The sequence below is a fragment of the Dioscorea cayenensis genome, chromosome 1 (assembly GCF_009730915.1).
Source record: "Dioscorea cayenensis subsp. rotundata cultivar TDr96_F1 chromosome 1, TDr96_F1_v2_PseudoChromosome.rev07_lg8_w22 25.fasta, whole genome shotgun sequence".
Taxonomy (NCBI): Eukaryota; Viridiplantae; Streptophyta; class Magnoliopsida; order Dioscoreales; family Dioscoreaceae; genus Dioscorea; species Dioscorea cayenensis.
This window is the reverse complement of record NC_052471.1, coordinates 15,032,624-15,104,712: the sequence shown is the minus strand read 5'-3', so window position 1 is coordinate 15,104,712 and position 72,089 is coordinate 15,032,624. Positions and strand designations below refer to the sequence as shown.

The following is a 72,089-nucleotide window of genomic DNA, read 5'->3' as shown; positions in this document are numbered from 1 at the left end:
TATCAATGTGGCCACGTGCGCGGTCTCGCCGGTGACCAATGAACATCCAAGGGCCATAGTCCGTCTCAACCGTCTCAGCTGGGATATCACTCGAGATCATTGGGACATCATCAGAGGAAGCAACAACATGAGGAGGAGCAGAACCATCTACCCGAGCAATAGTCTCCGTACTAGGATTAGAGTCAACCACCTTCCCTCATGGATCACTAGAGGGTGGAAAGACTCCATTCTTTTCGGTGATTGCCACTCTAGCACAGGTGTTAGTCCCATGCCCCACAACACCACAAGAGTAGCAGAAAGTAGCTAATCGCTAATATAAGACAACCACAAACACCCTATGAAGACTATCGCCGATCAAGAAGCCTTGGATCAAAGGTTTGGAGAGATCGAGTTCAAGGCAAACATGAGCAAACTTAGATTGAGTTAACGAAGTGGTAAGGTCATCCACTTTAAGTAGATTGCCAATGTGAGAAGTAATAGATTCAAGTGATTCACCGTCCAGAAGTCATTAGGCAAATTGTGGAGTTGCACCCATATAGCCGCAGTATTAAGCTTGGCAAAAGGTGGCTCAATAAATGGCTTCCATGGAGATAATTGAAGAATAATACCATTGATGGACCAAGGACCATTGGTAAGGAGGTGTTGCATAACATCATGAGAGCCACAGTGAATTAACAGGAAGCTATTGGGAAGATCAAAGATGAGAACCTCACCAATCTCAACTCATTTGGCCATTGAGAACATTTTGACTTGCTTGAAAGGAGGAGGTTTACCAAAGAACTTACCGTAGAGACAATGTTGGAATCACATACGATCTCGGGAGAAAGCATTGCCATCCAATCGGATAAACTCCAATGTAGACTCTTTGAGCTTATTCAGAACCTAGGGATTATGCAAAGGAGAGTGAGTAGTATTGCAAGCAGCGTGCGGGGAATCCTGATCCCATGACTTTGGGCTTGATTGTACTAGATCACCAGAGTACTGTCCCCCACTTTCCATGGCAAGGTGGGAAAGGGAACCGAGAATTGGAAAAGAAAAGAACTAGAAAGGAGAAGAATCGGGAAAGAGGAAGTAGAATGGGAGCTGTGGGTTTGTCGGCCCATGGAGAATGGATATTTTTGATGTGGTTCAAAACAGAATAACGAAGGCAATGGGTGATACTGGGCCTGAGCAAATTGTAGAGCTAAGGAAATATGACCATAACTTGCTAATTTTTTATTGGATCTAGCCAAGTCATAGCTTCCTGGAATTATCTCTCAAAGCTCTAGGAGGTTAGGAGACGTTTGGATTATGGGATTGAGCACTATAAAAATGGGATTGATTATAAATAGTAATATATAACCATGTTTGGAATATTACTATTAATTTGGGAATTGGTACTGTAGGTATTAACATTATGTATAGTAAAGAGATTTCATTACCCTCAAAATTGGGGGGCATGGAGATGAATAAACACTATTGATAGCGAAATGATATTTTTGCCCCTAGTTGAGATTTAATTAAATAAAAATAATTAATTTAAATAACATAAATGCTATTTTGTAAGTCTTTTTCTAATTATAATAATTAAATAAAATAATAATAAATATAAATTGAGCGAATTAAATATTAAAATAATTAAAATAAACAATAATTAGCAATAATTATTTAATATGCATATTATTTTATAATAATCAAAGTGAAATGACATTTTTGCCCTTATATAGGTGTAATTAAATAAAATAGTTAATAAAATTATTTAATTATGGTAATTAAAGTGAAATGACACTTTTACTCAGTAAATATTTAATTAAATATAATCATTAATTTAAATAATTAGAACAAATTTACTATCTTTCAAATAAATTAATGAGGATAACTAAAGTAAATTATTTAATTGATTAATTTTAAAAATAAATTATTTATTCTAAATATTAAAATGAATAATAATTATGTAAAGTGATTAATTATAATAATTAAAGTGGATAATGGTTAAAAAAATTATTATTCTAAATATTTGATTATAATAATTAAAAAATTATTTATTGTAAATATTTGATTATAATAATTACAAAGACTAGATATTTATTTATATGTTATTATTTTATATATTAACATATTATTACTTATATTAAGGGCATTAAAATAATTTTCATACAATTCCCTATCTCACTTTTCTTTTTCTCAATTCTTTCTAATCAGACACCTTTTTCATTCCCATTACCATTACCATTAGTGCTAGATATTATTTTTTATATATTTCATATAGAACTTGAGAAAAAATTGGGAAGAGAACGAATTAATTTAATGGGCTGGACTGGGCTTAAGCCCAAGCTCGAGTGTTGAAAGATAGTTAAAGTACATCTTTGCTAGAATGGAATTAAGGATATAATGGAACAATTAACAAATTATATATATATATATATATCTAGATTTAAATCTAAGACGCTTCTTTGGAGGGTTTTCAAAGAGGAGAAGGCCTGGTGAAGAAGAAAGAATCACCATTATTGAAGATTGAGCTTAGAGGGAAGGATCAAAACTAAAATTCAACTCCAATCCCCAGATTTTTATTTTCTTATCAGTTTTTCTATGATGAACTTGTATTTTGAACAATTTATTTGCTTAAAATTTTGTACATATGATGGGATAGATAATCTCTAGTTTGGGATAAAATCACACTCTAAAATATTATTGATAATCTCAATATTTTTTGAATTTATAATATTTTAGGGTGTGATTTTAATTTGTAATTAATTCCTAAATTAAATTTAGTCCCATTAATCAATGAAGATTGAGGAATTGATCTTCATTGATTAATGGGGCTAAATTTAATTTAGGAATGAATTACAAACTTAGTACTTGTGGAGCCACTGTTTGGCCCTTCCTTTCAAAGAGAATGGAAAAGCTCTCAAGTGAATTGCATCATCAGAAACCCCATTGATCTTCAACATATCACACACTTCAAGGAAGTTCTCAATATGATTGTTTTGGTCATCGTCGGCTAATCCATTAAATTGTGTGGACTGTTGAACCATTTGAATAAAAGCCAGCTTCAACTCAAAATTCTGGGTTGCCACTAGTGGCCTCACAATGCTCGATTGTGTCCCATGAACAGTAGGTCTAACAAAATCTGAAAGTGTTCTTTGTTACCCCTCTTGTTCGGTCATGTTTTCAGATTCTTCAATTTCTATTTCAGCTGGATGATTCTGTTCTTGCACAGGTTCTTTGCCCTTTCTATGAAAGGTTTGTTCAAGTTCAGGATCTCCTTCAACCAATGTCGAAGGGTTCCCTAGGGTCATAACCTGGAGCTGCAACCAAAGAAAGAAAAGCAAATCCAACAATGGAAGAATAAGAAAGTGTGAAATAGAACAAATAATGAATAGCTAAAATAACAAACTGTAAAGTGCTTCCAAAACGCCTATTCCCCGGCAACGGTGCCAAAAACTTGACAACACCCTTTGCGTGTGTACCGCAAGTGCACATGTTTGTCGAAGTAATAATACCCTGGTGAGTGGGTAGTCATATTCATAGGGAATAGTGATCAGAAACACAAAGAATGCTATTTAGCTAAAATGAAGATGAATCAATAGTGATGTGAACAAAATCAATGCAAATGTAAATAAAAGAAGAAGGAAGCGCAAGTAAATGATAGGAGAGCCAATCGACAAAAAGTGGGGCACCCGGACATTACGCACCCTAGGATTATTGTTTCAAGTGTAAGACCAATCATTATGTCTCTCAACTGATGCTTAATGAGTTGTGGAAATCCTAAAACACACGGTCCCAAACCTAAGTTCAACAGTGACTAACCCTACACTATTCCCCGGTGGAGAAATCGCTCAGTCTCGATGCCTCACACTGTGCAAGGTTGCTTAAAGCTCTAGGGACTCCAAGTGATAAACCCTATTACCTAATGTAGATCTAACCCTTTAGTCCAGGCGAAAGACCCCTAGTCACAATTAAGCCCCAGATACTAAGGATTATTTCAACTCTTCACTCTGTTGCTCACGCAACTAAGCCCCAGCGGAGTTTATCTCTTAGCACTTCACTCTATTATGATCACAAAGAACTCTTGGAACATGGAGGTAGGATAAATCACATCAAAGCGGAAAGGGGACGTTCCGCTCCCTCTCGACTCACCCTCTCGATCCTCTCCAATCTTGCTTTGTCTAACCCTCATGGTGTGCCATTCACTTACAAGGATTACCAATATAGGCTCTCAACCCTAGTGTCACTCTAAGGGAAAATCCATTCAACAAGTATTCAAGATTGAAACTCAATTAAAAACATCAATTAAAGAAAGAATAATAAAAGGTCAAAAAAACAATAACATCCTAGAGTTTACGAAATCCAAGTACCCAGTAGGGGTTTAGCTCTCCATAGAGCAAGATACAATTAATAATGAAATCTAAAGTAAAAATATGCAATTCATAAGTAAAACAACCTTGGTTTCCGTGTCGATGGTCTTGTGAAGTAGCCACGTTTTCTCCAAAGGTTCCCTCGTCAAGCCTAGGGTACACCTCGCCGAATCTGTGCTGACCAAAGCTCCCCCAATAACTATTTTTGAAGGAATGTGGTGTTGAAAGCCGTCGAACCACTCCAAAAGTCTACCCAAAGCGTCTTCAAACTCTAGCCGCGAGTGCCTTCAAAGATGGTGAAGAGATGAGCAAAAGATGGGAAAAGGTTCTCCAAAACGGTTTGAAATCACGACTTAAATAGGGCTTGAATCAGGCATCCACACGGGCGTGTGGAATTTCCACACACCCTGTGAATCTATAGGAATTGGTTTTCTATGGCATGTGAACAGTTACGCCTACAGTAACTTGCTACATTGATTTTCTGTAGTACCTGCTACAGTACTCCACCAAAAATGCTCATGAATCCACACTTTTCATCGAGGTCACATGAATTGGCCCACATCCATCCGGTAGATCGTGTGGCTTCTTCAATAAAAATCACATTTGACGAAGATCTTTCTATCGTTGCACAAGTCGATCTTTCTATCGTTGCACAAGTCGAAACACATGAGTGTGACTGCTTTTGTGCCCCTCTAATTTGCATGTTCACTCGAGCACAATAGAGGTTGGCACACACTCACTTGTCTTTGGGCACAACTTGTGTCTTCATGTTTGTTCACTCTAAGATTTCATCAATCAAAGTGCCTCCATGATCTACTTTGGTTTATTTCTTCTATACTTGTCTCCACAACCTTATATACACAAAAGAACACAAATACACATGTATAAGTGATAAAATCTGAGAAAAGTAATGCTCATTGTAAGAATAAAATACTTCATATTACTAATACATAAGCACTTATTAAAGTTCCCTACACTTAAGTTTTTGCTTGTCCTCAAGCAAAAATAAAACATTGAATCATAAAAGAAAGAAGTATTGAAAGTGCTTGGCCTTAGGTTCACCAAAACCATGCAAGGGTTGCATTCTACAAGTAAGGAAAATTTCAACACCAAATAAGAAAAATCAATGCTCCAACTAAAAACTCGAATAAAAAAGGACAACAAACCCGAAATCGTGTAAGTGTGTGTAAACTCACTCAAGTCAACCAAACGTATACTCCTCAAAGATCTAAGTTGGAGGGACTTATTTATATACAAAAAGAGAGAAAAGAGATGGTAGTAGCTTCACATATCCTCTAAGGTAGCCCTTTCCAAAGCAGCCTCTAAGGTGACTTTCACACTTTCGAGGCGGTAGCTCTTTCTATCGGGGTAGTAGCTTTCACTCATCCCATGAGATAGCTCTTTATCTCATTAGGGTATAACTAGTATCTGACTTATGAGAGTAGCTTCATACTTCATAGGTGGTAGCTCTTTCCACCCCTAATGCACAAACAAAACAAGTATATAAATATATATATATATATATATATATATATTTTTTGTTTTCCTTTTCATTCAACAAATTTTTTTCAGCAAAATTAACACAAGAAACAAAACTAACTAGTCCCTTAAACATCAAACTCAAGTTTCCACAAGGTTTAATGAGTGAGTAGTGTTATAAGTGTCAATCGGGCAAACATTCCGAAAACTTCAAGTAAGAACTAGAGCATGAGAACATTCAATGTTAAAGATTCTCCTAAATTTAAGAATACAACCATTGCAACTAAGGTAAACCACCATTGGCTACATGAGCATGCAAAATCAACGCATAAAAAAAGAACATGTGTAATGTGAGCTCCCCCTCCACCACCACACTTAAGATGTACATTGCCCTCAATGTACGCATGCAAGCACAATAAAAAGTATAACACTCAAAAGCATATGTGAAGGTGGGTAATTAAAAAAAATACTCCCTTGAACTCCTAATGGTACATTTGATGCAGCTATATTCATTGAGATTTGAGTTCTAATGGGTTGTGGAGCACACACGACCATGTGAAAATCACATTGACCGTGTCCATGACTATTGCCCAATTTTCACACTCAAAAGACCATCTGCACGTATACACAAGGGGGATTCAGTGAAGCTCAATAAAAACAAAACAAAAAAAACTTGAGTATATAAAGATAAAGCAATGAAATACAACTCAAGACAACGAAAATAAACGAAAGACTCAGAAGGAAGATCCTTTTTGAGCGATACAAGTTTAATATAAAATGTAGAAAATAAAATACATAAACATAAAGAAGCTAAACTAAGGACGCATTAAGCGTCGGTGTCATTTGCTGTTTGCTCTGCTGCTGCTGTTGCTGCTACTGGTGAAGTAGGTGGATCAACTGGTAGGGATACTGGTGCTACTGCTGGTGGTGACGGTGGTGCTAGAGATGCCTATCTAGCATGTAAACGAAGCAACATACAGCATATTTAAATAAAATAAATCAAGATTGGTGAAGAAAAGAGGAAATGAGAGCTTACCGACAAAATGGGGATGAAAACGTAGAAAACAGCCAGAAAACTCGAGTGAAAACCCTCTCAATCGACGGTGCGAAGTCGGAAGAGTGCAAGGATATGGTCTCTAAGTGTTTTGGAGTGAAAATAAAAAGAAACACAAACAAGTTTTAAAGAAAAACTGTGCCTCTTAGCGTTCTGTACATCCACACGGGAGTGTGGAAATTACCCATGCCCGTGTGACTCTATAGGGGAGCTTTACAGAGCAGACACACGCCCCTTTGTGCTCTCAGAATAGCACATCTTACCTCTGAACACATCCACATGGGAGTGTAGAAATTACCCACGCCCGTGTGTCTGACCCATAGGGGTATCCACACGCCCCTGTGTCTTCTCTATCCACCTAAGAAATTCCTCTAAGTGTTTCACACGCCCATGTGGAAATTCCACATGGCCGTGGATCTTCAGAGGGCCACTCACAGGGGCGCTCACACACCCCTGTGTCTTTTCAGGATGAAGGAGAACTTATCTATAGAGTTTCACACTGACGTATGGAAATTACCCACGCACGTGTGTAATTCACAAGGTCATCCACAGGGGCAGACACACGCCCCTGTTTCTTCTCAGGATAGAGCTCTGATACTCTGCAGAGAAACACACGCCCATGTCAAAATTACCCACGCCCGTGTGACTCTACAAGGGAGCTTCACAAGGCAGACACACACCCATTTGTGCTCTCAGAATAGCACATCTTACCTCTGAACGCATCCACACGGGCGTGTGGAAATTACCCACAACCGTGTGCTTGACCCACAGGGCCCCACACACTCCTGTGTCTTCTCTATCCACACGAGAAATTCTTCTAAGTGTTTCACACGCTCGTGTGGAAATTCTACACGGCTGTGGATCTTCACAGGGCCAGTCACAGGGGCGCTCACACACCCTTGTGTCTTTTCAGGATGAAGGAGAACTTCTCTGCAGAGTTTCACATGGATGTGTTGAAATTACCCACGCCCGTGTGTAATGCACAAGGTCATCCACAAGGGCAGACACACGCCCATGTGTCTTCTCAGGATAGAGCTCTGATGCTCTGCAGAGAAACACATGCCCATGTGGAAATTACCCACGGCTTTGTGACCATCACAAGGACGTTCACAGGGGCAGACACATGCCCTTGTGTCCTCTCAGGATGAGCTCTGAACGGTGACACACGCCCGTCTGTATTCTCTGAATGACTCAGAAAAATTTGCAGGTTCTACAAAAAAATTCCTGCACCATTATGCACACATAGAACCTGCTTATGCTTTGTAAAATTGACTAGAAAATTATAGAAACACGCTCAAACGACCAAGAAACTTTGCCAATCACAATTAAGCACATGAAAGCACCAATAATCCACAAGAAAACCACAACAGAAGCATGTAGAAATCAAGACGGCAACACTTAAGCTCTTATTCATGCAATTACTAAATTAAAAACTAGAAAAACAATAAAGACGTGGGTTGCCTCCCAAGAAGCACTTGTTTAACGTCAATAAGCTTGACGTACCTAACCTTACTTCACGGGGGCTCATGGATGAAGGTTTCCCTCTTACCCATAACCTAGAAGCATGATGAACATAATCTTTTCAAGGTAGAGTGGGAGTTATCGAGCATGTTACCACACAAGGGTTCATCACATTTACTCCGTGCTTGCACATCCCCATTAACTTTGGGGCGTTTCTTGTGGTGTTTCCTTGCTTGCTTCATTTTTTGGATCATCCTCTTCATGATCCCCGGGTTAGGTTGCACCTAGAGCGGTCCAAAAGCAGATTTGGCGGGCGGGCGGCCCGCTAAAACCCGCATTTGGCAGGGCGGGGCCCTGCCAAATGGCGGGCTGGCAAAATGCCAACATAATCCGACCCGTTTTTGGTTGTGGGTTGGGCGGGCCGGCCCGCCAAAAAATCAAAATAATTAATTTATTTTATTTTTATAAATGTTGTAATATATGAAACATTGAAACATTCATTATAAATTCATAAAAAACTAAATTAAAAATTAAAACATGCACTAATTAACAAAATGAAAAACATCCATTATAATATTCAAAACCTAACAAAATCAACAATAATTACAAAAATCTTTAAATAAAAAAACACTATTATAAATTTACAATCAATAAAATTTAAAAAAAAAAATAACAACAAAACCACAAGATAAAAACATCTATTACAATTATAACATTCATCCATTACAATCAACAAAAAAATTTAGCAAAAATTAATAAAAGCACAAAAATAAAAAAACATCCATTACAATCATAATATTCATCAAAATCAACAAGTCATTAAAATGTTTTGTTATCTCCATATTTCTTTTAAAACATAATTAAATGCATATTAAACTTCATTAAAATTATTTATTTATTTTTTAATTTAAATCCTTAACAATATTTCAATATCAATATATATATATATATATATTATATAAAATATATTATATATAAATTAGAGGCGGGCCGCGGGCTGACCCGCCCCAACCCGCGGCCCGCGCGGGTTGGCCCATTTAGGCCCGCCTCCAGGCGGGCCTATAAAAGACCAACCCAACCCGCACATTTTTATTGATGGGCGGGGTCGGGCCCTGTGAGCCAAGCCCGAATGATGACTCTAGTTGCACCTTGTCCTCTAGACCAAGCATCAAAACTTCTTCATTCTTCGCTTCTTGCTCTACTAACCCCTCATACGAGTCCGGGCACATCATTTCCTGCACATATTCATCTTTTAGTTCATCGGTAGTGTCAAGAAAGTAAAGAGTATCATCAAAGTCGAGAGAATATATTATGGCTTTGGCGAGACGGTATGTAAGCTTGTCATCACCAACTCGTAAGGTCAACTCCCCACCATCCATGTCAATAAGAGCCTTGGAAGTGCACAAGAATGGCCTCCCAAATATCAAAGGAACATCAACATCCTCATTAATATCCAGCACTGCAAAGTCCATAGGAAATATGTACTTGTTAACTTCCACAAGTATGTCTTTGATGATGCCCCTCGGATGTCTCACCATTTGGTCCGCCAATTGAAGTGTCATTCGAGTGGGCCAAGGCTCTCCTAGGCCTAGCTTTTGGAAGAATGTGTAAGGCATGACGTTGATGCTAGCCCCTGAGTCCGACAATGCCTTTTCTTCTTATTGAGCATATTCTTTTGTAAAACTACCGAACATGAAGCATCTAAAATCATAGATGCACTATCCTCCAACTTCCTCTTATTAGTCAAGAGGTCTTTGAGAAACTTTGCATAATAAGGCATTTGAGACAATGCCTCCATAAAAGGAATGTTGATGTGCAACTGCTTGAATAGACCCAAGAACTTCTTGTATTGCTTATCATTTTGGTCACTCTTCAATATTGAAAGATACAGAATTCTTAGATTGTATGGTGGCGCTGCCACCATCTTCTCTTTTGCTATTTCCATAACCTCCACGACCTCTGGTGCTTCAACATTGGTCTTCTCACTTGGAAGCCTATCCTCAACCTCACGATCACTTCTCAAAGTGATCACCTTCACATGTTCTCATAGATTAGTTTTGGTGTTACTAAGCAAGCTTCCTTGAGGTCTCTCCGATAACGACTTCGTAATTTACCCTACTTGATTCTCTAAGTTATGCAATGACGCGGTGTGCTTGCGAAGTGTAACTTCGACTGACTGAAATCTTGTATCCGATAATTGGATGAACATGGTCAAAGCTTTCTCTAGATCGGTCATCCATGTCTTCAAGCCTGAAACTCGATTTTCCATGTTCGGGGCTTGTTGTTGTAGTTGGAAACCCGGTGGTGCCATGGCTTTTTGTTGCCCAGGGGTACTCCATGAAAGATTCGGGTGGCTCCTCCACTCCGGATTGTAGGTGTTGCTATATGGGTTTCCTTGGCCTTTTATTGCATTTCTTACATAGTCAACTTGCTCCACAGAGGATGTACCGCTAATGGCAATCAGACATTCGAATGGGGCATGTCCTCCTTCACGTTCATTGCAACTCGTTATGGCCACTAATCTAGGAGAACTTAGAGTGTCTAACTTCTTGCTCAATGACTCAACTTGGGCCACCAACGATGTAACCGCATCAATCTCATGGAGGCCGGCCATTTTTATCTTTTCCCTTACATTCCATTGGTAGCTATTCAAACCCATTTCTTCAATTAATTGCTGGGCTTCTTCGGTGGTCTTGTTTCCCATTGTTCCTCCCGCAACGGCATCAAGAAGTTGTTTGGTGCTTGAGTTCAACCCGTTATAAAATGTATGAATGACCATCCATTCGGGGAACTCGTGTTGTGGACACTTCCGCAAGAGGTCCTTGAATCCCTCACAAGTCTTAAACAAAGATTCAAGCTCCATCTGAACAAATGAAGATATCTCATTATGAAGCTTTGCCGATTTTCCCGGAGGAAGTACCTTGCAAGGAAAGCTTCGACCATTTCGTTCCATGTTGTGATGGAAGTTCTTGACAATGAGTGGAGACACTGTTTGGCCTTTCCTTTCAATGAGAATGGGAAAGCTCTCAAGTGAATTGCATCATCAGAAAACCCATTGATCTTCAACATGTTGTACACTTCAAGGAAGTTCTCAATATGATTGTTTGGGTCTTCGTTGGCTAATCCATTAAATTGTGCGGACTGTTGAACAATTTGAATAAAGGCTGGCTTCAACTCAAAATTCTAGGCTGCCACTAGTGGCCTCACAATGCTCGATTGTGTCCATGAACAGTAGGTCTAACAAAATCTAAATGTGTTCTTTGTTGTCCCCTCTTGTTCGGCCATGTTTTCAGATTCTTCAACTTCTATTTCAGCTGGATGATTCTGTTCTTGCACAGGTTCTTTGTCCTTTCTACGAAGTGTTTGTTCAAGTTCAGGATCTCCTTCAACCAATGTCGAAGGGTTCCTCAGGTCATAACCTGGAGCTGCAACCAAAGAAAGAAAAGCAAATCAGAACGATGGAAGAATAAGAAAGTGTAGAATAGAACAAGTGATGAATAGCTAAAATAGCAAAGTGCAAAGTGTTTCCCAAACACCTATTCCTCGGAAATAATGCCAAAAACTTGACAACACCCTTTCCGTGTGTATCACAAGTGCACGGGTTTGTCGAAGTAATAATACCCTATTGAGTGGGTAGTCGTATCAACAGGAAATAGTGATCATAAACACAAAGATTGCTATTTAACTAAAAAGAAGATGAATTGATAGTGATGTGAACAAAATCAATGCAAATGGATATAAAAGAAGAATAAAGCGCAAATAAATGATAAGAGAAGCAATCGACAGAAAGTGGGGCACCTGGACATTGTTCACCATAGGATTATTGTTTCAAGTGTAAGACCAATCATTATGTCTCTCAACTGATGCTTAATGAGTCGTGGAAATTCTAAAACACATGGTCCCAAACCTAAGGTCAATCGTGACTAACCCTATACTATGCCCCGGCTGAGAAATCGCTCAGTCTCGACGCCGCATACTGTGCAAGGTTGCTTAAAGCTCTAGGGACTCTAAGTGATAAACCCTATTCCCTAATGTAGATCTAACCCTTTGGTCCAGGCAGAAGACCTCTAGTCACAATTAAGCCCCAGATATTAAGGATTTACTTCAACGCTTCACTCTGTTGCTCACGCAACTAAGCCCCAGCGGAGTTCGTCTCTTAGCACTTCACTCTATTGTGACCGCAAAGAACTCTTGGAACAAGGAGATAGGATAAATCACATCAAAGCAGAAAGAGGACGTTCCGCTACCTCTCGACTGACCCTCTCGACCCTCTCCAATCTTACTTTGTCTAACAGTCATGGTATGTCACTCACTCACAAGGATTACCAATATAGGCTCTTAACCCTAGTGTCACTCTAAGGGAAAATCCATTCAACAAGAATTCAAGATTGGAACTCAATTAAAAACATCAATTAAAGAAAACATAATAAAAGGTTAAAAAAACAATAACATCGTAGGGTTTACAAGTCCAAGTACCCAGTAGTGGTTTAGCTCTCCATAGAGCAAGATACAATCAATAATGAAATCGAAAGTAAAAACATGCAATCCATAAGTAAAACCCCCTGGGTATTCGTGTCGATGGTCTTGTGGAGTAGCCGTGTTTTCTCCAAAGGTTCCCTCGTCAAGCCTAGGGCACACCTCAGCAAATCAGTACAAACAAAACTACTCGAAACCCTAGCCGCGAGCTCCTCCAAAGATGGTGAAGAGATTGGCAAAATATGGGAAAAAGATCCCCAAAATGGGCTGAAATCGTGACTTAAATATGGTTGGAATCAGGCATCTACATGGGCGTGTGGAATTGCCACACACCCGTGTGAATCTATAGGAATTGGTTTTCTACGGCATGTGAATAATTACGGCTACAGTAACTTGCTACATTGATTTCCTGTAGTATCTGCTACAGTACTCCGCCAAGATGCTCCTGAATCCACACTTTTCATCGAGGCCACATGAATGGGCATACATCCATACGGTAGATCGCGTTGCTTGTTCAATAAAAATCACATTTGATGAAGATCTTGCTATCGTTGCATAAGTCGAAACACATGAGTGTGACTGCCTTTGTGCCCCTCTAATTTGCATGTTCACTCTAGCACAATAGAGGTTGGCACACACTCACTTGTCTTTGGGCACAACTTGTGTCTTCATGTTTGCTCACTCCAAGATTTCATCAATCAAGATGCCTCCATGATGTACTTTGGTTTCTTTCTTCTATACTTGTCTCCACAACCCTATACACACAAAAGAACACAAATACACATGTATAAGCGATAAAATTTGAGAAATGTAATGCTCATTGTAAGAAAAGAATACTTCATATTACTAATACAGAAGTACTTATCAATTGTATCTAACTTTTGTAGCTTATTTTCTTAGGATATGAGGGTTTAGGTTAAGTATAGTTCTTCTTGGATTACATAAGGTGGCTACTTCGATATAAGAGTTGTATGGTTGTAGGAATCGATATTTTTATAGGAGAGGTAAAAGGGAGTAGCATGGATACCTTGATGGAGGGAGTTGCCAAATACAAGAGTAGCTCGAATAGTGAATGTAAGGGCCAAGTTTAGCTTAAGGTCTTCGAATTGATTCTCTTTGTAAATGGAGTCTATTAAATCAAATAAGAGAGTTTCTTGGGCAAAAGAGTTGCTTGGTTGTAAGGATATCTAAGAACAAATCTATGTTGATTTTTTAGCTTGTATATGACTCAATTGAATTGATCTCAAAACAACCATATAACCCTTTTATTTTACTTAAAAATTCTAAATTTTTAATGCACATAGAGAGATTCGAACACTAATGTTCATTTCAGGTAGGATTTATTCTTCAAAAGCCTTTACACATTTATTTTCTTTTCTTTTAATTTGAAATTTTGAATTTTATCTTCTGTGCACAAAATATTGATATAATTTCTCAAATAACACTCATCTCTATATTATATCATATGACATATGCACTTGCTAGCAAATCCAACAAGTCACATCAAGTTTCTGGCACCATTACTGAGTGCTATGAAGCGTTCTTGTGGTATTTCAAAACTATTTATTAATTTGAGAATTTTTTTTATTTTTGTGTATTATATGAAATTTTTGATGTGTTTTCTAGTATTTTATGACCAATTCTAGGACCTAAGAATGGGAGGAATATGACCCCAATCCATAGAGAACAACTTTACAAAACAAAATAGAAAAAAAGACAATAAATAGAAGAAACCATGGATGGTGTATAACAACTCAAATATGCAAAGAGAGGTGCATGATAGAAGCATTGGAATGAATAGAGCTAGGCCATTGAGATTATATAGTGCCAAACATAGAAGAGATTGAGAGAGCATTCAAAGGCAGGTTAACAAAGTAAATAATTTTGACATCAAACCGGTAATAATATGATTAATTCAATAATTTGTTCAATTTGGAGGTTTAGAATATAAGGATCAAAATTCTAACATAGAAAACGTTTTGGAGGTATGTGACACTTTTGAACATAATGGAGTATTAGACAATAATGTTATTAGATTGAGGTTATTTCCGTTCCTATCGATCACAATATGGGATAATATGACTCAAAAATTCTTAGGCAAGAAGTTTCATGTAGTTAAGACTGCTAAGCTTAGAAATGAGACAAGGTGACTTTGAATCATTGTATGAATCATGGAAGGGATTCAAAGATTTGATGAGACGATGTTCACAGTATCTTAGTTTAGCCTTAAGTACAAACATTTTAGAATGGACTGACAACATAGCTACTAGGATTTTTTTGGATGCGATATCTAATGAAATAGTGATGAGGAAATCCTCTAAATAAAATTTATGAATTTTTGAAAGAGAATGGCTTCCAATTTATATCAATTGTTAGTTTTAGAGGGGTACTGGTGTAGTGATTTTCTCTCAATCTCTCATGTAATGTAAGCATACATACACTCAATGTAAAATCAAACTGATAAAAGAAAAGAAACACACAAATTGGTTACCTAGTTCAGCACAACTTGCCTATGTCAGGGGGCCAAGCCTAGAGATAACAATCCACTAAAAAAGGGGAAGAAAGAAAATTACAACACTTGCTCTCACTCTCCCAATGAATATATATGAACCCTCTCTAGATTGGCGGCTGGCCACTCTCACTTACCCTTACACAAGCGTCTCTCTGAGGTGGCACATCCTAAATCTTAGAGTAGGGTCTCCTATATAGACCATTCCATGCCCCACATATAGTGCCTCCCTTTTTTAGAATCTCTGCAGCTCTTAATTTAGACATCTTCCAAAATTATACATTGTAACTCCTATTGTAACCCAGTTTGCAACGCGGCCCACCCATTGATCTTGACTGAGTTCTAGCTTCCATTGCAATGTGACGTTGGGATACCTCCAACCCTTCCGGTTGTGCCAGTCCAAGTCGATGCAGTTAACTCCTCCCAAGCTCTTTCTACCAGCAACTAGCTTGCCTCCTCACATCAGATAAGTAGATCTATCTCCCGAGAGTCACACCCACTAAGGTGCGTCTTCATCTCACCAAAGATGGTCTTCAAAGATCTTCAAAATCTTCTTTCCAAACTTGATCTCCATTCATTCAAGTTTGGTCTTCACAATCATAAAACTTGATCTTTATTCATCTAAGTTAGTTCTTCAATGTCTTCCAAGCATGATCTTCATTCATTCAAGCTTGGGCTTCAATTATCTCCAAATATATTTATGCCTTCCGATGTATTTATCCTTGAATAGCTTGTCTTCAATTAGCTCCACCCATATTTAGTTTTCCTCCAAATCTGAACAAATCTTTAATTGTATCTAAATATAGACTTGATGAGATCTTGCCTCCAAGCCAAGTCATCTTTCCATGTTACTAAGCTATGCCACATCATTGTTTTGCCACATCATCTTGAACATGTGTCAAGTAATGACAATCATAGAGCTCCAGCTCTAACATCAATGACCAACAAAGAGATAACCTTCATGAAGAGTAGCTAGTATACATAGTGTGGTTGCATATATGGCTTTAGAGGTGAAAATAAAAGCTTTTAGTAAGAAGTTTGAAAGGCTTAAAATGCAACAAACATCAAATTGTAATGCAATTGTGATTTTTGTGGAGATGGATACCCAAATCATGAATATCAAATTAGAAATATAAATAGTTTCAATAAAGTATATGACCATTCAAATTTTGTTAACAATTTCAAAAGGCCAAACAACTTATGAAATCCCTATATTAAAGCTTACAATCAAGGATGGAGGTACAATCCAAATTTTTTCTGAAGTGGAAATAATACATTAAAGCCATCTCCATCTAGGTTTCAACCTCAATATTAGAAGTTAAGTGTAAAGAAAATGGTTTTCAGTGTAATAGGAGAAGCGAGAAGAATGAAGTTAGAATTCAAAAGCCTAAAGCATCAATAATTATGACAAATTTCCTCCTCATTATCAAAGAAGAGCCAAGACTCACTACCAAGTGACAACAAGGTAAAGTTTAGGGAGCAAGTACAATTGGTGTTGCCTAGAAGTGCAAAGGTTTTGGGAAACCCAAAGGAGAACAAAGGCAAAGAAAAATTTAATGAATTGTCACTTCAAGTAGACTCACATAAGACAAACATAAATTTATTTTTCCTATTGATTTCGTGATGTTAGATATGGCGGTAAACTTATCATTTTAGGAAGCCTATTTTTCTCAATTGAAAAGCAGTGATTGATGTTTGTCAAGGAAAGTTAATCTTGAGAATTAATGATGAAAAAATTGAATTTGATATTCATAAAGCAATAGTTATCGAATTTGCTCTTTTGTCCTACGTATATTGTTTTAGTATTTCGCATGTGTTGAGAATGTAAGATATGAAATGTTGAGGAAAGAAGGCAATGAATAGTGCATGTTTTGTCTTAGTGATTGGGAGGTACTAAGTGACCATCTTCAAAATCAAAAGTCAATCATTGAAATTTTCTTGCCACAAATCCAAAAGAAATATTTTAAAAAATTTCTCAACACATTTTTAATAAACCCTATCATGAGGTATATGTAAGGATGGCAAAAACCGAACAGACCGGATCCGCCTCGAATGGTGTGATTTTTTTTTTGTTGAAAATCATGGGGCGGGGTAGGGCAGGTTTGGCCCCGCCAGCTAAAAATTTGCATATACATCCCTATATATTAATATATACATAAAATTTTTATTTTTTTTTATCTCAACTCTTATAAAAGTGGCCCGGGGGTGAGTGTAAAAATTTGCGGGGCTGTTGTGGTATTGAGAAGTTAAAAAAAAAGCCAAGCTAGGCAGGGCGCGGGACGAGATATATTGCAGGAGGAGTGGGACGGGGGAAGGGCGAGGACGCCCTGCCCCTGCCCCTGCCCCTGCCCCGCCTGATTGCCATCGCTAGGTATATAGCTAGTCAAAAATGGAAATTCCTAGTACAGTTTTAAGAAACCCAAGCAAAATCCAAGTAGGCCATCTTCAAAATTTAGCCAAAACATTGTCAATCACAGTTGCTGAGGCATTTACAAACATCATTTTCCATTTCTAATCCGTTGCTAATTCACTTTAGCAATGGATTAGAAACAAAAAATTTTCAGTTTCTAAAACTGCATTGCTAATTTTTTACAAATGAAATAGGATTCGGTTTAGACATTTGTAACCAAATTATAACGGAATAATTTATGTTTCCAAATTTTTAAAATAGCAACAGAAATTATTTCGTTTCAAAATCATTGCTGAATTCTGCAATATAATTTATTTCATTGCTAGCCCGTTTCAGAATTTAACAACGGATTTGAAATAGATTTGGGGATAGTTTTAAATTGTTTTTTAATTAGAAACAAAAAAATATTATGTTGCAAATTTGTTGCTAAAATTAATATATATATATAATTATATTTTTAAAATAGATTAATCTATTTCTAATCCATTGCTAAAACCCTAATTAACAAAAAGAATAAAATATTATATTTATTTATATAATTGATATATACAATGCATGTTATAACAAACTAATTTTTCTAACTAATAAAGCTAACAAATAATGATTTCATTAATGCATATAGAAAACAAATGTCCAAAAACAAAGTTTAACAAAAGAAACATGATAACAAATAACTAATAAACTACAACTAATTTAGATGGCCAATATCATGGTCATCATTAGCTGCCTGTGAGTCTAGAGTGAACTGTGAGCATTGAAGTATCCTAGTCCAAGCTCCATCATCATATCCTATATTTGACACATCATCTGTTCATGATACTGATCTCTCTCTTCCCTCATCTCGTGTACACCCTACTGAAGCCTTTTGTTATCATCCTTTATCTCGCATAGACTCTGTTGAAGCTCCTTGTTATCATCTTTCATCTCGTGCAGACTCTCCTGAAGCTCTTTGTTTTTATCTTTTAGCTTATTAATAGTCTCACTCAGCTATGTAATTTTAACTTATAGCTTCTTGGATGATGTACCTATAAATGAGAAGCAATTCAACAATATTGTATGCTTGTCTAATATTAGCATGTAGGTCCATAGATGATGTACCTATAGATGAGGTCTATAATAACTAGGGATAGAAAATAGATGCTTGGGAGCCCTCTCCATAAACCTGACATTACTTTTCCCCTTCCATAGCTTGAAGGAATATATTTGTTTTGTCCACAATAGAAGGCTCATAACCCTTTTTTTGTGTTTGCGCTGCTTGATCCACAAGGTTCAAATAACGATCCTGCCACAATAAATTTGAGAAGTAAAATATTGTGATTAACACAATCGATTAAAAACTCATGAATTGTAAAAAAAGTCTACAACTTAAATATATATAAATAAATTACTCATCCATAACTCAAATACACATAATGAGTTATTTGATCTATTTACCTTGATGGCCTAGGCTCTTGCATCAATAAGGTTAGAGGTACCCTTCTTTGTATGCGTCACTTCGAAAAGCTCATATGGAAGAGGCTCAAGACCAAGCCTCGGTCGCTACAATAATATAGCAACTTATATTAAGTTGAAATTAATGTTAGAAATATTATGTGAAGAATAAAGTTATATTTATACAAATAAAAATACATTATAATTCAATCACATACCTATTTTTTTCTTTACCTTTTCTAAAGGCACACATCAATGATCTATAACGTTCTGCAGTTTTGTGCTGCCATGCCGTCTTGTTAATATATGAAATTGACTCATCCCAGATGAAGTGTCTCTATAGTTTAATATGAAAATGAATACATAAATTACGTACACTACAAAAGTTAAGATTTTTAATGACAACTTTTTTATGTCACTTGGTTATTTTGCCACAAATATTAGGTTTTTTGTGTCAAAAAGGGTAACAGACACTATTGTTTAACTTAATTGTGCTAACTTATGTTTTTGTTACTATTATAGTGATAATTGTGACAATTTAGTATATGTCACAATTAATATATTAACAGTGGCAAAATTTCTTTTGTGCCCAATGTTCGTTACTAAAAACATACAAGATTTTATGTCAAAAATTTCTTAATGAGAATGATATGTAATTGTGATAAGAAATATTCTTGTCACTATAATTTTTTATTTATTTTGACGAAAGTGTTCTCCATCACTCAACATATATTTTTTGTTACAACAATTTTATCATAAAAAATTCAACCATTTTGTGTCCACTAAATATTGCCACAAAAATTAAATTTTTTAACCATGTTATGGGGTTTTTTATGCTAAAAAAGTTAACTGACACAATAGTTACGATTAGTTGTGACATCTAATTGTTTTGTTACTATTACAATTTCAATTGTGACAATTTAGTATTCATCACAATTATATATCTTACCTTTTGGGTTGATAGTTATGGACAGAAAAAATTCAAATGCATAGTATATATAGTTGTAAATTATATTATTAATAAAATATTAAAAACTCTATTTTTTTCCTACCCAATCTCAAAGGATATGTATAGATTTTTTAAGTAATTATAGATAGAATTTAAAAGGTTTTTAAAATTAAAATTTGACATGATTTTATCAAACAAAATTATTATTTATAAATACTTCAAAATAACCTATTAGATACAAAAAATTTTGTTCTATTAAGTCAAAATATTAACCTATTAAAACATTTAAAAGTAACTATGCCCAAAATACTAAATCACATCAGCGTATTGTCGTAGGTATCTACAATGCAAAGAAGAATATTCCATATATATATATAGATTCATCAATCATTTACCAAATAAACAACTATTTTTCACATAAAATACCAAAAGTAACCAAAAAATATATATTAAAAAACAGTATAAATATAGGTTGGCTTTCTCCAATCTAGTTTTAATATACCAAATAATTATGCTTGTACTACAAGAATTATGACATCATGATTTTTTTTTGTAACTATCAATCATTTTGTCACAAATATGAAGTTTTTTGTGATAAAAAAATTAATTAACATTATTTTTTAAGTTAACTGTAATGAATTTTTGGTCACTAAAACAATTATAATTGTAACGATTTAGGGTCTCTCACAATTACGTTGTCACTATTAATATACCTATAGTGGCATAAATAATATTTTCATTTGGTGCGGCGAAAGGGTTCTTCACCACTTTGGTTATGTGATCACATTTTTGTCACAAAAATTCAACTATTAATATCTACTAAATATTGTCACCAACTAAAAAGTATGTTTAACATATTTTAGGATCAAATTCGATATGCGTGTGTCTATATATATATATTTATATAAATGCTTTTTAAAAGAAAAAACTATTCAAAATTTAAAAATATTTGTAAAAATTTGAGATAAAAATCGATGTAAAAAATATTCTCCGAATTCATTGTTGTGCTAGTTGTTATTGTTTACCCAATCCTCAAAATTGATATTTTAAGGGATAGAAAACAAGTTTTTAATTTAGATTATACCTAGGATTTATAGTATTAGAAGAAGATTTTAAAAATTAAAATTAAATAGAGATTTACTAAATCTCACAAAACAAAATCTAGATAATATAATTTTTGAAAAATAAAATTTAAAAAGATATATATTCTCAATGAATTTAACATATAAAAAGAGTGATACCTCGAGTAACTATGTGTCTATGGAGATCGATGGCAAGAGTTCGGCTTCATTTGATTTGGAGAATTAAAGTGACTCAACTAGTCTTTGATGCAAAGATACATGTTATTGATGGCCACAAGACTTGCTTATTTTTATTTCTTAAATTCTTTTGCATATTTTATGCAATGTATAAGAGATAATTATTTTTTTCCTTTATCTTTTTTAATTTTCAAAGTTAGGTTTATTCAATTTTTTTCAATGATGATTGTTTGTTAGTGTTTCTTTTCTGAAACTTTGAATTTGAAGTTCAGGTTCATCATCGGAATTTTAATTATGTTAATGCAACATGGAGCTTGTCTCAATTTAGAAGAAATAATGATATGAATGTTGCAATTAAATTAGAATTTTTTATTTTTTAAAATAATTTTATTAGATTCTTATTTTTTTTCCTACATGTGCAGAATAAGCATCAAAGAAAGGGAATAACACTAAAGTCCTAACAAAGGAGTTAAATTCTAGCAGAGGTTGAGGCTGTAAAGTAAAAGAGAAGATTCAAATGCATAAAGGAGTGCTTCATCTCCAAATTTAGGATAATTTTATATATTTTTTTCTTTTTTTAAAAAGGATAATTTTATATTCTTTTTTCTTTTTTTAAAAAGGATAATTTTATAATTGTATTTTGGATATTAAATTTTCCAATTTTATATATTCAAAATTTGAATTTTGTATATTTTGATGATATTTATTTATTTATTTTCATATAATATTAAATAATTTATTTGCTTGTTTGACAATATTTTTACTACTAAAATTTTGTCTAGACAAAAGTATCAAAATATAGCTTTATATTTATCACAAATAATTAATTATATTAGTGACAAAATTAGCGTAACATAATTTTTATTTTAGTGACAACATTATTTTTAAATTAATAATTTTATTTATGACAATATAAACACATAACAATATCTCAAAGTAACATTAGTGATGAAGTATTGGTTACCAATAAAAATATAACTATTGAAAAACACGTTTTGTCACTACTAAATATTTTCATAGGCAATAATTTTGTCATAATAAAATAGATTATTGTGACGGCTTCTTCATCACAATTTAGCATTTTTCTTATGTTAAGAAAATTGACACAACTGAACAAATTATTGTGAACACTTTATTCGTTATAATTAAAATTTGTTGTGTTAACAAAATTGACATAAATAAATAAGATTATTGTAGCCACATCATTTTATCACAAATAATAAATTTGTTAGTGTCGTGAAATTGGTCACAAAAATATGGAACAATTGTGACCATTTGTCTAAAATGGTCACTCTTGTATTAGCAACGGAGGTATTTGTGATGGGAGGTGACGACTTTTAAAATTTACTACTATTACTAATTGTGATTAAAATTATTGTTTTTAGTGATAACTTTTGTTATCACTAAAAATACAATTTGTTGTAGTGGTATGCATCTACAAATGCTACTTTTCAATTCAAACAGTAGATAAGTATCAAAACTTAAAAAAAAAAAAATGAAATTGTGACAAATGTAAATTCATGCTTGTTATCCTTTTCATTAGCTTCATCCTTCATCTTCTTTAATCTATTTGTATATGAAGAAATTAACAGTTAAGTAATTAGTTGATTAGATACGTAGTCAAAGTTATAACTCCAAATTAATTGAAATAGATGAGGAAAGTAGCTTAAACATACAGCTGACGAAATGGTCAGAAATTGTTTTAAGAAATTAAACTTATCTTTGCTCTTGTTAATTTATAAATGAATGTTTTGACCTAAAGAATGCATTTGATAATCTTATCACTAATTGATTAAGACAAGAGAGTAGAAGATTAAGTAATTGACTTCTCTAATAAAGAAATAAAGAAAACAGTACATATAATTTATTAGTTAATTAAAGCAAAAGAAACAAAATTTATACATTCCAAAACAAATAACAAATAAATAACATTAATTTTTCATTTTAACTAGTGGTTATTTAAAACATTGAAATTCATTCTAGTAGAAGTCTTTTGTCTCTTTAGAAACATTCTTCTAATAGTGTCCATTCTAGTCCATTCTTTCCTTAAAGACAGATGTGATCCATCGAGTACAAACATCAGAAGGATGAAAACTACAAACAAACAAACAAAAACAATAACAACCAAATATAAAAGTTAAAAACAATAAACAAAATAAATTACTTGCATCAAACAATTACACTTAAAAACTAATAAATTTTAAACTTACACTCCATTTACTACTTGTATGTGCATTCTCCCCAAACTTATAGCATGGTCCAAATCATCCAGTGATAATATTAGATTTCCACTAACAGGTGTAATAGGAAAACCACCATCATGAGTAGCACCTCTACTAGCATAAGGAGTAGAAGTAACATGTGATGGAATCCACAGTGTCATAGAAGTTGAACCGTCATCATGGTCATCGTGCGTAGACGTAGGCTCTTGATCTGCAGGTGAAATGATATGTCTAACCTAATCTAGCATGCCTTTGTAAGTAGAACCTCCTCTACGACCTTTATAATAATACCCTTCTCTCATTTTGCCTAAACAATCACTGCCGCATCAAAATATATACTAATATAATACAAGTACCTATTATTATTATTTCTCATCTTGCCTGAACAATCACTGCCACATCGATATATACAAATATAATACAAGTACCTATTATTATTTCTCATCTTGCCTGAACAATCACTGCCACATCGATATATACAAATATAATACAAGTACCTATTATTATTATTATTATTATTATTATTATTATTGTTGTTGTTGTTGTTATTATTCTTATTATTATTGCTATTCTTATTATTGTTATTATTATTATTATTATTATTATTATTATTATTGTTATTATTAGCAGAATGTATTTAATAGTCCCCGAGAAGTTTGCACTTTCCCTATTAGTCCCTGTTAGTTTCCCATTTTCTTGAAGGTCCCTCCTTTATTGAGCTCTTTTTTAGTCCAAATTCTACAAACGGTGTAAAATGTGGGGTTAAGTGATAGTGAAAATTACTAGAGTGCCCCCTGAGTGGAGAAACTTCTCCAGCCACCCGAAATGATGAGATTACCCTCCACTTTCTTTTTCTTCTTCTTCTTATTATTTATTCTTCTTCATCTTCTTCTTATTTATTATTTATTCTTCTTTATTTATTATTTGTTAATGTTATTTTTATTTATTTATTTATTTATTTATTTATTATTATTATTATTATCTGTTATATATTATTTATTCTTATATAGGTAAAATCTTTATTTCAACATATAAATATTTCCATAAATACAAATTCATAACACTGGAAACACATATACACAAAAAAAACAGAACGATAAACTGGAAAATTGTATAGCACACAAGTACAACTATAATTACACAGGAACAAACATAATTAAACATTAAAAACATAATTACACAGAAAGAAACATACTTACACCGGAACACGATATACTACACAAGACCATCTAACATTACACAAAAACACATGTTATTACACAAGAAACACATAAAGTATACGTACCACCTACATATAAATGTACCACCTACATAATTAAAAGTCTCGACATCAACGTTCATACTTGCTGAGAAGGAGTCCCTGCATGACAATGCATACCACAGACAATATCAATAACAATGTTTATTACATACCAAACATAAAAACTACACAGAAATGGATAATATTAAACAAGAATGCATAATATTACACAAAAAGTACTGTTACTATAGGAAACACATGAAGCTAATTTAATACACATAAATGTGTTTAATTACATGGAAACACACAAATTACAGGTAACTGGCACTCGATTCGGCAAAGCATTTTATACGAGTTAGGTGTCACAAACTTCACCCACAACACAAAAGGTTCTCATTGATTATAAACACATGCATTGTATTTGAAAAAGCTATAAAGGTTATCGGTTCTCATTGATTATAAAATATGAGAAAATGAAGAACCTCAAAAAAAGCTATTTCCAAGGTCTCTAGAAGATGAAGAATAAAAGATGAGACAATGACGAACCTAAGAAAGCCTTTTCACGGCCTCTAGAAGGTTTAGAATAATAAGGGGGATAATGAAGAACTAAAGGAGAACAAAAAATGGGGGAGCTTCAATAACAAGATAAAGAAGAACAAAATGAAGAAGAAGAACAAAATGAAGAAGAAGAACCTAAGAAAGCTCTTTTCACGGCCTCTAGAAGGTTTAGAATAATAAGAAGGATAATGAAGAATTGAAGGAGAACAAAAAATGGGGAAGCTTCAATAACATGATAAAGAAGAACAAAATGAAGAAGAAGAAGAAGAAGAAGAAGAAGAAGAAGAAGAAGAAGAAGAAGAAGAAGAAGAAGAAGAAGATGATGATGATGATGATGATGATGAAGAAGGAGAAGAAGAAGAATTAGATAATGATGATGAAGAAGGAGAAGAAGAAGAATTAAATAAGAAAAAAAAAAGAAAAAGTTTTGATATTTGAAATTTCCTTGGGGTTTGGTTTTATTTTTCTTCAAAAGTAGATGTGACATGGAGGAAAAAATCCCTCCAATCTTTACTTTTGAGACAAGGGCATTCTTGACCATTCACACCAACTGACGACTACATTTCATATAGATAGTTTTATACTCTTTTCATGCATTTATCTTGTCTTTAAGTGTTTATTTGTTGTGATTCAGTGCTACTATAGGTATTATTATGTAATTCTGCAGGAAAACAGGTTCTTATGCAAAAGAACAGAATTCAGCACAAATACAGTGTGAAAAGAGGTCTAAAACATAATGTTACAGGTGAAGCACGGTCTGAGCAAGGGCGTACTCCATCCCTATGAAAGTTTTAGGAATTTCACACCAGGCGAAGCACAACATTGTAGTAAAAACACTATAGCTGACTACTGTAACAATTCACTGTAGCGAATCATTATAGCACATAGTATGGAGAAATAGCACGGTTTCAGTGCTCCTTTCATGGGAGTGCTTATGTTGAATTTCTAATTCAATTGCCCAAACTTTCCCGATAAATCCACGGTGTAAAAGCATGGCCTAAGCACGACCGTGCTCACCTCGAGAAGCACCTTTTAAGCCTAGATCTAGGTCATTTGGAGGGTATCTATTTTTCTTTTTCTTCTTCTTAGGGGGTAGCTACCAATTTCTTCCCCTTCACATTTTTGGGGCTGGATGCGAAGCTAAGGTGCAGATCTCAAGTAAAGCGGAGCCTGGCCGGCGGGACTTCACAAGAGCACCATCACAGTGGTTGAGAAGCAAAGTGGGGAATCTTTCATGGCTTCTTATTCTTTTGTTTTCCTTAGCATTCTATTGATTTGTACAACTATGAGGGGCTAACCATTGTCCAGTAGCCCGGATCTATGAACTTAGTTGCTTATGTGTTATGTTGATTTACTTGCGTTTAATGTCTACGGAGCTCTAATGTATTTTTGTGTTTTAAACGTGTTTGCATAACTTGACGTGCTAGATTTGCTAGATGCTTGTGTAAAACTTGACATGTGTGAATTGTCGTAGCTGCGATTACCTAGCGTAGTTGCAAAACTTGACATGTTTTGAAGCCTGTAGTTACACTTGCAGCCCTTGACGTAATTGAGAGCAGTAGATGCAACATTGCTTTTGAGCACTCGCAAGGATCTTAGGATGTACCTGGTAGACTTTAGAAGCAAGTCCATACACATATTTCCAAGAGGTTAGTCTGGGACACTGCTCTATCTCTGCGTTTCTCACCAAGTTCATTTCCAACCCTTACCTGTCATCCTTCCCTTTTTTATTTTATCTAGTTATCACATTTACATTAATTTGTGATCCGGTTAGACATTAGAATGTGAACTGGTACTAGAAGTCCAGTTCCTGTGGCTCGACAACCCTACCCCTCATAGGGTACCACTTTATTACTTGTAACGATCCGTGCACTTGCGAAGAGTACATCACCAACATAACTAATGGTTTTGACGGCAAGAACTAAAAGGAAATGGGAACAATAAAGGAGGGACTATATGGAATATTGAAAAGTCAAAGGGATTGAACAGGAAAAATGAAACTTCCCAGGGACTAAAAAGTAATTATGCCTTATTATTATTATTATTATTACCATAGAACTTTCATTAATTTCTGCAAACCATAAAGCTTTCGTTAATTTCTGCAAATTTTATTATTATTATTATTGTTGTTGTTGTTGTTGTTGTTATTGTTGTTGTTATTATTGTTATTACTATTATTGTTATTATTATTATTATTATTACTATTATTATTTTACTTTTATTTTTATATTTATTATTATTGTTATTATAGTTATTGTTGTTACCATAGAACATTCGTTAATTTTTCTAAATTCATCATTTTCATCTCTACAAATTCATCATTTTCATCCCCTTTATCGTTAAAAGCTATTACCATAGAACATTCATTAATTTTTACAAATTTATCATTTTCATCCCCTTTATCGTTATTTTCTGATTTAAGTAAAGCCTCATCTTCACTCTCTACTTCTTCATCATCTATTTCAATATCTGCCACATTTGGATCATTTAGAGATTGTTCTGCATCAAAAACATTGATGTGTATCGAAGAAGCTTCCATTTCATCTTGTTGAAAAGGTGCTTCACATGATACTGATATTGTCCCAAGAACTTGTTTAGGAAGCCCTATAATAGATCTAGCTTTTACTTTGAATACTTCCCACCATTCAACTTTGTCATGCTTTAAGCTAGGGTACGTTGTATAATTAACTTGTATTGCTTGAATAGCAAGAACAAAGGGTTCATATTTCTTAAAGAACTGCTTATGGTTGACGTCCACAAGTTTATATTTCAAATGATATTTTGTTCCGGCATTTGGTGCTAGATCAAACCAATCACATTTAAACAAAATGGTTTCCTTGATTGGTAACCCTGAGCACTCTAAGCATAGAACCTCCCTTAGTTGGTCATAGTAGTCATTTTCGTCTGTAGTATAGTTTGTACCCTTTATGCATACACCACTATTCATTGTCATGCAATCTTAATTGTCACTTGTTGAATGAAATATATACCCATTCACTATGCATCCACTGTAAGATTTATAGCTTCTTAGTAGTCATTTTGACAAGTCCTTCAAGAATTGATTGGAAATATTTTTGGAGGGATCATGAGCAAAATTGTAGAACACATTGCAAATTCATGTTCTAATTTCTCATTAGCATAGATATTTCACATATTAAAACATTGTATAAAATCAAAAGCAAGCCAAGCCTTGAATTTGAAAATAAATTGCTATACTTTCTAATGGTTGCACTTATGAACAATTTAATAAAATGTATATTTGTGCCATCAAATATTCTTCTTCTATAAGATACTTGATTTTTCATTTTCCTAATGTCCTTCTAGGACGTGTGAAAATTGATAAATTTCCAGGACATTCTCTTGTATCTTCTTCAATGTCAACATTATGTGACACCTTTTAAAACCTTGAGTTCACGTGTGGTTCAAAATAATGTGCGCAGAATAATGATGCTTCATCGACTAAATAGGCATTGCATATGGAGCCTTTTACTTTAGCTTTATTTCTGACATTATTGATTAATTTTCTCAGGTACCTACAAAGTTTCATTTATATGTGTCAAGTGATAAACATTATTTATGTTAAGAGGTACACCAATAAATTATGTGTCTTACCTTTCAAATGGATACATCAACCGATATTGTATCCGACCCGCAATCCATGATTTATAAGCCAAGTGCATCGGAAGATGAACATGTTCCATTGAATAAAAAAAGCTTGGAGGAAATATACGCTTAAGCTTACAGAGGATTAAAGGAATTTCTTCATTAAGCATTATCATATCTTTTTCTCGGATTACAGTCAAAGTGAGCTCCTTGAAATAATTACTCAATTCTGTTAATATACGCCAAATACCTAATGGGAGCAATTACCTGAATGCTATTGGAAGTAACCTTTGCATAAAGACATGACAATCATGGCATTTCATACCAAAAAGCTTCAACTTTCGCATGTCAATACATCTACTCATGTTTGGCGCATATCCATCTGCGAATTTAAGATTTTGAAGCCATTCACAAAGCACAATTTTTTATTGTTTATCCAAAGTATAACATTCTTTGGGATATTTCCCAGTAGCATCAATTTTTCTAACTCAGGCCGATAACAAAATTCTTTCAAATCTTCTCTTGATTTAACATTATCTTTGGTCTCCCCTTCGACATTCGTCACAATATAAAATATGTTCTCAAACACATTTTTCTCAATGTGCATAACGTCAAGATTGTGACAGATTAGATTTGTTCGCCAATAGGGTAAATCATAAAAAATGCTACGTTTTCTCCACCCAATAGTCTTAGCAATGCAGCTGTTGGTCTCATACGCACTAGTATCAATGACTCTTTTTAGCTTCAGATCTTATATTTCTTTAAGGATTTTTTCACTAGTTTGGATAGTAGGAACTATTTTTGTGACCATTCTATTTTTTTGAAAAGCAGTTTTGCTCTTTCTTAATGGATAATTAAGAGGTAAGAACTTGCGATGATTATTAAAGCATGATTGCCTCGCTCCTCTTGTTAAAGTAAATGCATCTAAATCATCCTTACAGTATGGACAATCTTTTCTACCTGCAGTGCCCTATCCAGACAACATTGAAAATGTTGGGAAATCACTTATAGTCCACATAAGTGCAGCACAATTTGAAAATTATTCTTTTTTGGTGCATCATAGGTTTCAGCTCCAATTTCCCACAATTGCCTCAATTATGCAATGAGAGGCTACAAATACACATCCAACATATCTTTTGGATTTCTTGTGCTTGGAACTATCGCTGTTAGAAATATATACTCCTCTTCCATACACATTGAAGGAGGCAAATTGTAAGGAGTGACAATTACTGGCCAAGAGGAATACTGCTGACCTGACTGCTCAAAAGGTTGGAATCCATTAGTGCATAACTCCAATCTCACATTCCAACTTTCTACTGCAAATAAAGGGTAGGTGTTATTAAAATGCTTCCATGCAAGGCAGTCATAACAATGGTGCATGACCCCTTCATCAGGCTTATGCTTGGCATGCCATCTCATTTCTTTTGCTATTGTATTTGATGCATATAATCTTTGTAGTCTTATTGTTAAAGGAAAGTAATACATTTTCTTGTTTGGAATATTTTAAATATATATATGAGCTACCTTGTCAGCGCTTATACGTAGGATGCTCGCAAATTTTGTAACTCATTAGTTTACTGTCTCCTCCCCAGTATATCATGCATCCATTAAAACAACAATGAATTTTCTCAACCAGTAGACCCAAGCCTTGAACTAACTTCTTTGTGCTGTAAAAGTTACTTGGTATTGCACTATTGGTCGGTAACATTTCTTTCAGAAAATTGACAAAGGTTATTGAAACATCTTTCTGATAAATGATGTTCTGTCTTCATATTTAACATTCTTGCAACCATTGATAGTTGTGAGTGATTTTCATAGCCATGCCATGCCTCTTGGTTAGCGGCTCTTAACATATCAAACAATTTCTGAGCCACTGCATTTTGAGGTTCCTCCACAGAACTAGGTGAGAAATTAAGCCCTCCAACATCTGTGACCATCTGTTCATATATATTATATGATGATGGTCCAACACTTGTAACCAATTTAGCTGTTATATCCCGTTCACCATGAGCATCGATATGTGGCACAGTAGGTTCCCCATGGAGAATCCATCGGTAATAATATTTTATGAACCAATACTTCATTAGATGATATCTAACTGTATTTTCATCCAAAAAGGCATGATTTTGACATTTGTGATGATTATAGGGACACTTGATTTTGATTCCATCCATGCATTCCGGGTGCCACTTTGCAAACTCAATAAATTCATGGATTCCTTCTATAAAATTAGGGTTCAAAAAACCATCTTTAAGCCTAACAGACATCCAACTACTTTCTAAATTCATTTTAATAAGCACTGTGTTATAAAAGGATGGAATCAGTGAATATTGTTTATTGGACCTCTAAAAAATAAAATATCGTGTTTAAAGAGAAAACTGCATGAATATCGAATTATTGCTAACATTCAACATTGCAATTTCTAGTGATGGTTTAAAGCACCGGAATGGTTAAGTGTTTTATATCTAGTGGCATGAAATATCATGTACATGTGACCCTATCATAGTTCATAAAATCTATTTTTGATTTTTAAATTCATATAAATAAAAAATACATAGCACTTAACTTTACAATGTGCTTCACTTGAATAAATGCCAAATTGCTAATATTCCAGATAAGTATAACCAAACACATCAAGTGGTAGCAAAGAAAATTCAACTAATCAATAGGTTACAACAAAATGTGAAAAAATTAGATAAATACTTTTATAATTAAATTTATAAAATTCACATTTGCACTAAGAAATATTGATTAAAATCATAAAATTAGCTTCTAATTCTACAAATAAGGCAATAAAATAAGGAAATGTGTTCCTAACTAGTGACAAGACGTATATGCATTGTAGTTCAAACACGTTTTCCTTCATGCTAGTGTTTCCCTACCAAAGTCCATCTCCTTCATGTTTATTTCACCATGTGAAAAACACACCTAAAAACTTGACCTTTGAAACTAACACCATCTATCATGTGGCTATTATCCTTCAACCAAAACAATGTCAAAATTTCATGTATGTATTTGGCTTGGCATATACATAAAAGTTAATCACAAGTTATAAAATAACTCTATATGAAACAAGCACATGCACATGCATCCTCACATCCAAATGAACACAAAATAAATGAATAAGTAAATAAATGCCCCTAACCCTAGACTTTACCAATAAAACCACTCATCTTTCCTCATAAGTCACAACCCACATTCCCTCTAATCAAGAATTTGTCCATCTTCTTCTTCTCCTTTCTCCTCTTCTTGTACTATCAAAATTCTAGGGAATTTTTTTTTTATGTTCTATCCAGATGATCATCGGATTCTAACCTACAGTCCAAGGCCTTTGATGATGGACAGAAGGAGGAATAGACTTTGATATGGCCTATGAGTCTAGTTTGCATTTGCAATGAGAAATATTGATGAATTGAATGGTTTACTAAAGGTCAAAATGAGTCTGGTAAAACTTCAATTTAATTTTCTTTCAAATATGGCAGGTAGTATTGATTTATAAAGTCCAAACTAAATTAATCACAGTAATGGTGGCAATAATAAATAAATAGCTACCCAACAAAATTAGATTGATCATCAGTATTACCCAACAAAACATGTTACTGTATGCACACAAGCCCATGTCATATAACACAAACAGATGGATAGATATTCATGGTTTCATGGTTTCATAGAATGTCAACATGCCTCATTAATTTTTATTTTTATTATGTTTTTTAAGCTTTAAAAAGTTCATTGATGCCCTTAAAATTGAAGCAGTGAAACATTTGGAATGGTTTCATTTAATGTACACTATACCAAAAAAGTGTTTTTTAGGCTGTTTTCAAGCCATATAGAGGCGGTCCTAACCGGCTCTATAGTTATAGCGTTGATTTTTTAACCCGCTTCTAAACTGCCTCGTATCAAGTTGGCTCTATACTTTAGAGACAGTTTGTACCAACCGTTGGGGTAAGTTTCATCTACGGAAGCAATTTTTAATAACAAGTGTAGAGGCAGTTTTAACCACCTCTATAGCTACGAAGTTTTCATCATTCCTCAATAGTGTTAGAGATGGTAGAGGCGATTATAACCACTCTATATCTACTAAGTTTTCATCCAGTTTTAGAGGCGGTTATAACCACTTCTAAATTTGTTCATTAATTGAATTGAATTAAATTTTAATTTATTTTCCTACTAATAATAAATAAATTTGTTTAACCTGTAAATCAAAAACATGAATCTTTCAATACATTTCAAAATATGCTAAATTCAATTTCATTGACTTTTATTGGCAAGTTATAAGCTAAATTGCAATGTATTTTGGTTAATAACAAAACGTAAAGAGTTTAACACTATTTTATCTACTTTTATTATAAAATATTTTTGGCTTAATTACACAAAGCAAAAAAGCTTCATGTATTTTCTTCATCTTCAACCCTCTCGATCTTTAACCATGAATTCTCCAAAATCTGCAAAAACATATAAAAAAAATCCAATCTTATTTAATCAAAATCCATCTTTTATATATATATATATATATATATATATATTACAATTAATACCCCATAATAAGAAAGTAAATTTTCCTCTTAGATGAATAATTGCCACTATGACTAATAAGATGTTGTTTGGGAAAAAAAACATAATAAGGCAAGTTCTTCAAATTCCTATCATTCTAAACCTTTCTTGGCAATAATTCACAGAAACCTCAACGACAAAAGACTAATAAGAACTCATTGTGCACCCAGTCTTTGTGATAAAATTACATAAGGGTTACTATTTGGTCCCTAAAGAAAAGAAAATTTAAAAACCACTACGTAATCTCATTGAGAGCAAAAACAATCGGTTCCATGTGTGTGCCAAGAAATACTGGCTCTTTTATCTTGTATGGCTTAAAATAATTAATATTTGTGGGCAAGCTGGGGAAGTATTATGAACAAAAGTAAGAAGCCAATTTCATAATCACTTCATTATTTTCATAGAAAAAAAAAAAAGAATCCTTTACTGCCATTTTTTTGAAACTCATTGACCCATTCATCAGCAAAAGGATCTAGCTGCAAATCTATCTCTTTGAGAGACTTGTGATAAAATCTAAAGGATATATATATACTAGTTGCACGTCTAATGTTTATTGATAAAAAGATGAAAATAAATATTTTGATCCTTAAATTACCTACCATGTTTAATTACTTGCTTATAAAATCCAAAACTATCTCATCCGTGTCTAAAATGTAATTTTCCTTTTTGTCATTCTCTCTCTCTCTCTCTCTCTCTCTCTCTCTCTCTCTCTCTCTCTTCCTCTCTATTTGTAGGTCAAGGAACAAAAAGAACTTTTCCCAAGTGGATATATGGAAATGTGGTGCGAGATGGTGTAGTTTAAATCCAAAGCTTTAGGTTCAAGTTGATGGGAATTGACTCTTGAATATATTGGTTCTTCTTTTAGAGTTTCAAACTTTTCTTAGGATTGCTAGCTTCAAAAATGCACAACCCCATGTTCTCTTCTCTCTCAAGTAATCAATCAACTAAAAAAAAAATTAAGCTAAACTTGGATAATAATGTACTGCAGGATGAATAAACACAAGCATTGGACTAAATATTCTAAAAAGAAACCTAAAAAATGATGATTAGAATCACAAGAATAAAGAAAATATATATAACAGATAGACTTCATTTATTGATCAACTTCGTCCATTTTTTAAACATTTTAAAAGAAGAGAAATACCATTAGTAGCAATTTCCTAATGTAGAAAAGGATGCTTAAGTCTTACTTAAATACTCTATTCTTATTTATTTATTGGACAAAAGAGCTGCAACAGCTAAAGATAAAGATTTTGCATGCAAAACTTAAGGAAGAGAAACAACACAGTTTAAAACCTAAGACCACACTCATCAATTTACTCCCATAGCCAATCAGGCAACACAAGACCATTATGAAAGAAAGTGTTATGGTGCGAAAGAAATAAATTGTGCCAAGTGATAAAGTAACTAAAATTAAAAAGGGTCACATGACTGGGAGGATGCAGGCTGAGTTGGATAAGTCATTAGTTGACAGCAGGCAGTTGACGAGGCAGGATAGGTGCTAATTGGGCGTAGAAGCAGGTGAGAGTAGAGAGCCAATACTCGTATGGCTAGGTTCATTACTAGTTTCTAGCATGGCCAATAGCTGAAGAGGAGTGGGCACAACCTTAGAGAATATGGTTATGACTACATGGCTATTGGATATAAAAAGATAGTGAAATGAAGAGAAGGGCATAGAAGAAAGTAGAAGGTTCTTGGCCTAAATCGGGTATCTGGTGTTCGTCTCCGGTGATCCAGCGAGAGGGAAGCTATTCCCAGATATTACTATATTCTAGTTCTAATTCTGTAGATCTACAGCTCTGTGAGCTTCTTTTATTTATTTGTTGCTTTGTTCTAAAGATTTCTATCCCTGTTCTGTTGATTTGATTGAAAAATGACTCCATTGTTGTGTTGTGGTTGAGATTTATATTTCTGAAGGTTGATTTGATGCTGAGTATGCAATTCATATAAGTTCAATTGATTAAGAATGATAACTTTGTGATTGAGATTCTATTAATCTGTGATTTTAATTGTGCTTCAATTCCATTGTTCATAACAAATTGGTGCTTTCATTGAGAGTATTTTTACATGGCTGAGTCTACTAGAATAAAAGAATTAGCTACAAAGGTTGATACTATGATGATAGTGATGGATCAAAGGGTCCAAAGGGAGGAAAGGATGATGGCATTCATAAATCAAACTGATGAGAGAATGAAATTAATGGAGCAATTCATGATTAATCTTACTACCATGATGGAAAATCAATAGGGGCTAAGATCTGCAGCTATTCCAGACAGAACTTATAATTCACAGTTGGAAACTAAGAAAGTGGGGAAACAGAAGAAATCACTACCATTCTATACCAGGTCTGTAAAAGTGGATTTTCCCAGGTTTCATGGTGAGGATGTAATGCAGTGGATCTATCAGGCTGAGAGATTTTTTAGGTACTATGGTGTTACAGATGTAAACAGAATTGAGATTTCTTTAATGCAGTTTGATGGACCGGTGGTACCCTAGTTTCAAATGTAGGAAAAACGAAGGAAGGATTATATCCTGGGAAGCTCTGGTAGAAGCATTAGAAGACAGGTATGGTCCTTCAATATTTGAAAATCTAGAGTATGCTCTATTCAAGCTCATTCAAGAGGATTCAGTGGAGAATTACTACAATACTATTACAAATCTGGCTAATAGACTGGATGGAATAGCTCCCTCTAAGATGTTGGCTTGTTTTGTGAGTGGATTGAAGAAAGAATTGTAGAGAGAAGTCATTTCTTGGAAACCTGAAACATTGTCCAAAGCAGCAAAATTGGCTAAATTGTTTGAAGATAAATATGTGACTGATCACAGGAATGGGATTAAGAAGTTGGTTTACTCACCTGACATTATTTCTAGAAAATGCCAATACAACCTGTTAAGGCTTTGCCTAGTACAAGTACAACACAAAACATTCAGGCAGTGACACCAGCCCCTCATAATTCTACATAGTCAACAAAGAGAATTAGTTTCAATGAAATGCAATTAAGGAAAGCTAAAGGACTGTGTTTTAATTGTGATGAGAAATATAGTCCTAATCATAGATGTCAGAATAGGAGGTTGTTACTTCTATAATGGGATGATGAAACCTCTGATTCTACAAAACTTGAGACAACTGAATTTTTGGTGGAGTTCGAACCTGAAGAAACTGAGAAGCAAGCCGAGAGTAATCCAAAATTGTCTCTCAATGCAATGAATAGTGATGCAGCTTCAGCCACTATGAGATTCACTGGGATAATTAAAGGATAGTCAGTTAAGATCTTGTTAGATGGAGGGAGTGATGACAACTTTATATAGCCAATGATTGCACAATTCTTACTGTTAGATGTACAACCCACTAGTACATTTAAAGTTTTGGTTGGGGATGGGAATTCTTTAAAGGTGGAAGGAAAAATTGATCAGTTGAGCATTAAAATTCAAGAGTGTACTTTAACATTACCTGTCTATTTACTTCCCATAGCTGGAGCGGAAGTGATCATTGGAGCAGCTTGGCTTGCAATATTGGGGTCACATATTATGAATTGCAAAACACTATCTCTGCAATTTTATTGTGATGGAAAATTTGTTACTTTGAAGGAGGAGAAGGAATTTGGACCTTAATTCACCTTAATACATTAGTTACACAGACTTAGTTCTATAAGGTCAATTGTTGAATGCTATCAAATGATAGTGGAATCCATGGATGATGATATAAAGAGGAGAATTACTCCTAGAGTTACAGAAAGTAATCCAGAAGACATGTTGACATTTCCTGAGAAGATGCCCAGATATTAAGACAATTGTTACAGAGGTTTCAGAAGGTGTTTGAAATTCCAAAAGGGTTACCACCATCTAGGCTATGTGACCACAAAATTCCATTAAAAGTAAACACACATCCTATGAAGTTTAGACCTTACCGGTATCCTCATAGCCAAAAATCTGAAATTCAGTCCATGGTTGAATGCTTAGAGAGGGATTGACTGAGCTTAGAAACAACCCCTTTTTCTTCACCAGTTATATTAGTTAAAAAAAAAGACGGGGCATGGAGATTTTGTATAGATTATCAAGCTTTAAATGCCATTACCGTAAAGGATGCTTACCCAATACCAGTAGTTGATGAGTTGTTAGATGAACTGAATGGAGCAAAAAAAATTTCAAAGTTGGACTTAAGGTCTAGCTACCATCAAGTATTATTACATCATGAAGATAAACACAAAACAGCATTTCAGACTCATCATGGACACTTTCAGTGGGTAGTAATGGCTTTTGGCCTTACAAATGCACCAATAACCTTCCAAGCATTGATGAACAATATTTTTAAGTTTGCAATGCGGAAATTTGTCTTATTTTTTTTAGATGACATATTGGTATATAGTGGAGATTAGGAGAGTCATATGAAACATTTGAAAACTGTGTTATGCACTTTATATGAGAACCAGCTCTTTGCCAAATATTCCAAATGTGAATTTGGGTTGAAGTAGATAGAATATTTGGGTCACACGGTGTCAGCAGCAAGTGTTCAGATGGAATAGTCTAAAATTGAAGCTATATTAAATTGGCCAACACCGACCAATATCAAATAACTTAGAGGATTTCTAGGGTTAAGTGGGTACTATAGGAGATTCATCAGTAATTATGCTTCTAAGGCTCATTCCATCACTGAACTCTTAAAGAAGGATTGTTTCCAGTGGAATCAGGCAGCACTGAATGTATTTCAACAACTCAAAGAAAGTATCACTATTGTACCAGTTCTTAAGATGCCAGATTTTTCTAAGACATTCATTTTAGAAACTGATGCATCAATGCTAGGAATAGGTGCATTACTAAGCCAAGAGAAGCAGTCAATTGCTTACTTTTCAAAAAAAATTAACTCAAACAATGCAAAAACAGTCAACATATTTCAGAGATTTATTTGCTGTAACTGAAGCTATCAGCAAGTTCAGACATTATATGGTGGGACAGATTTTCATTATTAGAGCTGATCAGGAAGCATTAAAACAATTATGTCAGCAGACAATTCACACTTTAGAACAGCAAAGATGGCTTCCAAAATTATAGGGCTATGACTTTTTAGTGGAATTCAAACTAGGCAGAGATAATATAGTAGCTGATGCATTATCCAGGAGTTGTTATTTGACAATTTCTCCCTTCCAGAGTTCACTGGTACATCAAATACAACAATTACAGTTGCAAGATCAATTTTGTGTGAATATACTGACAGCTATACAGCAAGGAACTACCTATGCTACCAAATTTACAATGAAACATCAATTGTTATTCTATGAAGATAAAATAGTAGTTCCTGCTGATTCTGAGATCAAGAAATAAATTTTGCGGGAATATCATGCTTCAAAGTTGAAAGGTCATGCGGGGTCTCTCAGGACATACTCTAGAATTGCATCTCAATTTTTTTAGCATGGGTTAAGCCAAGAGAGGTAGCTGAATTTGTGAAGAATTGTATAGTATGTCAACAAGCTAAATCAGCTAATACATACCCAGCAGGGTTGTTACAACCTTTACTAATACCACAGAAAATATGGGAGGAAATTGCCATGGATTTTATCACTGGGCTTCCAAATTCCAAAGGATATACAGTAATATTAGTGATTGTGGGTAGGCTCTCCAAATTTGGTCATTTCATTCCATTAAAAGGGGATTCTCTAGGACAACAGTTGGAATAGAATTCATACACAACATAATAAAATTACATGGAGTTCCTAAGTCTATTGTGACAGATAGGGACAAGGTGTTTCTAAGTAATTTTTGGAAGTCTCTATTTCAATCGATGGGTACTATATTATCAATATCGTCTTCATACCATCCGCAAACAAATGGACAAACACAAACATTAAATAAGTGTTTGGAGATGTATCTTCGGTGCTTTGTTTATGATAATCCTAAACAGTGGTGGAATTTGCTTCCTTGGGCTCAATTCTGGTACAACACAGCCTTTCATTGTAGTGTTGGCATGACCCCATTCCAGATTGTGTATGGAAGGAAACCGCCTACATTGCTCACTTACTACTCCAATGACAATGATCCTCCTAATATTGCTTCACTCCTCCAGCAACGAGATCAAGTTCTATAGCAATTAAAGCAGAATTTGCTCAAGGTTTAGGTGCACATGAAGAAATTGGCTGATAAGAAGAGAATGGAAATTTCATTTACTGAAGGCCAATGGGTATTTGTCAAATTACAGCCTTACAGACAACATTCAGCAGCTTTGAGCAAGAATCATAAACTAAGTATGCGCTATTTTGGACCCTTCTAAATCATTAAGAAGATTGGTGCTGTGGCATATCAGTCAGCTTTACCTGTTGGGGCACGCATTCATCTAGTGTTTCACATATCTGAACTAAAAAAAATGTGAAGGAGATCCAGGAGAACAGGCAAACTTTATTCCTCTTCCTTTACTTACAACTGAAGAAGGACCAGAGTTACAACCAGTGGCAATTTTACAAAGGAGAACAATTATTCATAACAGTCAATCAATTGATCATATTCTAATTGCATAAGAGGCCTGAAAGGAAGTTGACAATTCTTGGGAAGATGTGGAATTCATTCGACAACAGTATCCATTGTTCAATTGTTCAACCTTGAGGACAAGGTTATTTCTAAAAAGAAGGGTCGGGGGACCTTGAGGACAAGGTTATTTCTTTCTAAAAAGAAAGGGGATGGGGGTATTGTTATGGCGAGAGAGAAAGAAATGGCACCAAGTGATAAAGTAGCTGAAATTAAAAAGGGTTACGTGACTGGGAGGATGCAGGCTGAGTCTGAAAAATCATTAGTTCACAATAGGGCAACTAACGAGGCAGGAGAAGTGCTAATTGGGCGCAGAAGCAGGCGAGAGAAGAGAGCCAATACTCGTATGGCTGGGTTCGTTACTAGTTTTCAGCGTGGCCAATAGCTGAAAAGCAGTGGGCACAACCTTAGAGAATACGGTTATTCCAACGTGGCTACTGGATATAAAAAGGTAGTGAAATGAAGAGAAGGACATAGAAGAAAGTTGAAGGTTCTTTGCCTGAATCGGGTTTTCGGTGTTTGTCTCCGGCGATCCGGCAAGACGGAAACTATTCCCAGATATTACTATATTCTAGTTCTAATTCTTCAGATCTACAGCTTTGTGAGCTTCTTTTATTCATTTGTTGCTTTGTTCTGAAGATTTCTATTCCTGTTCTGTTGATTTGATTTAAGTATGACTCCATTATTGTGTTGTGGTTGAGATTTATATTTCTGAAGGTTGATTTGATGCTGAGTATGCAATTCATAAAAGTTCAGTTGATTGAGAATGATAACTTTGTGATTGAGATATGTTAATCTGTGATTTCAATTGTGCTTCAATTCCATTGTTCATAACACAAAGGTAGAGCAGAATTTGAAATAAATAGTAGTTAACTCTTGACATAAATAAAGTTGATGTAAACTAAATCTCCTAAATGATCATGTTTCTTAATTTAAGATAATCACAGTGATATTCATCTTTATTTGTAGTGCACCATATAGTCTCAACAAGTTTTAATTAAATGGGCATCCAAAAGAAGACTCAAGACAGAAACATAATAGGTGGCAGAAAAATCAAATTAATGGAAATATTCACTAAGCACAAATTTACAAAGATTATTTACTAACCTCCATATCTAAAAACACCTTTTTGCTTAGAATAATCTCAATTGTCTGCCAAAACATCAAAGATCCTTGTTAAAACTTGAAAATAAAACAACTGCATAGCCTTTCAAATGAATTGCAAGATGCCATGCAAATATAAAACAGTCAACATGATTACTTTTTTTACCTTTTAGACTATGATTTTGTCAATAGAAAATCAAGTGAAACCTAAGGTACAAGTGTTATCAAAATGCGATGCATCGCTCATCAACAAAACTGATGAAAAGCTTCAAAAAATAAATCACTCATCAACAAAACTAAGAGAAAGCTTTAGACAATAAATGGCAACTTTTTCAATACAATCAAGAAGGTTTTAAAAAAAAAAAACATATTAAGAACATAGAAGCATGAGCTGTGAGAAAACTCAACAGGACTTGGTAATATTCGGATGAAAATAACATCAAGAAATGGCATTTATGAATGAAAAATCGCTACAAATAATAAGAAAAACAAAGATATCTCTTTACAACAATCTACAAGTTAATATCCCATATAACCACGCAGCATGGAGAGAAGAACACAAGCAAATATTGTCAAAGTTCTAAAGAAAATCTATTAGAAACATTACAGCTCCAAACATGATGCGATAAGAATAGAGAGATGGATTTACTTTTCTAATAAAACTATGGTGCCATAGCATATGTGAACAAAACTTATAGCACTAAAATAGAAACCCGTATAACAAGAACAAACAAATTACCATTGGACTAGAAATGTATATAACATACTTATTGCTAGTTCTTATGAAGCAACATCAGAATTAAAATTTTTTAAAATAAACATAAATAGGCTTTGCAAGTAAAGAACTCAACATCATCATGCTTGATTTGGTCCATGATATCTTTACAGATATTTACTCAACTTACAGCTTGCATAACACAAAGTATGAGAAAAATAAATGAAAAATACCAAATAAAAACGAAGAGCTATGCAAAATAAGAACACACTAACTTCTGAATGACCATGATTGTGATAATTAATTGAAAATTGTGATAATCTGCAACCACGATGAATGAATTCTAAACAATTTTCAATTCAATTAATACATGCAAAATGGAGTTTTCCTCCATTCAAGCATAGATGCTTTATATCTTTTCAAAGAAAATAAATTTTAGCACAATCACTACTGTAGAAATAACACAAAAGAAGAAATCATAATCTGTAGAAAATCCCATATAAACAACATAAAAACCTTTTATTGAGAACTTCAAAGAAAAAATAAACCATCTGTTTAGGTTTTGCAATCTACACCCTCATTCAAAATCAGTTCATCCATATACCAAGAAAAATACTAGTTCCTCCAATATGAGACTACTGATTTTTTTCCTTTTTTTAAGCCTTGCAAAGAAATAATGTTGATCACTAGAAGTTACTAGATGAGGGATGTCTGCTCACTTGCAGAATCAGGTGATTTTCAGGAAGACTTGCATGAATACACATAACCTTATTCCTAAAATTATGAAAACCTGAATCCATGCAATTGAACTTGTACATGTTCTCAATTTATGAAAAATTATAAAGCAATTTTTATGTTATGAGAAGATAGTTTTCTTTATGTTCTTGATCATACCTCCAAAACAAAAGTAAATAATGTTGTCAATCCATATCACTAATCTCCATATTCTCCTGCAACATATGGAAATTATCAAAAGTAAATCATGTTGTCAATCCATATTACTCAAGATTAATATACCAAAAAAAAAACATAAAGAAAGGAAAGTAAGGAAGTTAAAAATAACCAATTAACATCCACTAATAAGTAGTCAGAATAAATTTTGCCAATTATTTTTTCTCCTGCCTAAGTACCCTCATTGACAATGGCAATGGATGAATTGAAACTGTGTGGCTAATATATACTCTCTTCACTTGTGTTTTTGTGTGGCACTATTCTAGAAGCAACGAAAGACATTCTAAGAAGTTTTGAGCAATCATCTCAACATATTTATATATATATATTGTATGCTAATCACAGATTATAGTATAAGATAGGGATTTGTGTAAAAGATCAAATTATTCTTTCTTTGAAGAAACAATCAGCAAAACGTGTTCAGCATCCTTGGCTCAGTAAACAGGCATTAGAATTTCTATGAACCTTTCAAAGTTCATGCAGGATGAAATTTAAGTAATCACGTACGAATTAATTTTTTTGCCTTGTTTGATTAATTAAAGATGACAATGACCTCAATAAAATAAAATAAAATAAAAAATAGCAAGTGTATTGTGATCTATAGTGGCCTTTGGATATATGGTCCACCAATAAGTTATGCATGCTTGACAAACCTTGACCAAAGTTGGAAGACAACTGATAGTATATATCTAAAAGTTGGCAGCATGTATATATATATATATATATATATTTATGTGTGTTCGTCTAAAAAGTTGACAAGTAATAGTCATTCACTTTTAGCTATATGCATGTGAAACCCATGAAGGCAAGTTTAATGCATCTAATGGTCAATGATATTAGGACCAGCAAACAAAATAGCATTCACATCTTGAATACTCTAGAGGAATTGTTGCTTGATGCATAGCATGAGTTGTTAGCATATAGGATTGCCAAGAAAGAAATGATTAAGATTTAATTCTAATGAATTTATGGTTTATTCACATCTTAAAAATGATCAAACATGCATACCTTCACTAGATTATTCCAAACCATAAAACAATTAGCACTAGCTTATCAATGCACCATCTCCACGTGGCTTCTTCCTTTTTCATAATTTATCTCCTCCTTAATTCATTTAGCTTTATAATACATTATTATTTTTTAGTGTCTTTCTTCAACTGAACATAACTACTGTTCAATTAACAAAATCAAAACCACATTCAACAACAAAATCAAAACCACACTAAATTAGGGACAAATAATCTTGTTGAATTAATGCAATGCATCTAAAATCAATGATTTCACATTTCATTGTCAAGTGATATATATTAAAATCATGGCATAATTTAGACTAGTAATGTCACGCCCCGAACCCGGCTCACCGGACCCGGTGCGCAGACAAACGGCCGCAGACCCACAGGGCGTGAATCCCATAGGCTTGCAAGGCCTCAAAATCTGATACAGGATAGGTAAAACTATAACAAACCAACTGGGTTACAAGATTACAGACTTTACAGTGTATACAATGCAAAGATACAAGAAGACCAGAAATACAAAATACAGTAACATAGTGATAGACAATGACAAGAACTACAATTTCACAACAGGACAAGCAACATCTACAGGCAGTCTTTCAAGATTCACGCTGATCTATCACTTTTGATCTGAAAAGGATTTAAAGAAAATCCATGAGCTCACTAGCCCAGTAAGTAATCCAGAAATTGTTTTAAAACAACAGGGTTTATGAATCTCGAATTCAGATATTAAGGATAATTCAAAGTTTAAACAAAGTTTAAATAAATACAAAATAAATAGTTCAACAGAGGTATAGTTCTCAAGTAGTAACGCTATTCAAAATAACTGAAATCAAAAGATTGTCAGGTTTTTGAACTGCGAATAATTATTCGCCAGAAATGAGCATAGGTCTTCAAAGCATAATTTAAACAAAACAAAATACAAAGTGAAATATTCTAATAAAGAATATTTACAAATATGATTTACCGGAATTCAAAACCCAGAAATACGATATCAAAAATACAGAAAATTTCAAGGCAGGACAAATATTTGTGTTTTTGCAGAAATTCAAAAATCCAAAAGCAGCAAAGCCAAAAAAAGTAACAAATTCAAGTGTATGTCTCCAAATTCATCTGTAAGTGCTAAAGGTCATTTGTTTATCCCTCGATGTAGATCTGAGCCAAAAATAACATATATCATTTATTTACCCTCAGTGACCCGAGATCGAATACCGGTGTCGTTGATTATTTCACCGAACGGACACGGTGCTGAAACTCGCATCTCTTTTTCCCAAAAATTACTTGTCGACAAGGTCGGGGTTTAACCCCCAACGATGTGGGTTGCATATCGCTCATTTGGAGACCAAAACATTCAGATACAAAATATTTGCAGAGTACAAGGTCAGAAATTTCTAAAATTTCCTCAAGTTCATATATATTCATACAGATAAATATCAAAATCTCACTTTAGGGAAAATAACTCGATAACCATAAATGAAATATAAACATTTAAGCACATGAAATATTTAAAATTACTCAAAACACTAGCTCATTCAAAACTAAATTAAATACTTATATAAATAGATAAATAAATAAATAAAGGAATTAACTAAGTCAATTCAAAAGATAGCATAATCATCAACCCATGCCTACAAACCAACGAATTTTAAAAATGTTGAAGTAATCATTTGAATGTAATTGCACACTTAGTATAAATAATAAATTAATAACCAAGTTAAAATGAATAGCGATCATTTAATTAACATTACACCAATGTAGATTTACCAAGTCAACAACTAAATAAAAAAATAATTAACTAAAGAAAATACTCTCAAAAATACATATTCCAAATAAATAATTTTAATATTAACAAAATAACATATATTCAAAATAAAATAACAAAATACTAGATAATTATTTTATCAAATAAAATAATTTCCCAAGTATTGAAAATACGGAGTTATCGGTGGATTACTTACCTGATATTCATAGCAAAATAGTTTCGAAAGCTAAGTTCATAATTTTCTACATATTCAAGATACATATGCAAAAAGTCACTAAAAGAATAGTGTAAAGTTACATACCAAAATTTAAAATCCAAAAGTGATCAAATAATCCTTTAAACAAAATAGTTGCAGGCTCCCACTCTTGGGATATTTTAAATATATAATCAAATAATATTAGAAATTTTGCAATTAAAACTTGTCAAAATAATATGTGTGGATTACTTACCTCGAAAATACTCTACTCCAAGACACAATGTGAAGACCCAAAGCCACTTCTCAAGTGGTCCAACAAGGCATTATGCAGCCATAACCTCATGTCTTTATCATCATAATTCCATCACATCTCTCTAACCTCCAACAATGGACACCAAAAAAGCAAGAGTAGAAACCCACCATACTTTAGATTTAATGAAATCAAGCTTCTTCCAACATTCATGTGTCCAAAAACCCAACCATTCCCTCTATCAAGTTTCCACGCTGGAGCTTCGCCGGATTTTCTCAATCTCTCTATCTCTCTCTCTCTCTCTCTCTCTCTCTCTCTCTCTCTCTCTCTAAGTGAGAAAACTCTTGAAGAATGATGCTAACCTCTTGCCGAAGTTTAACTTCCGGTGATAGTAATACTCATGTAGAAAAAGCATTTCACTTAGATCACCAATGGATTTTTCATCTTGAGAGCAAGAAGGTCTTATACTTAGATCAAGACATGAACTCTATCTTCTCCCTCTCCTAAAGGATTGCATTCTCTTCTTACTAAAGGAGCTCTAACATGCATAACTTTCTCAGTGGGTAGAAGAAAGGATGTCTATAACTGGGCTCCAAAACCATTATTGCAACAAAAGCTTAAAACAAAGCTTCATGAATTCACGGTTTACACAATTGGGAAACTACAAAATTTTCCTTGAATCCAGGCTTTGGGCTTGGTTCCAAACAAATGGAGACAAACAAGACTGGGGCCGACAAGTCACTTGTTATATTAATGAAAGATTGAATGAAAGCAAGATGATTACCTAATATGGCTGGTGGGTGAAGAACAACAGTGAACCAGATGAGACAAATAGCATAGCATAGCAAACAACAGACATTTTCAAACAAAAAAAAAGACTAAATCAGGGAATGACTCAAGAGAAAGCACAAACCTGTTTTGGCGTGACTCAAATAAAAAAAAAACACTAGAGATTCCAAGTAGCGCCATTAGATCATGACTGAAATCAAACAAAGAAAACACACCAGCTTATTCATCATGATTATACCAACAGACACCAAGAAATTGAAGGTCAGTGACACTGTCAGACCACAAATTCGTTGTTACAGATGCATAGCACTCTCGGATGTCCTTAACTCACTGAAAGAGAAGCTTGCAGGTCTTCTATTTCTTTACCTATTATTTTTTGCAAAATTGTCAAAAGATGAACTATAAAGCAAGACATTGATACAATCTACACTGGACAATGAAGATGTCCGCAAGGATCATACTGATGCTAATCACATTAATAAAAAAGTTCCCATCCAATTGTTTTATGGGTTTTATATCTAAATAAGGATCTCAAAATACACTACTACATAACTGCCTATTTGCAGCAGTCATAAACCGCTGCAAAATACCTTTAAACCGTTGCATAAGATCTATTGCAACAGTTTGGCAGCCGCTGCATTTGCTTCCATTGCAATAGGTTATTGTAGCGGTTCTATACATCATATTGTAGCGGTTTAACACTGTTGCCTAAACAGTTCCAATTAGCATTGGCTTTTGTAGCGGTTTTAATTATGCAGCGGTTGCTTCATATACTGCAACGGTTTATTTTGCAATAGTTGTTTTATATAGTGCAGCGGTTTCACAATACCTATTGCAACGGTTTTTTAATATCTACTGCATCAGTTTTGTAATATCTATTGTAGCGGTTTTATAATACATTTTGTAGCAGTTTGGTAATATATTTTGCAGCGGTTTATGAATAGCTATAGCAGCAGTTGTGTAAAAACTATTGCAATGATTTCATCGAATCTATTGCAGCGGTTTAGAATATTTGTTGCAACAATTAATAAAATCCATTATAGCGGTTTTATAATCCTATACCATTTTACTAATAATAATTTTAATAATTCAATTCAATAAAAATAAAATTATAACCTTACCAAACATCATCCTAAAATGTTATAAACACTTAGAGCAAACAACATCACATTGAAATTGACAAAAAATATTCAATAACATAAATATTCATGGAGAAAATTAGTTAAAACAAAACAGTTTTGAAGTTAATACAAAACAAAGTTATCTTCAATGTTTTGGGATGAAACCAACAGAAAATATGACATCATTGTCCCTGCAATTATAAAAAATTAGTTAGTAAAAATAATAAGAAGAAATTGCAGGATACATGCAATTTATATAAATTAACATAATAAAAAAAATGTTAAAATAAAATGATACTATAAACTATATTCCAACATAATGACATTAACTAAAATGATAATTTATTATAAAATAATACCTGATCCTTGTATAAATACAACTGTGCCTATGCATAAGCAAATTAGCAAACTTAATACCATCATCTTTGTTATTGATATAGAAACCAGCCAGTTTCTTGAAAATAGTCATGATCACTAATACTAACCCCCTAAGTCTAAACAAATAATGGCATCCATCCATATACTGGCCAGATTACAGTTTGTACAGAAATATCTAGCATTATGCCATTGTCATTCTTAAGTTGACCATCTCAAAATGACATTCCTTGCCTCTAACTCTTGAAAAAACAATTGGATATGTCCATACTAATATTTCTCTCTCAAAAAACCACCAGCCTTCCCTTCCCTCTAAATTAACCTTCAGTCACCTCAAGGCATATACAAAGCAAAGTAAACCCAAAGTAATTTAGATGCATGGCAAATTTATGATTTACAACATGGAATTTTAATATATGATCACCAAATTAGATAAACATTGGCCAAAGACCAAATGTTTACCTCAATATTGAGACAAATAAGCATATACAACTTCACTATGTATGTATGCATATGTATATGTACATTTGTAGGGCAAACACTAATGAGATAAGAAACATTCAGAAACCATGTTTTTTCCTCCGTATTAAGATAAATAAGTATCATAAATTTATATGTATACACATGTATATTTGTAAGGAAAAAGAGATATATATATATACCTGATTGCCATCAAGATCAAATTCTTTTCCTAGTGATTCCATAACCAACTGTTGCAAATACCTGCTAAATAATAACAAGTTGTCCTTATAAGGGAGGACAACCATATCCTGTAAAGACCCATTGTATAAAATTAATCAAACATGGCTATAATAAAGAGAAACCCATTAAGGAAAAAGAACAGCAAAACCATACCTTTGATCCAACTCCATCTGAAGCCCGATATTAACAAAGAGCACGCAAACTGCTAGATTATTCTTTACCCAAATGCAATCAACATGGCTATAATAAAAGAGAACCCATTAAGGAAAAAGAAGAGCAAAACCATACCTTTGATCCAACTCCATCTGAAGCCCAATATTAACAAAGAGCACGCAAACTGCTAGATTATTCTTTACCCAAATGCAATAATTGAAAGCAAAGGAAGATCAACAAATATATTTTTCAAGTGACACATTAAAACAGAAGGGGCACATGGATAAATGCTATACAAGAAGTAATCACAAAAAACAACATATACATTACCTCTGTATTCCTATTTGTCTCATCCATCAGTGCTGCACCAGCAAGCATTTCTCTTATATCATGTCAAAAACAACAAGGGATTAGAGAAATAAATATGAATGGTTAATCTTCTTCAAAATATATATTGATACAATAACAATGTTTGGTCGGGAGCATAACTTGAAGTCAGAATTCTGGTCACTGACTCAGAAGTTCTGATAATTGAACATGTATCCAAAATCAATTAGCAGTATAACATTGTAATTCTATAATTCTATAGTAGCTCATTTAATTAGTAGCTCCATGAATTTGTGGGGAACAAAAGCAAAGCTGCTAATTCTAACCGTAATGGTAACATAAATAGTAATAGCTAGCAGCATTGAGATGACTCGCTATCATAACACCTAGAGTGTCAAAATGCAAAACAGCTAAGTTATCCAGACTAGCTATACCTATATAGAAACCAATTGGAAAAATAGCATTTAACATCATTCTCTAAGTAGCAACATGAAAGAAAAGAAAAGAATGAGTAAATTATCCATATACTTGTATTAAACAAAGCAACCAAATTCTTGGATGTGTTACAGCTGATTAAAAAATATATTATTGTTAACTGTTATAATATATTGTTATTAACACATCATACAAATCAAGCAAATTTGGCATAATGAAATATGTTACTTGATGAACAACTCAATAAAAACATAAGGGAATACATTAAATATAGTCAACATATATTAATACCGCAAACATGTAAAATTCATATCCTTCAATATAGTTTTTATTTAACACATCCTTTGATATGGCAATCATTTAAAGCATTCTACTGCAATCAATCAGCAAACATTTGTTCAATCAATGGCCTACAACATATTCAAACCTAATCACAATCAATCAACCCTTAAACACTCTCCATCCTCAATCCTAAACCTAAATCATCCAAACTAGAGATCTATAAAGAGATGGAGGACTTGATTTCAAGGAAGAAGATAACTCTTACATTCAATTCTCTAATTCCGCAAGATCATCTGCAAATATGAACAATGAAAAACAATTAAAACAAAATAAAATAAAATAAAATGGAAAAAATTCAAAGAAATAAAACCAAGTTATTTATAAGAAAAACAGCAAATTTGTAAGAAAACTAACTTAATTATATAAGGCTATGTTGTTTTGTTTATTAGTAATAACAAATGTTTGGGTCTCTAGCAAGCAGCAAATTTCCTTCCACATTCTTTCTACCATTTTCCTTCTCTTTCCATAAATCCAAACACAACCAACATAATTAAATAACCAAACCTCAATGAATTTAAGAAATGTGGTGCTAAAATACACTTGTCATGGAGAACAAGCAATATTCCATCTGAAGATTGAGACACATCTATCTCAATGCAATCTACATGAGAATCAATGGCAAATTAATATGCATCCATCTGATTCAATATAAACATTAATTACCACCGAATCAAAGACTCATAAATATGGATAACATATCAAAAACCAAGAACATCTCTTTCCCTTTATAGAATTTCAGGATCATAGAAAAAAATTGCAAACTTAATAGGCCCATCAAGAAAATCAGACAAGTTTCACACTCACACTAGGTACTAATCACTCACAGTGTTGGGAAAAGCCTTGCTTGAGTCACCACCATGAGCGCACACAAGTGGAGGGTTCTCCAGCAATCCACACTTCTGGGATCTCATCTGAATCACTAAAACTCAATTCTCGGCAACCAAAATAAATGAAAACATGGATGAATGATAATGATGGAAACTAAATGCATACCCGATTGAATCGATGGAGACAGAAGTGGAAGAAGATGGGAAGAACGAGGGTGAGAAAGACTAGCACTGGGAGAAGCCGAAGCAACCACTTGGAAGTAAGTCTCAGAAGGCGGACCTTGTTCGCCATAGGAGAGCGAAGGGAAGGAAGCCAATATCTCTTGGAAGTGAGTCTTCGGAGCGGAGGATCACGGTGGATATCACGGGGTTTGTGTTCATGGTGTTGATCAGAGAGGGGAATCTTGCGGCCGCCATTTGCGCCGCGCTGAGCTTCTTTGCGCTTTTAATTCGAAGGCAAGGAGAAGGTCGAGACGATGAAAGGGGAGTTAGGGTTCTAATTTTTAGAGGTTTTTCCCCTCTTTTATTTTGGTGGAATTTTTGTGAACTTTTCTATTGTTGTATTTATATTTATATATTTTTTTATTTTTATTTTAAGGATTTTTGGGACTTTACCTGCAAAAGTAGAATAATGGCGAGTTTGGTTGGGTGGATGATTGAAGAGATAGGAAGAGAGAGAGAGAGAGAGAGAGAAAAGAATTAAAGAAATGTTTTTTAAAATTAAAAAAATTAAAAGGAAATTTGAAAAAAATAATAATAAAACATTAAATATTAGAAAGAAATATTAAAAACACTTCGTGCACAGTCAAAATTAATAATTCCTTGAGTGTGCAGTCACTTTGGTGTAGCAGCTAACAAGGGTGGAGTAGAGGGAAATTATTATTTTAAAATTAAATTTTTATAAAAATAATGTATAAAAAAAATTTAACTTTTCAAAAAAAAAATTTAACTGAGTTTTAAATTAATAGATTTTCCTTTGACTCGTCACTTACAAAATAATAAATTAATTTTTACTGATATATATTTAAAAACTTTAAATAGGAAAAATATTTTTTTAAAATAAATTTTAGATGTGAATCTATTCAAAGGCATCGAGAAGGTAATTATATGTCCTGCTCTAACCAATCAAATAGTTTATCCCCACTTTAATTGAATACTTACACATTTACATTTCATTTCCTTCAAAGTTTTAAAAAAATAAACCTATATTTTGTTTCTTTTATTCTCATACAACCAATTAATAAAAGAACTAATTACATATCAATATTTAAAAAATAATAATAAATCACATATGCATTATTAGATTTATTTTAAACGGATGATATTTTTTCTTATTTATTATAAATTTTATTAAACTTATGTATTATTTTTAGATATACATATCATAACACATACACAGCGGTTATAAAAAACCGATGCATAACATAACCCATATGCACCGAGTTATTAAGAACCGCTGCATAACATAACCCATATGCAGCGGTTATTACGAACCGCTGCTATATAATGCATATGCAACGATTATGAACCGCTGCTTTTTTTAATATTTGCAGTGGTTATATAACCGCCGCATATCTACCCTAATATGCAGCGGTTTTTGCAACGGATTGAGTCAAATGTAATACTTTCTTGAAAAATTGCTTGCAACGGTATGAAATCGTTACAAAACCGCTACAATAGATAGTCTATTGCAGCAATTTTATAACCGCTGCATAAGTGCAGTTATGTAGTAGTGATATACTTCAAGTAATTATGATTGAAAAAAACAACACTTTTTTTGTGCCAGAATCCAATTTAAGAGACCTACCAAAAAAGATTCTCCAGGCATCTAATTCATAGCTAAAAGCAAATTAAATCGCTAATTTCACTGAAATCATTCAAGAATAAATCATGAAAAAAAGAAATCAAAACCATCAACAAGGCGCAATCAAAATTGCATCTTTACACAATCAAGGCAATGTTACAAAGCCATGGTTGCAGCACCAACACAAATCCAAACAATTTATAGAGATTGAAAGATAAAACATGATTCACTAAATGATGTGGGAATGATGCAAAAAAATAATACAAGATCAGTAAATAATAGTAAATTGCCCACATATTAATCTCAACAAATAGTAATCCAAATCTGGATTATGTCTCAATGCAAGTTTTAAACAATATGCTTTGCTATTATGAACTTCATACATACATAGCATAGTAGTATGCCATTAATATTGGCAAAGTCAGGAATGCAGCTTACATTCTACTACAATATCAGCTCAAATCCTAGTATTAATTATCATAAAATCTGAGTATTATGACCAAAATAGTTGCTATTTTTGCATGCAGAGTATACATGCAGAAAAGGAAGAACTATTGCTTTATCACCGATATTTTCATGCCAGTGAACAAGACCAATGGTATCCAATAGACAATGTTGCTTAAATACCACCAATCTCAAGATCTTTAATTATTTGGTTCTCCTGTTTCAATAATTTCCTCACCTTCCTTGAGTTTTAGTCACTCATTCTTATTATTTAGCTGCCAGTGTATGATTGCTATATGCCTTTATGAAAGAATCATCAAATTCAACAGCATTTATAAAATTTGGCTAAAACTTTATTTCCAATTTTGATAAATATAATAATTTCAAGAAGAAAATCCAATGTTTCTCAAATACTGATGCAATTAGGATAAGTTGTACAGGAGTGTAATGATAATATTGTTCATGACATTAAAGTTAACAATATGAAAGGTTGATTTTGTGGAGAACTACCAAATCACCTGCTTATAATTCTATTCAGTTAGTAGCTTTTAGAACATTCCCTGGAGGTGATTACTATTACAACATCAACTAAATCACCTGCTTATAATTCTATTCAAGTAGTAGCTTTTAGAACATTCCCTGGAGGTGATTACTATTACAACATCAACCTTTTCCTCTCATTGAACTTGCAATAAAATCTATCCTTCTTACTCGCCTATAAGGCTTCCTAAAAGAGAAATTTTTTGTTAAATCATCATATTATGGTTTATGAAAAGGACAATACCAGTCAATGTATCTTAATGGAAAGCTTACCATCCAACAACCCAACCACCAGCCAGTATGCCAAAGCAACACGTGGCACTAAGCAAAAGTAAACCAATAAGCTACATGGTCAAGACCTTCAACTTGAAATAAAGACCAAAGCAGGCACCTTCTTTTCTTGCATGCAATCCAGTTCTCATCCTATACTAACAACAATCAAGAAACATCTTTTGTAGACAATTTGAATCAAGAATTACTAGGAAACAACATCAAATGTTTTCAAGATCACTAAAATAACACCAAAATGATGGAATCCCTAGCTAACTAAACTCTCAACCGTGCAAAATGTCAAACCTAGCAAGCAGAAACTGAGAGCAAGACTAAAAGCCTTGTTCTTAGACGCAATCAAAGTTCTCTCCTCATCCTACACTAATAAAAATAGGATCAAAAAAGTACTTTTCTTATCTATATTGGTGAAAAGAGAATGTCATATACTGCCTTAGTTGAGCTCTTTCTTTTTCCAGTAAGTCCTACAAGATGTAGGGTGATCATACTTCTCCAAATAAGATCCATTTGCATCTTCAATATTAATATTGATACTTTCTTGATAATCCATATTATAGGCATTGATATTTTTTTATTTTGCCATCAGATGTATTCTATAAGTGAAATAAACATCTATGATTGCATAGGCGGCGTTATACCAGGAAAAAAGTCAGGTCCTAAATCTAAATAATACAAATATGCATCACTACAACTTGCTATTACAATCAAAATTATGAATCTAGTATATGACAAAAAAAGGCGGGCATTTAAGTGCTTGGTGAAAGAATAGAAAAAGCCAAGAAACTTAAGAGTTTCTCCAATGCATCGAAACAATAAAATAATAATAAAATACATCAAAGGTCAGGCAAATCGAAAGTAACATATATCGTGCCATATACAATAATTAACATATCCAGTAAGAAGAAATTATTTATTAAATACCTACTTATACAATGAAGAACAAATATGTGAAAAAGATAAATGTACACTCATTGCAATTGCAACCACATAGAAAAGCAATGTACATTTAAAACATAACTATCTCACAAAAACGCAAGAAACATTATCACCAAAACTTAAGTCAACTTCACGAGCCAATATATAATAAAGCTATCCTTCACTAAGATAACCTAGATGACAATAAGAACATATACAAGACTTTGACATAATTTAGTGCAAGCAAGAGGCTACCAAGATAAATGCAGGTGTTACATGCACATCACAAGTTCATCAAACATACATTACGAACTAGAATACTATTAATTTTGGAAACACAAAGATGAGAGCAGTTTGGAAGCCTAAGTTTTGCCAAACCTGTGAATGCAGAGAAGAACAGATAGAGGATCCTGTCTAGAAGATAGCTAAAACAATCACAAGACCACACGGATCACTTATCAACAATCAAAACACAAGTCCATTGAACACTAGTGATAACAAGAACAAATAAATAGTTCATAAAACCTAAACAAAGATGCTTGGATCAATCATCAAAAGATCAAATCACAGTCCAAGGACTCAAAGTCAAATGATCATTTCTCAACCCTCGTATAATAATCAACCATGCATAATTCCATCAAAACAAACTCAAGAACAATCATAATCAAAGTCAATAGAATGAAGAACAGTCATCATAGCAGCATTCACATCCAATACAAGCCAAATGGCTCTAATTGCTTAAATCAGAACACATATAATACAAAGGATCAAAATGCCAACAAAATCGAGAATACCAAATAAGGGATCGTCCGAAGGTCAGCGCAGCTAACCATGGATCTCTCCACCAAAACCCAAAGTAGGAGCAAGAGATCAGTTGTCGAAGAGCGCGAGAGTGGGGATCACGAGATGGGACTACAAGTGATGGAGGAGAAACCCTAATTAGGCGATGGGGAGCCTGGTTTGTCATGGTCGGAGGAACGATGGGTTGGGATGGCCATGAGATGCTGGAGTTCACCAGAAATATTTGAGTCTAAAGCTGGAAAAGTAGAGGTGGAGGTCGGTAGTAGCGTGAGAGTGTGTGTGTGCGCGCGCGCTAGAGAGAGAGGAACCAGCACTGAACCCAAGTTTCGTAATAGAGGAACCAGCACTGAACCCAAGTTTCGTAATAAATGTTATCAAGCTTGAGTGATTTATTTTTTTAAATTTAAAAATAGTGGGGTTTTATTAAACCAACTCAATAGTTTGGTATAAAAAAGATTTACATGATTTTCGAGGTGATTTTTTAAAACCCCTCTAAATATTCGCTTCTAAAACTAGAAAATGGTGTAGTGGTAATATGATGTTTTGGCAGCTATGGTCTGCTAAAAGGAAATGTAGTGAAACATTTTTTTTTTTAAAATAGAACATCAAAATGCATTAAAAGATATAAGAAAAATAAATATAAAGTGTTTAGTCAGGGGATAACCTCAATCGTGCACAATTAAAATAACATTATGTAAGCCGTTGTTTATGATGTTTAACTATTCAATATAATAGCATTTAAAAATCATTAATATTAAAAACATTTTATTATTGTTTATAAAAACAAATTTTTATTTAAAATATTTAAAATCCCACATAAAAATCATCCCTCAAATTGAATAATTGCAAAGTTTTTTTTAATTCGATGCTATAATTTATAATCTAATCCAGTGGGAAAACATGCAATCAACATCTCATCACCTTCATTAGTGTTAATCCTGAAAACATAATATATATAATTATGAAGGCTCCCATGTGTTCATGCATTATTATAGCAAGAAATTAACATTGTTAAATTAGTTTTAGTTTATATTTATGCATTAATTATGAACAAGGTAGTACAACTAGAGATGAGAAAAAACTATCCAATTAATACTATCTATAAATGTTACATGAAATTAAATAAAAAGCCATAACCGATTTCCGCATCACATACCACATACATTAAACCATACAAAATTATGAGAACATAAAGAAACTTATTATTAGTTTTCAACTGAAAGGAAAGCATGAGGTATCCAGTCAGATATGAAATGCTCCACATTCATAGCTTTAAAAAATGCTAAGATTTATCTCTTTATTTAGTTGGGTGGTATTCAAATTATGGTTTGAGAATTTGTAATGTGTTAGTGGCCTTGATTTCTTGAATTTGCAAGGGTATATCGAAAGGATGAAGAAGTTGAGTAAGAAGGTTGATAGGTTTCTTGAGCATGTTTTGGATGAGCATAATCAGGCGACGTTGAGTGAATGTAAGAACTTTGTGGCTAAGGACATGGTTGATGTTCTTCTTTAGCTTGTTGCTGATCCTAATCTGGAAGTCAAGCTTATCAAAGATGGTGCCAAGGCTTTCACTCGGGTAATTATACATTCACTTCTTTTTTTAGTTTATTGTTTTTTTAGTTTTTTATTTCATTAATTGCTTGTTCATCTGGTGCTTTGTTGACATCAATGTTTCTTTTCTTTTGCCCAATTCTCAATGATTTCATGTTCCAACATTAAATAATATTAATGCACCATGATCCCGCCCATCCGATCTTCTCCATCTCCCATGGCCTGGCCTCACCGACATCGCAGTTGCACTGGCGGGATCCTCGACGAAAATTGGAGTTTCTATTGCGGACCTTGCGGCATTTCCAGTAGTGGCGGTTACTAGGAAGGAGGAGACGACAGCGAGAGTGACACTTAAGGGAGGGCAGAATCTCTTCAATTTCATGCATTTTGTGGGGTTGATGGGAATCGCTTGGTGGTTCCAATGGATATTTTAGATCAATGGTTCAAGAAACTCCAAGATAAAAATATTGGAAGGATCCAACTTATCTCAAGGCTTTGAGCGAAGTTGGCGTTTAAAGGTTGTTTTTTTTGTTGAATTTTATTATGGAAGACATGGGAGCATCACAAGAACTCAGACAAAAGTGAGATTGGAATAAAACAAGGTGGGCAAACCCTAAATTGTTAGCAAAGTGTCATCATTCAATAGCATCAAATATGCAACAAATAATCATTAATTTCTCAAATGCATGAAATCAACAAAAAAGAAGTTGAAGGTAATCAATTTTTACCTTCTAGAAGGCTCTCGGCCTTGTGAAGGAGAAGCAATGGAGAAGGCTCTCGGCCTAGTAATGCAACGCCGGAGTGATAGTCGAAGTGCTAAGTTCCTGGCTGGAAGTGAGAGCTAGGGTTTCAGAGAGAGAAGAATCGAAAAAAAAATTCTATCTTTTTTAAAACTAATTAAAACCTTAATGGATTCGGATCCGTTTAATAAACAGACCCAAATCCACTTCAATACAAACTGATCTTAGATCCGTTTGCACTTTTACAAACGGATCCAAGATTTGTTTGAAATTCCACAAACGGATCTAAAGATCAGTTTACAATTTAACAAACGGATCTTGGATCGGTTTGCAATTTAATATTTTTAAAATTATTATAAATTTTTTATTTTTAAAATTAACTCAATCTAGAAATAATTAATATATTTATTAATTTTATATATTGCAATTTTATTTAAAAACAATTATTATACCTATTTATATATTTTAGTTATTATTATAGCCATGTTAATTTTATCAATATATTCACTTTTTAAAGAAAATTATTATACATATTTATATATCTAAGTCATTTAAAAAAATTTCCAAATAATTTTAATATATAAAGATATATTTATAAAATCATAACCCATGCCTTTAAATATAATTTAAGTTCTTTAATGAATTTTGTATGTTTTTTTTGCAAATATTTTGTTTACAAAATTCATTATATCAAAAAAGGGTTAAATATTGCATAAATTTATATATTTTTTAATTTATTATTATTAATTACAAATTAATATTTCATGACTAGATTTAAGAAAATTCATAATTACCAAAATTTATTCGAAAAAATAATTTTTGGCAAAAAAATATATAATAAAAAATCAAAATATTTATCCAATATTTTACAAATGGATACGGGGAGATGTTTTTAAAATTACAAACGGATGTCGAGATCTGTTTGTAAAATTACAAATGAATGAAGGATTCGTTTGTAATTTTACAAACAAATAAAGATCCGTTTGAAAAATTACAAACATATCCTCCTGGTTTGTAAAATTGGAAATTGATTCTTGTATCCGTTTATAATTTTATTTTTTACTTATAAATATTTTACTTTTTAAAATTTATTTTAGGGAAAATTACTGTTTACCTCTTATGAATTTCAAATATTCCTAAACAGCCCCTCCAATTTTTTCACACCTCAGACAGCTCTTCTGTTAGTGTTTAAGTTCCCTTTTAACCCCTATCGTTCACTTCAACTAGGTCCATGTTATGAAATTTCATTTTTTTGCCCTTTGAAAATGGTGGGGGAAAAAACGGCCCAATCACATCATGTCCGACCTTCATGCATACAATTTTGCATTTGTTTTTGCCTCCTACTTGCTTTTTGTCAAACAAAGTTTAGAAGGATCATCACATCTTCTTCTTATTCTTCTTCTCCTTATTTGGTTTGTTTGATTTGAGTTCTGTCGGTTACCTAATAAGGTGAGAATTTCTTCGTTACTCTCACTTTGATCATTCTACGGGAGGGAGTAATAATTTATAAAACTACAGGTTTATTATATAGAGATTTTGTGCTATTGCAAGATACAACGGGGAAGGACGAGTGCTAATGTTCATGATGCTGACTTCTTGGGAATCAGTGTTAGTTGAGACATGTGCGAGATGGGGTCTCGATGTTTCCCGTGTCTGGGTGAAGTTTATCACACCTGATGGACATAAAACTATTTGTGCAATAGAAAACGAGGTTGACTTCTAGCGCATGTATCACGTGCACTCCATCCTCATATGCGCTGTAGTCGATCTTGTTGTTGAGACAGATGATGTGCCATTGTTGTATCCTACTGAAAACAAGTTCTTCTCTTTTATGTTTATCTAGTTGTAGAAGTTAATTATTGTTTAATTATCCTTGTTTCTGTTTAACTATATCAAGTTTCCATTTAAACTCTGTTTAAATTATTCCGTTTCTGTGTAAATATTTGTTTTAACATTAAAATTTTCTAGTTATTGTTTAAAATATTGATCGTTTTATTTAAACTAAAGTATTGGTAGGAATTTGGATTCTGACTTCTGTTGCACCTCGTGGTGACCCTAACGGTGTGGCATGCCTTCTTTACTCGTCAAATCAATCTGATGTGTTGTCATTGGATATCGGACAAAGTTTTCAAGGCATTGAACATTTTAGAGGAGCACATCAAAATTTTGCAATCAAATGGAATTTTGATTTCAAATTCCTAAAGAATGAAAAATATCGGGTGACTGTGGAATGCGCTGCCGATGGTTGTCAATGTCGCCTTCATGCATCAAAGGAATATAATAAAAATACTTTCAGAATCAAGAAAATGCACCCGTCACACACTTGCGGTGGTGGAATTGGATTAGCGTCACATCCGAAAGCATCCAAACAATGGGTAAGCGCACGAATGATTTAGAAGCTCAAGGACGGGCTCTTGTATAAGGCCATCGACATTCAGAAGGACATTGATAAGTGCTTATGTGATAAGAATGCGAAGTATTCTTTCCTTATGATGAGCATTACTTTTATCAGGTTTTATCGCTAGTACTTGTGCATTTGTGTTACTTTTATGCATATAGGGTTGTGAATTCGAATGTTGAAGAAAGAAGACAATGTAGATCGTGAGCGCACTATTTGCAGGAAATCTTGAGAAGGATCAAACGCGAAGACATAAGACAGGCTCAAGATATGAGAATGTGTGCCAACCTCCACACTTTCAAGCTATTACGATGATTTGGAGGGGCACAGAGGCAGTCACATTCGAGTATCCCGATTTGTGCATTAAAAGCAAGATCTTCACCAATGAGATCGGTTATTGAAGAAGCGATGCAATCTACGACGTAAACGTGCGCCCGTTGATGTTACCTCGATGAAAACATAGATTCGGGAGTGTTTCGGGCCGGTACCGTAGCAGGTTAATGTAGCAAAACACTGTAGTAATTTACTGTAGCAGTTACTAATCACAATCGGCCGAAAAACAGAATTCTAGAGAATCCACATGGGCGTGCGGAAATTATCCACGCCTGTGTGGAAATTCCACAGGGGCGCCCACAGAGGCGCGTGGATGCCCGATTCCAACCGTTTAAAAGTCGATTTTCAGCCCGATTTCAGCATTCTTTCCCCAACTTGAGAGAGGGTTAAGGCTAGGGTTTTAAGAGGTATTGGCAAGGCTTTTGGAGAAGTTTTCAGGCTTTGACATCGCGCTGCACTTGGAAGAAGGTTATTGGGGAAGCCTTCGTTGGCATCGATCCCTGGCGAGGTGTGCCCTAGGCCGGACAAGGGGACCTTTGGAGGAGATGAGGTTACTCCAAAAGACCATCGACACGACTACCGAGGAGGTTTTTCTATGGATTACTTGTTTTTACATTTCGATTTCATTGTTGATTGTAACTAGCTCTATGGAGAGCTAAACCCTTTAGTGGGTACTTGGATTTGTGAACCCTAGGATGTATTTGTTTCATTAAACCTTTTATTATGCTTTCATTAATTGATGTTTTAATTGAGTTCCAATATTAAATGTTTGATTGATTGAATGTGATAAACGCCTAAATGTACGTATTTTATACATATTAGTCTTGTATTATTTGTGTATATCTTAATGAATTGATGCCCGTTTAAGTATAAATTTGTTATTTTGGTGTTGTAGATCTTAAATGAGCCGAACGAAGCACAAAAATACAAATTGGACGAATTCGACACTAAAAATGGCATTTTTGGGGTGTTAGGACTGTAGCAGGCATTCGGCTGTGAGCTTCACGGGGTCCATGCGCCCGCATCGGTGCTCGTGAGGTTTGCTGGAATTCCACAAGTCTCAGTACTGTAGCACCGACATATTTTCTGTGCAAAATGGCAGTGAGCTTCACGGGCTCCATGCGCCCGCATGGAGCCCGTATGGACCTGACAGGATATATTTTGGACTGAACTTTTAGGGTAAAGGGGGACGTTTTTGGAGATAGCTTTTCGGGAGTTCTTGGAGTCGACTTCCACCAGTTCTTAGGAGGCAAGATCACATGTTTTGGAGAGGGGGAATCAAAGGGAGAAGCTTGGTTTGGCTAGATCTTCTTCGATTGTTTGAGGGAATTTTCTTATGCCACTTGTAGTTGTTTTCATGGACCTATTGTTTGTATTTGCTTGTATGGACTACTAACCCCAAGGTCACCGGATGCCGGTGAACCTTGGGGTGAACTTGTGTATTTGGATGATTTAACTATGTCTATTGCAATTGTTGTGTGTTTGTGATTCATTCTTGGTGCATTTGATGTTTTCTTTACATGAGAACTCTGTAAACCAACTTCTAGGTTGTACTTGGTAGCATGACCATCACCCTTGTACTAGACACACCAAGTTTGGAAGGGATTCATGTACGAATACGCCGTGACCATCGGGTATTTTGTAACCCTCCAACATTAGGGCTGGACCAAGTTGTGTTTCGGCTCTAATTAGGGATTTCCCCCTTCGTTAATGCAATCGTATGAGGATTTGATCGGAAGAAATTCCGTATCAATACTTATAACGGATTAGGGGTTAATTGCCGCGACCATCGGGTTGATCTAATTTAGGAAATCTCTAGGTCCAAACCTTCAATTGCATGACATTCTTAGCATCCTTTGCACTTCAGTAGCCCCTAGGGAATCCGCATCCGTGACCATTTCTTTCCCCTGATTTTATATCCTTGCCTTATTTTAGACTCCACTTGTAGTTCTTTCATTTTAATTAATAGATTAGAGAAACCCATCGAATATTTTGGGTAGACAATACGCGAAGAGGAAGTAAGAGTAGATCCTTGGGCCGAGGGAATACGACCCTCTCGTGCTCGCACGAGAGGTATTACTTGATGACTCCATGCGCTTGTGGATGAGTTCACACCAGAATGCTCCCTTAGAGTGATACTAGGATCGAGAGTTCATATTGGTAACCCTTGTGAGTGAGTAACACACCACGAGAGTTAGACAAAGCTAGATTGGAGAGGGTCGAGAGGGTGAGTCAAGAGGTAGCGGAGGGTCCCCTTTCCCCTCCGATATGATTTATCCTACCTCTATTTCCTTGAGTTCTTTGCGGTTATAGTAGAGTGAATGGGTTAAAAGATGACCTTCCGCTATGGCTTAGTTGTAGAGGCAACAGAGTGAAGCATTGAAGTGATTTTAGCACCTAGGGCTTAATTGTGACTAGGGACCTCTCACCTGGACCAAAGGGTTAAGTCTGCATCTAGGAAGAGGGTTTATTACTTGGGATCACTAGAACTCCATACGATTCTATACAAGTGCGAGGTGTTGAGATTGTTCGATTTTTCCTCTGGGACATGGTATAGAGTTAGTCACGGTTGACTTTAGATTTGGGATTGTGTATTGAAGGATCTCCATGACTATTAATGCATTAGTTAGGAAGCATAATAGTTAGTTTTGCACTTGAAACGATTGTCCTAGGCGGAACAATATCCGAGTACCCCACTTACATCGATTCCCTTATCTCTCACTTACTTTTGTTTCTCTTTCTTGTTTCTTTTATTCTTGTTTACATTACATCTTATCAACACAATCATTGTTCATCTTCACTCGGTTAAGAAGCAATTTAAGTATTTTTATTCTCTACTCCCTGTGGATACGATACCCACTCACCTGGGATTTTATTACTCGACAAACCCGTGCACCTGCGGGTCACACGCAAGGGTTTTATCAAGTTTTCGGGGCTATTGCCTGGGAGTAGGCGTTTAGAGATACTTTGCACTTTGCTATCTTAGCTATTCATTTGTTCATTCTATTTCACATCTTCTTATTCTATCATCATTCTGATTTGTTTTTTTTCTTTTGGTGCAACTCTAAGTTATGACCCGAGGGAACCCTTTGGAACTAATTGAAGGTGATCCTGAACTTGCACGTACACTCAGAAGAAGGGGTAAAGAACCTTTGCAAGAACCATCTAATCAAGTTGAAATAAAAGTTGAAGGGTCAGATAATATGGCAAAACAGAATGAGCAACAAAGAACACTTTTTGATTATGCCAGACCCTCAGTTTTGGGTACCCAATCGAGTATTGTGTGACCCCCGATTACAGCTCTGAACTTTCAGTGAAAGCCGGCATTCATCCAAATGATTCAGCAGTTAGCGCAGTTTAATGGTTTGGTCGATGAGGATCCAAACAACCTCATAGAGAACATCTTGGAAGTTTGTGTTATGTTGAAAATCAATGGTATATCGGATGATGCCATTAGATTGAGGGCTTTCCTATTCTATCTCAAGGGAAGAGCCAAGCAGTAGCTTCATTCCTTATTAAAAGCATCCATCATGACTTGGAATGAGATGGTAGAAGCTTTTCTTGCTAGATACTTTTCTCAGGGAAAGTCGGCCAAGCTTCATAATGAGATATTGTCGTTTATGCAGATGGAATTGGAATCATTGTTTGAGACATGGGAGTGCTTCAAGGATCTTTTGCGGAGGTGCCCACAACACGAATTTCCCGAATGGATGATTATTCAGACTTTCTATAATGGGTTGAATCTGAGTATAAGGCAATTGCTAGATGTTGCCGCAAAAGGTACAATGGGGAGTAAAACCCCGGAAAAAGCCAGACAATTAGTAAAAGACATGGCCATGAACACGGGGGAAAGGAAAAAGGTGGCCGGGCTCTATGAAATAGATGCAGTCACTTCTTTAGTGGCCCAAGTGTAATTATTGAGTAAGAAGTTAGACCTTCTAACTTCTAATAGTGTGGCGGCCGTGACTACTTATACCGGGTGTGGTGGAGGACATGCTTCCTCCAATTTCCCGATCTCTATTGGTGATGCATCTTCGGTGGAGAAAGTCAACTTTATACGTAATGCAATGAGGAACCAAGGTAATCCATATAGCAAGACCTACAATCCGTGTTGGAAGAGTCATCCCAACTTTTCATAGAGCAACCGAGGGCAACAAAAGGCCATGGCACCACCGGGTTTCTAACAACAACAAGCCCTGAACATGGAGAGTAGAGTTTCAGGCTTGGAGACTCGGATGGCTGATTTAGAGAAGCACTTGACTAGATTTGTGTAATCATCGGATACACGGTTTCAATCGGTCAAGGCTACACTTCACAACCACACCGCTTCATTGCACAACTTAGAGAATCAAGTGGGGCAAATAGCCAAGTCTCTATCGGAGAGACCACAAGGAAGCTTACCAAGTAACACGCTGACCAATCCAAGAGAACATGTGTGGGAGATCACTTTGAGAAGTGGTCATGAGGTTGATGGTAGGCTTCCGAGTGAGAAGACCAATGTTGAAGCACCCGAGGTCATAGAGGTTGAGGAGGGAGCAAACAAAGAGAAGGAGGTGGCATCCCCCACCTTACAAGCCAATAATCCCTTATCCCTCTAGATTGAAGAATGACCAAGCGGATGAATAGTACAAGAAATTTCTAGGTTTGTTTAAGCAATTACACATAAATATTCCCTTTGTTGAGGCATTATCCCAAATTCCTAAGTATGCAAAGTTATTGAAAGACTTGTTGACTAACAAAAGGAAATTAGAGGAGAGTGCCTCTGTGATTCTAGATGCCTCTTGCTCGGCAGTCTTGCAAAAGAATATGCCGAACAAGAAGAAAGACTCAGGAGGCTTCATTATTCCGTACAACATTGGCAATTTGGGTGAAGAGATGGCATTGGCGGACTTAGGGGCCAGCATCGACGTCATGCCATACTCTTTCTTTCAGAAGCTAGGCTTGGGAGAGCCTAGGCCCACTCGGATGATATTGCAATTGGTGGACAGAACGGTGAGACATCCGAGGGGCATCATTGAAGATGTGCTTGTCAAAGTTGACAAGTACATATTTCCTTTGGACTTTGTAGTGTTGGATGTCGATGAAGATGTGGATGTTCCTTTAATACTTGGGAGGCCATTCTTGCGCACTTCCAAGGTATTGATCGACATGGACAGTGGAGAGTTGACACTAAGGGTTGGAGATGATAAGCTCATATATCGCCTCACCGAAGCCATGTGACATTCTCTTAACTTTGATGATACTCTTTATTTTCTCGACACTACTGATGAGATAATTGATGAATATATGCAGGAAATGTTCAATCCGGACCCATACGAGGGGTTGCTAGACCAAGAGGTGGAGAATGAAGAAGTGCTAATGCTTGGTCTAAAGGAAGAAGTACCATCCACTCCGAGGATCATGAAGAAAGTGCTTTGGAAAATGAAGAGGGCGAGGAGACGGCACAAGAAACGGCCCAAGGCTGTTGGGGATGTGCAAGAATCGAACAAGGTGGAAGAACCTTTGTTAAGTGGTACCAAGCCCGATAAGTTCCCCTCCACCTTCAAGAGACTTTGCTCATCGTGCTTTCAAGTCATGGGTAAGAGAAAAACCTTCATCTATGAGCCCCCGTAAGGTAAGACAAGGTACGTCAAGCTTAGTGACGTTAAACAAGCACTTCTTGGGAGGCAACCCAAGCATTTACTATTTTTTTTCTAGTTGTTAGGTTAGTGTTTGAATGAATAAGGCTTTAAGTGTTGGTGTCTTGATTTTTAGATGCTTTTGCTGTGATTTTCTTGTGGATTTTTGCTGTCATCATGTGCTTAAATGTGTTTTGGGGAAGTTTTTGGTTGTGTGAGCTAGTTTTTCATGTTTTCACTGGTGTATTTTGCATAGTAAGGCAGGCTCTAAGTGTGTATACATGTTCAGGAATTTTCTGTAGAGCTTGCAGAGTTTTTTAAGGCATACAAAGAAAACGCACGGGCGTATGGAATTTCCACACGCCCGTGGGCTTGCACTGTGAGCTCGTCCAGAGAAGGCACAGGGTGGACTCGCCCTTGTGAGCGACCTAGTGATATTCGGACGCCGTGGGTAATTTCCGCACGGGCGTCCGTCTTCTTGCAGAAACTTAGAAATTTTTCCAAAGAGCGCACAGGAGCGTGGACTCGCCCCTATGGGCGATCCTGTGACAAATGCACTGGCGTGGGTATTTTCTGCATGCCTGTGTGGATCTCTGCAGAAGAGCTCTCCTCCATCCAGAGAATACATAGGGGCGTGCGTTTGCCCTTGTGAGTTGGGCCTGTGAAGGTCCATGCCGGTGAGTAATTTCCGCACCGGCGTGGATCACACTTAGATGATTTTCTCTGATGGACAGAGAGTCCACAGGGGCATGCATTTGCCCCTATGGGTCGGCCGCACGGGCGTGGGTATTTTCCACACGCCCATGGGAGTGTGTTCAGAGTCGTAGAGTGTTATCCAGAGAGTGCACATGGGCGTGCGTCTGCCCCTATGAGTCTCTCTTATGGAGGCGCGCAGGCGTGGGTAATTTCTGCACGCTTGTGTGAATGTGTAGAATTCCAAGAGACACGATTTTCCTATAAAATCTCGTTGAGTTTTCATCCATTACCCTTTCAAACACTCGAAAACTACTCTTGATCAATTACCCGACCTCTCACCACTATTTTAGAGGGATTTCTATTCGATTTGCAAGCCGATTTCAAAGTTTTCATACTCACTTCGTTGGTAAACCCTTAATCCTTATTGTTTTTGCCATTTCATATTTTTAGTGGATTAAAACTGATGAATGTGCTTCGTTCTTTCCTAGAGGGATGTATTATATGTTTCGAAGTAATTTAGGAACGGTTTGAAGCCTTACATTTAAAATTTTGGCATGTGGCCATGCAGTTTTCACGCCCCGCAGATCCACATGGGCATGAGGATTTTCCACAGGCCCTTGTGGAATTCTGCAATATAGTTTTCTGAGCTTCTTTGATCATTTTTTCATCATTTATCGCAGGTATGACACCACATTCGAAGAAGCAGGAGGTAGATGCTTTACCTGAATTGGTACATATTGAATTCTCGAATCCTGAGCATCAGGCTCGATTCGAGCGGCTATCGAGATTTAGGTTTGGACAGTCTTGGTTCGTGGACCTGAGTGTGCTGAGTGAGGTCCAGCGAGGGGATGAGTTCACCAATGAGATTGGCGAGCTGTTGGCCGTGGGTAGCTGGAGGTGATTATTATCCATACGAGAGCCAGCTATCCACCCACTGACACTGGAGGTACTGGCGTCTTTTGAGTTTGAGCAGTCGTATGGGAGATTTGACATCATTGATATCATACAGTTCAGAGCCTTCGGACGTCAGTTTACCATGAGTGTCACTGAGTTTTCAGTTCGTATGGGCTTATATGATGAGACATACATAGATACCGAGGAGTATGGACATTTACCGACAGATTACCCTGGCACCTTAACCCCACAGCAAGCTTACCAAGCCTTGTGTGGACAGGGGCAGTATAAATCGGGAGTGTCCAAGGCCACATGTTTGTCCCGGCGAAGCTATAGGTATTTATACTCAGTCCTTAGCAGATCTGTGAATGGCCGAGGCGACAACACAGGTGTTTTGAGCCGGCAAGGGTTACTCTATTTGTATTCCATGGTCCGGACTGTTCCAATTCACCTGGGGCACGTTGTGGCAAACTTCTTGCGATTCCAAGGCCAAAATGGGAGAGTGGAAGTATAATTTGCTGGTCCCTACGTCACTAGACTTATTCTGGGGATGGGCCTTGTTGATGCTATTTGGTAGGTCGAAAAGATAGTTATTCTTTCTCCTCTTGGACTCGAAACCATCATGATGATGGGATTAGTGCGCAGATATGGGCCTGGAGCTTACATTTTGGCTACATCCACCACTGAGAGCGCCGAGGGTGGAGGAGATGCAGTGGAGGATTCCGCACCGATGGAGAACGAGATCCCAGGGCGCATGATTACCCTTTCTCGAGACTATGATCGTATTGAGAAGCTCGAGAGCACTGTGAGTGTATTTTGGTTTGAGATCACTGAGATTCGGACGATACAGTCAGCACTGTATATCGAGATGTTGGCCCGTTTCGACATGTTACATCAGTTATTGATTAGCAGATCTCCGGCCCATCCGACATCACCATCACTACCTCCACCGGCACTCTTTGATCTAGCACCAGCAGCAGCAATAGAGCAGAGACCTGACGATACCGACATTTGATTTCACTCTTTATCTCTTTACTTTTGCATTATATTTTGGACTTGTACACTTAGAAAAGATTCTCCTTCTGAGTTTATTTTCTCTTATCTTTATATCGAGTTGTATGCATTGCTCTATCTTTTATATACTCGAGTTGTTTTTGTTTTATTGAGCTTCACTGAACCCCCTCGTGTATGCATGCAGATGGTCTTATCAGTATGGGAATTGAGAACTAGTCATGGACATGGGCAAGGATTTAGCTCCATCAAATGCAACATTAGGAGTCAGGGGAGTATTTTTTCGATTGCTTCTCCCACATATATTCTTGATTGATATACATTATTAGTGAGCTTGCATGTGTACATTGGGGACAATGTACAACTTAAGTGTGGGGGGAGTTTCATAGTGCACATGTCTTTTATATTAGTTTTGATTGACATACATGCTCACATAGCCAATGGCGGTTCACCTTAGTTGCAATGATTGTATTCCATAGTTTAGGAGAATTTTTAACATTGAATGTTCTCGTGCTCTAGTTCTTGCTTGAATTTTTAGGAATTTTTGCTTGATTGACACTTGTTGCACTACTCACTCTTCAAACTCTTTTGGAAATTCAAAGTTAGATATTAAAGGGACTAGTTATAGTTGTTTCTTTTGTTAATTTTGAAAAAAAATGGAAAAAGGGAAAGAAAGAACAAAATAGTTTTATTGTTTAGTTATGCATGTTGGGTGGAAAGAGCTACCACCTATGAAGTATGAAGCTACTCTCATAAGCCGGATACTAGTTATGACCTAATGACAGAAAGAGCTATGTCATGGGATGAATGAAAGCCACCACCACCCCGGTAGAAAGGGCTACCACCTCGAAAGTGTGAAAGCCATCTTAGCGACCGCTTCGGAAAGGGCTACCTTAGAGGATGTGTGAAGCTACTACAATCTTTTTATTTTTGTTGCTTTGTGTAGATAAATAAGTCCCTTATACTTAAAACTTTGAGGAGTATACTTTGGGTTAACTTGAGTGAGTTTACAAACACTTACACGATTTCGGGTTTGTTGTCCTTTTTTATTCAAGTTTTTAGCTAGAGCATTGATTTTTTGTATTTAATGTTGAAATTTCCCTTACTTATAGAATGCTCTCTTTGCATGCTTTGGTGAAACTAAGGCCAAGCACTTCCAATATTTCCTTCGTCTATGCTTTAATGTTTTTTTTTTTGCTTGAGGACAAGCAAAAGCTTAAGTGTGGGGGAGTTTGATAAGTGCTTGTGTGATAAGAATGTGAAGTATTCTTTCTTTATGATGAGCATTACTTTTATCAGGTTTTAGCGCTAATACTTGTGCATTTGTATTACTTTTATGCATATAGGGTTGTGAAGCCGAATATTGAAGAAAGAAGCCAATGTAGATCATGAACGCACTATATGGAGGAAATCTTTAGAAGGATCAAACGCGAAGACATAAGTCAGCCTCAAGATATGAGAATGTGTGCCAACCTCCATACTTTCAAGCTGTTACCATTATTTGGAGGGGCACAGAGGCAGTCACATTTGAGTATTCTGATTTGTGCATTGAAAGCAAGATCTTTACTAATGAGATCAGTTATTGAAGAAGTAATGAGATCTACGACATAAACGTGTGCCCATTGACGTTATCTCGATGAAAATATGGATTCAGGAGTGTTTTGGGTCGATACCGTAGCAGGTTTCTATAGGAAAACATTGCAGTAATTTACTTTAGTAGTTACTGATCACAGCCGGTCGAAAAACAGAATTCCAGAGAATCCATACGGGCGTGCGGAAATTACCCACGCCCGTGCGGAAATTCCACAGGGGCGTCCACAGGGGTGTGTGGATTCCCGATTCATGCCTTTTAAAACCCGATTTGCAGCCCAACTTGAGAGAGGGATGCGGCTAGGGTTTTAAGAGGTATTGGCAAGGCTTTTGGAGAGGTTTTTGGCTTCGACATCATGCTACACTTGGAAGAAGGTTATTGGGGGAGCCTTCGTCGGCACCGATCTGGCGAGGTGTGCCCTAGACCGGACAAGGGGACCTTTGGAGGAGATGAGGTCACTCCAAAAGACCATCGACATGACTATCGAGGAGGTTTTTCTATGGATTACTTGTTTTTACATTCGATTTCATTGTTGATTGTAACTAGCTCCATGGAGAGCTAAACCCCCTAGTGGGTTCTTGGATTTGTGAACCCTAGTATGTATTTGTTTAATTAAACGTTTTATTATGCTTTCCTTAATTGATGTTTTAATTGAGTTCCAATATTGAATGTTTGATTGATTGAATGCCCCCTTAGAGTGACACTAGGGCTGAGAGTTCATATTGGTAACCTTTGTGAGTGGTGACACACCACGAGAGTTAGACAAAGCTAGATTGGAGAGGGTCGAGTGAGTGAGTCGAAAGGTAGTGGAGCGTCCGCTTTCCCCTCCGATGTGATTTATCCTACCTCTATTTCCTTGAGTTCTTTGCGGTCATAGTAGAGTGAATGGGCTAAAGGATGACCTTCCGTTGGGCTTAGTTGCAGAGGAAACAGAGTGAAGCGTTGAAGTAATTTTAGCACCTAGGGACTTAATTATGCCTAGGGACCTCTCACCTGGACCAAAGGGTTATGTCTACATCTAGGAAGAGGGTTTATCACTTGGAATCACTAGAACTCCATGCGATTCTATACAAGTGCGAGGTGTTGAGATTATTCGATTTCTCTTCCGGGACATGGTATAGAGTTAGTCACAGTTGACCTTAGATTTGGGACCGTGTATTGAAGGATTGTTCTAGGTGGAACAATATCCGAGTACCCCACTTACATCGATTGCCTTATCTCTCACTTACTTGTGTTTCTATTTCTTGTTTCTTTTATTCTTGTTTACATTACATCTTATCAACACAATCATTGTTCATCTTCACTCGGTTAAAAAGAAATTTAAGTATTTTTATTCTCTATTCCCTAT

At 35.1% G+C, this 72,089-nt stretch overlaps 2 long non-coding RNA genes and 2 other non-coding genes across 8 annotated transcripts; 1 reads left to right on the top strand and 3 right to left on the bottom strand.

Moving 5' to 3' along the window:
• The first annotated feature begins 11,120 nt into the window (after positions 1-11,120).
• On the top strand, positions 11,121-11,226 carry LOC120268008. Its single transcript, XR_005538684.1, has one exon. It is a non-coding gene; the product is annotated as a small nucleolar RNA R71 (small nucleolar RNA).
• A 26,996-nt stretch (positions 11,227-38,222) lies between these two features.
• On the bottom strand, positions 38,223-46,262 carry LOC120265633. Of its 2 annotated transcripts, XR_005537701.1 has the most exons (5): positions 46,050-46,262; positions 42,938-44,468; positions 42,769-42,824; positions 41,163-41,207; positions 38,223-39,615 (listed from the first exon to the last, which is right to left on the bottom strand). It is a non-coding gene; the product is annotated as an uncharacterized LOC120265633 (long non-coding RNA). The 2 variants fall into 2 exon arrangements; XR_005537700.1 differs by lacking the exon at positions 41,163-41,207.
• Positions 46,263-47,985: 1,723 nt separating this feature from the next.
• LOC120261911 lies at positions 47,986-51,723 on the bottom strand. Of its 4 annotated transcripts, XR_005536659.1 has the most exons (7): positions 51,284-51,717; positions 51,115-51,201; positions 50,496-50,523; positions 49,517-49,568; positions 49,187-49,383; positions 48,994-49,101; positions 47,986-48,147 (listed from the first exon to the last, which is right to left on the bottom strand). It is a non-coding gene; the product is annotated as an uncharacterized LOC120261911 (long non-coding RNA). The 4 variants fall into 4 exon arrangements; XR_005536657.1 differs by having other exon boundaries at positions 49,187-49,568; positions 51,095-51,201; positions 51,284-51,723; XR_005536660.1 differs by having other exon boundaries at positions 49,187-49,568; positions 51,115-51,189; positions 51,284-51,721.
• A 12,802-nt stretch (positions 51,724-64,525) lies between these two features.
• Positions 64,526-64,631, bottom strand: LOC120268174. The gene has a single exon (XR_005538847.1). It is a non-coding gene; the product is annotated as a small nucleolar RNA R71 (small nucleolar RNA).
• Between the last annotated feature and the right edge of the window lie 7,458 nt (positions 64,632-72,089).